This window comes from Muscardinus avellanarius (assembly GCF_963383645.1).
Source record: "Muscardinus avellanarius genome assembly, chromosome: 1".
NCBI lineage: Eukaryota > Metazoa > Chordata > Mammalia > Rodentia > Gliridae > Muscardinus > Muscardinus avellanarius.
In genome coordinates this window covers 43455226-43527314 of record NC_137786.1, presented here as the reverse complement: position 1 = coordinate 43527314, position 72089 = coordinate 43455226, and the positions used below count along the sequence as shown (strand labels likewise).

The window sequence follows — 72089 nt, the reverse complement described above, 5'->3', positions numbered from 1 at the left end:
ATACAGACCAATCCAAAGCACATACATTACATGTAGATTAATCAATACCCTTGTGTCATCACAACCTGATCTTTTCCCCAAACCTTGTTGACTCTGGGCGAAGGACAGTCAGCTGAGTCAGAGACATTAATCTAGGGGAAGGCCTAAATGGCTCCCCACAGTCTGCGAACTGCGATTCTCCAGTTTCAGCCTCCTGAATGCTGGGATTACAAATGCACCCCGCCCAGCTATATTCCTGTTCTTTTATCATCAGACCTATATATCCAACCTTTCAGAGAGAATTTTAAGCCAAAAATGGCTTTGATATTTGAAGGAAATTTTAATAAATATTTTGTATGTCAAGGAGTAACTTAGAATGTTTCCCCATATTTAATAGGTAACTTACTGTGGCCTTCTCTTTATCCCCATCAACCAAAACCCAATCTCTCCACGTACCAATATTCTGGTACCCTCCTCCTAAAGATTTGGAATCCCCAGGGAAAGACCCACTCTCTGTTCATCTTGCCTTCCACACAGTTAATGATCCAAGAGCAGCGCTGTCAACAATATGTTCTGATAGAATCTCTGGCTATCTTCACCTTCTGCTGAATTCCTCAGCTACCTATACCTGAGGGCCTACTTGACCTTTATATGCAGAATTTAGGTCTGATAAACAACAGGAAGATAGCCGGGTGTGGTGTGCACCCTTGCAATCCCAGCATTCGAGAGGCTGAAACTTGAGGCTTGCAGTTTGCGGACAGCCTCAGCTACTTAGTGAGGCCCTGTTTCAAAATAAAGAATGAAAAAATAGGGCAGGGGATGTAGCTTGGAGGTCGATGCCCCTGGGTTCCATCCCCAGACCCATAAGATAAGAGAGAGAGAGAGAGAGAGAGAGAGAGAGAGAGAGAGAGAGAGAGAGAAACGAGAACAGCAATAACCAGTTGTTTTTCACACCTTTGCTCCCCACCCTATGCTTTTCTGGAGATATGAACCCAGGGCCTGAGAATCCATTCTACCACTGAGGCACAAACACACACACACACACACACACACACACACACACACACACACACACACACACACCATTTTTCTTATAAGATACTGGGTCTCCCTATGTTGCCCAGGCTGGCCTACTTGCAATCCTCCTGCCTCTGCCTCCTAAATATTGGCACAGCTTTCATTCACTTAATATCCTTAACATCATTTCCCAAATGATATTCTAGGAAAAGTGAATTTTGAAATAATTTAGCAGATGTTCCTGAAAACTGGCTTCACGTTAAAAATATATGACTGACAGGTATACATAATAGCATTGGAGTAATTCTTAATTCCACTCTTTCTTTTACTCTTCACCTCAATCTTTAAAATATACCCAGAATTTAGCCAGGCATGGTGGAGGAGGCTTGTAATCCCGGTGGTTGGGAGGCTGAGGTAGGAGGATTGCACAAGTTCAAAGCCAGCCTCACCTACTTAATGAGGCTTTCAGCAACTTAGTGAGACCCTGTTTCCAAATAAAATATAAAATAGGTCTGGGAGTATAGCCTGGTGGTAGAAAGCCCCTGGGTTCCACCCCCAGTACCACTACAAAAAATTATTATATATGTATGTATGTATGTATGTGTGTATATATATATATGTGTGTGTGTGTGTGTGTGTGTGTGTGTGTGTGTGTGTGTGTTGTGTGTGTATCTGGCCCTATTTACCATATCTCGAGTATGAATTCTTGCATCAGCCTCCTAGCTGCTTCTACACAGCAAGCAGAGCTACGGAAACAGAAGTCAGATTGTGCAATCCCCGTGTTCAAACACTCAGAGGCTCTTCTGTCACAGCAGAGTAAAAGCCAAAGACACTCTGACATTTAGAGCCCTATATAGGGGCTGGGGATTTAGCTCAGTGGTACAGTGTTTGCCTAGCATGGGTGAAGCCTGGGGTTTGATCCCCAGAACTGCAAACAAAACAAAACAAATGGTACCTTGAAGGCTCTCTGATCTCATTTCCAACTACTATCCCCTCACTCACTGCACTCTAGAGTCACTGAGCTCCTTGGTATTCCCAGAGCACACCAGGCGATCTTCTCTGTGCTTAGGATGTTCCTGTGTTTGGACTACTGTTCTCCCAAGCATCTTCTCTCTCCCCTCCCTTTTCCCTTCCTCCCTCTCTTTCTCTTCCTACAAGTCTTTGTTTACATATCACCTTCCCAGTAATTTTCTTTCTCACCAATTTGTTTACAATTTTACAATTTTTATGCCACCCCAGCAATCTCTATACATCTACCCTACTTTACTTTTCCTATTTAGCATTTTTGTATGTTTCAGTAGTCTATGAAATGTCTATGATAAATGGGAATTATAAAGAGCAAAAATCCTGTTATAGAGAACATAAACATCTAACTTCAGACTTAAACATTTTCTTACCTTCACAAAAAGGTTTCAAAGAACAATTGTTCTAATCCTGCAATCATATTGATCAAATGAAGAATTTCTTAACTGGGTATGGTAGCACATGCCTGTAATCCCAGTACCTGAAAGGCTGAGACAGGAAGGAAGATCATGGGTACAGGTCAGCCTCAGCAATTTAGTGAGACTTTCAGTAATACCACAAGATCCTGTTTCAAAATAAAAGCAAAATAGAAAGGGCCAGGGGTATAGCTTTAAGGTATAATGTCCCTGGGTTCAGTCCCCAATACCATAAAAACAAAAACAAAAATTCTTACTTAACTTACAATATTAGTAAGCTATGGAATTTTATTCTCACGTTTAGCTATACATCTAGTATGGTCTCTACTGGGTTACCCCATTCATGCTGGCCTCCAGTTTATGTAACATCACCCTTATAAATTTCTCCAATGGTTTATCTCTACCCTCAGGATAATGGCAAAATCCAGATCTGAGAGACTTCATCATCTGTTCGTCATCTTCCTCCCAGCTCGCCTTACATTATGCTTGTCGGCAGCCTTTCTGCCCAATCACTGGGTCTTTTTCAGGCTGTTGCTTATTGGAGTCTCTTCCTTGCCTCCTTGCTAGTCTTCCTTCCTCCTAGCCCTTTGAATCACAACTGTGAGTATCAAACAGACTGTTCCAACCTTCCCCTTCCTCACTGACAGAGCCTGACTCCTTTCATAGGATGTGTAGGAAAAACGAATGAGCAGATGAAGCAAGCCAGAACTTTCAATATGTAAAAAATTTAAAAATGAATTTTCTTTTTATTTTTTTCTTAGAAAAAATATTATGGTATTTCTACTATAGAGACTAAAATTGCTATGTACTTGCTTTCCTATGAGCTCTTGCAGCTGACATGTAGTTATGTTAAAAACCAATGAGACCTGAAACCCTTCTGAGAAAAAAAAAAAACTTCTTGAAAAGAGAGAGACAGACATTAAAAATGCCTCTTTTTCTGCCTAGAGTTGTAGCATCTGCTGAACAGGAGGGACAAGAGAAAAAGAGAGGATGGAGAACCAAGAGGGAAAGAACTCGGGGCTTTAATGTCATCATTGAGCCAGCCCTAAACCAACCTCTAAAGCAACCCCAGTCAAAATTCCTCTGGATTTCCTGTCGTATGAAATAATAAATTCCTTAATTATTTTAACCTTCAATTAATTAAACATCGTGCAACCAAAAAAAAAGTCCTTTCTGATGCTCTTATACACACACACAAAAAAATACTTATCTAACTTCCACAACTAAGTCAACTCTTTTCATTGACTCCTAGCATCCTTTTTCCTTCCAGCATCTCCCTCATTTCAGTTTTTTAATGCAGTGTAGTCTTCTTTTTCTCTGGAATTCAAAGTAAGTTATCTGAGGACAGGTATCATATCTGTTCTTGCTGATCATTTTCCCAGTACCTAGCCTAATCTTTGACACATAATAGGCCCCAAAGGATGTGTAGCATAGATGAATGAGTGAATGAAGATAACTGGAACTTTTTAAATGTCAAAATTAATAAAAAAGTAACTTTTCTGTTATTTTTTCTTAGAAAAAGCTTGTACAAATTATGCTTAACGTGATTATTCTCCTGGGTCCATGGATCTTACTGCCTTATAAAATTTCATCTTTGATCAAGTGCCATTTTCTGAAGGCCTTGGTGGAATACTGGGGAGAAAAATTTTGTATTGTTGGTAGGAGACCGGAAAGCATAAATCTATGTTACTAGGATTGCATTAAACAATTAATAACTCCTTTTATTTCCTTGTTTCTCACATTTCAAATACTGAATATATATCTGAGGATATAACAAAAACAATTTGCTCTGTGCATTTATTTTCTTTACAATTTCACTCAAACAATAGATTATTCCAATAAGTTAATAGAATGCATAAGACCGAATAATATTTTGTTTCAAATAGGACTATTAAAATGTGAATCAACTGTATTTTTTGCTTGCATATCATGCATGGTGGCCAAAAGAAACATTTAGCTTAGTCTTTTTGATAGCATGTGAAATTTACAGTGGATCTGAAGTTGTCTGTTTCTAATTTTTTCCCTTGCACATGAGTCTTTAATAAAGCATCCAAAAAATCATAAATTGAAACCAGACATTTCTATCAGAAGTTTCACATACAATCACTATAGACATGACCAAATTCCACCATCATTTATTAGCTACAAACTAATTTTTTTTTAAAAAAATCATGTCTTAGCTGGGTGTGGTGACGCACGCTTGTAATCCCCGCGCTTGGGAGGTGGAGACAGGAGGATCGCGCAGGGCAGGTTCGAAGCCAGTCGCACGTGCTGGCTTAGGAGACCCTGTTTCCAAATAAAAATATAAAATAGGTCTGGGAGTGTACCTCGGAGGTAGAAGGGCTTCCAGGAACCCCAGTACCACCAAAAAAAAAAAAAAATCATGTCTTATTTTTCACCACTAATTTAATTTGAAAAACTTGATTCAATTCCCTAGCATCTTATAAAATTATCATAACATCTGGCAGGGTTGTTGAGACTTTGTCAACCAATAAAATAATTTCTACCTATAGTGAAGAACTTCTACTTGAAATCATCATTGGAAAACAAAAGATACAAACAGCCACAATTCCTAGGAACTCAAAGATCTTGCCTATATAAATTTGTTCACAAGTTCCTTCATACTCTAAAATTTCAGCCCTAAATTTTCAACTGCTTATGTGCCATTCCCAAACTTAACATACAGGAATACAAACTAATTATATTTCTTTCTTTTATCTTACCCCAAGCAAATCTGTTCCTCTCTTCCAGTATTCTCTATCTTGGCAAAATACTCCCATCTTTATTCCAATAGAACATGTCATCAACTCTAAAATGCATCATTATTTTCTTACTATTAAGAAAAAAATGCAGCAATTGAACTATGCCATGGCACCAATTATATATCATGTTTTCAGAGAGGTAAAATGAGAGAAAATACACATATCAGAAGCAAAGAAATTTAGTAATTGCGGTAGGGTGTGGTGGCATATGCCTGTAATACCAGTTACTAAAGAGGCTGAGAAGAAAGGATCACAAGTTCAAGGCTAGCCTGGGCAATTTAATGAGATCCTGTCTCAAAATAAAAAATTTAAAAGGCTGAGGATGTAGCTCAGTAGTAGGGTACCCCTGGGTCCAATCCCTAGTATCTCAAAAACAAGCAAGCAAACAAACAGAGAGACTTAGCAATTTTCTTCTCCAATATATGCTGTCCCCTTTGTTCTTAGTGTTAGAACATTTTTCTCTTTTACTAATCGCTGGAGGAAAAACTTTGTTATTCTGCCTCTTTATTGCTAGATAGCCATATGACTAGGTTTTGATCAATGAAATATAGTTTTCTTTTAGGTTTTTTTTTTTTTTTTTTTTACAGGTCTGGGGATGGAACTCAGGGGCTTTTGACCTCTGAGCTGCAACCCCTGCCCTATTTTTTATTTTTTATTTTGAAACAGGGACTCCCTAAGTTGTGGAGGGCCTCACTAAGTAGCAACCAATAAAATAGAAAAGGGAAATATTATGTGGCAACTTCTGAGCCTTTAAATATAGATAGCAGTCACATCTCCTTTTTCTCTTGTTTTATTTTTTTCATGCTGCTACCCTGCTATAAATGTGAAAACTCAAATCATAAGGGTAAGATCTGTGTTCTGTGAAGAAAGAATGATGAGATTGATGGAGCCTGGATAGGTCAAATATCCTTCAATTCCACAAGGACTGTCAATTCATTGATTATATTGTCATTTCTTTATTCTCTAATACCTGGATATGGACTCTCTTCTTACCTAGATAAAATACCATGATCGGCTATTTTGACTTATACACACAGCTCCCTTGCTTTTCTCACTCTTTTGTACTCATAAAAACGAGTACCTACATTGGATCCAACTCTATTCTCACTTGTACCCATGCAGCTCAATGTGACTGAAGAAAAGCAATAAAATATGGTATTTTTTCTCAGCCACAATCTTCAATTTGGCCCTACTGCTACTCAGTCATAATCTTAAATTCCCTTGTTTTCTTATCCCATTCATTTCTTCACTCATCAGGTAGATCTTTTATGCCTTCTTTTCTCTCCTCAAACTATTACTACCTCTCTTATCCTCACTTCTTGTTTATGGCTTTCTATTTCACTGGGAAAACTGAAGTGCTCAGAAGAACACTTCTTCAAGACACCCACCACTGTATCACTTACCAGCTGCAACAATCACACACTCTATCCTCTCCCATTACCATAGATGAACTATTCATGCTCCTATTTGAAGTTGATTGCTCCACTTACACCGGAGATCCAATTTCATTCTGAACCACCTACCTGAGATCTGCCACTTCTCTTTTACCATAAATATTCCATTTTCTCAGAGCATTCTCTCTGGTTCACATATATGCTGTTACTTGTCCCATTTCATAAAAACTTACTTTAACCCAATTTATCCCACCAACTCTGCCCCCTCTTTTTGGGACAACATTCCTCTAAAAAGTGGAATCTATGCCCTGCTTCCAATGCTTCTTCTCTCATCCTCTCTTCTTCATGTCCAGTCATACTTTCCCTCCACCACTACACTGAAGCTTGCCCTACAAGGTCACCAGTTTTGTCCTGTTGCCAAAACCCAAATTCAACTGGATGTTATGACCCATGCTTATAATCTCAGTACTTGGGAGGCTAAGACAAGAGGATTGCAGATTTGAGGACAGCCTTAGCAACTTAGTGAGACTGTGTTTCAAAACAAATAAACACAAATTTTTTAAGGCTGGGGGTTGAGCTTGGAGGTAGAATGCCCCTGGACATCAATCTGCAGTACTGCAAAACAATAAACTCACAAATGTTATATTATTCTATCATTTGAGATAATTGACTACTCAATCCTCAACATGCTTGTTCCACAGGACGTGACACTGTCCTGGTTTTTCTACTAGGTTGGCGATAGGTTGGGTCCCTTCGTTCCCACCATGGGATCCCGTAGTGGGGACAGGAGGCAGAGACCTGGAAGCCAGAAGTATAGATATCATGAGACTCCAGGTGCCTCGAGACTCCAAACACCACGACACAGACTCCAGACACTGTGAGACTCTGGATGTCAAAAAAGAATCGGCATTCCCACACTACTAGCCCCATCCCAAACCCCCTACTTAAAACATCGGTATTTCCACTCCACTGCGTGACTCAGCCAACCAATCAGGACTACTGGCCAAGTCTGCTGACCACGTGACTCATAAGTCCCTTCCGCCATGGTCGGTAGACCCACCCGAAGGCAATAGTTGGTTAGGCTAATTAAAGCCACTTTTAATAACCTGGTTAGTGTTTGCCTCCTTTGTGTCTTCCCAGCTCAATTTCAACGTTACATTCAGTGCTGAAACCTGGGAGGATTTTGTTTTTTTTTTTCTTTTTCTTTTTTGTTGTTGTTGTTACCGTACTCCTCCTTGAGCCCCGGACTCTCCGACCTGACCCTCAATTGGATCGGCCTCTTTCTTTGGAACTGGGTGCACTCAAGGACCCACACCGAGCTTGTTGGGTGGAGCGCAACCACCAGCTGTTTGCCCATGAGGTCCTGTGCTGGACTCACTGGGTGGCACATGCCCAGCAGCCATCTCTGTCACCTCCACCCACCCAGCTGCCTTCCACCAGTGCCCCGCCATGTCGCTGCATCCACTGCTGCCATTTTGGCTCAGTGAGCCTGCACCCTGTAGAGGTCTTGCAAACAGGGTAAGCTTCCTCTCCTTCCCTTGGTCAGCAGGTTCTGGCTTTTTGCCTCTCTGGACTTGGGTCTTCTGCCGGTCCACTGTGATTTAAATCCAAGCACTTGGTGACTCATTGTCCTCTGGTCTACTGGGACCTTCCCCCAGATGACCAGGTTGTCCTACAGTTTTGAGAAGGGATTGAGATGTCTTTCCGGATCTCTTAACCCCATTTCCAAACAATTGATCAGGATAATTGGGACGCCTGTTTTCTGTTCTTCATTCTCCCCCATGAACCAATAATGGGAAGCCAAACCTCCAAACTAGCAGAGGACTTATGCCCTGAGCGCTGGCTTGGGATTCCTGCCAGCTGCAGTCGCCATCTTGGTTGCTGCATTGTGGCATACAGACGCCATCTGGTGGTCTTGTTGAGTCACAGGCTAACTTGCAGTCACCATCTTGGCCTGAACCAGTTGGCAATTTTGCTGAGTCACTGGCACAGTCGCCATTTTGTGGCGACATGTGGTTGCCAGCATCTGACCTGGCTGGGTTGCAGGTGTCATTTTCTGAGGACCCTGACCCATAGGATCTCTTCTCATCCCCATGGCCACCATCCTATCCTAGGACATCCTCTCACTGTAACCCGCCCCCCCCCCCCAATCCACCTTTAAGGGACTGACTCAGAAGGCTTTTACCCACTATACTGGCTTAGATCAATCTATTGAGGCAGGATATGTGGTGTTGGCAACACATTTCATTGGGCAGTCATCCCCTGATATTTGGAAAAAATTAAGAAAGGCTGAGGATGGTCCTCAAAGCCCTATTTGAGATTTGGTGAACATGGCACTTAAAGTCTTTAATTCCAGAGAGAAACAGGCGGAAATGGAGCGTACATTCCAACTTTGCCAAAAGCTAGATTCCTGGTAGCAGCCCTGCAGCCGGTGGTGGAGGCTAAGCCCTTGGGATGATGAGTGCCACCTAGGGGTAGAGGACAGCAATGACAACTACCTCCAGGATTGTTTTAAATATGGGCATCAAGGCCACTGGTCCAGAAATTGCCCTCAACTGTGTCCACCAACCAGACTGTGCCCAGCGTGTGGCCAGGGGGGACAGTGGAAAACTGAGTGACCTTGGAAAAGCAGTGAGCCCCAGGTGCCTCAACAAAGGGGGACCACCCTTCTAGAACAGGCCTTGCCACTGGCCCTTTTCAGCCTGGCTGAAGACTGAAGGCTCCTGGACTCAATCTTGATCCCCCTTGTCAGGCCCAGTCTAACTCTCAAGGTAGCAGATAAGCCATTCTCCCTTTTGGTTGCTTACTCAGTCCTTCCATTCTTTTTGGGTCCTAGTTTTCCTTTTCTGATCTCTGTACAGGGGACTGATGTCAAGCTCTCCTGCCCATGCACTACAGGTCGTCCTTTATAGGAAAAAATGCCCTGCCTGAGGCTCAGACTGAAGCAGTCATTAATCTAATACATAATTCCCTACATGTGGGACCTACGGCAATTAAACATTTCCTAAGCTCCTTGTTTTATTCTTCTCTCCTACAACAGCTGATTAGTAAAGTCAGTGCCTCCTGTTCTACTTGTGCTGCTGTTTCTCCCCAAGGAGGCCTTCGCTCTTCCTTTTTAACCCACCAAATGAGAGGACACTTGCCAGGACAGGACTGGCAAATTGACTTTAACCATATGCTGTCTCACAAAAAACTAAAACACCTTCTTACTATGGTAGACACCCTAACAAGTTGGGTAGAGGCTATTCCCTCAAAGGACAGGACAGCCAGCACAGTGGCCAATGTGCCATGCTCGGACATCATCCCTTGGTTTGGACTTCCCAAATTCCTTACAGTTTGATAATGTATCAGCTTTTATTCTAAGGTTACTCAACAGCTGCCTCAAGCCTTTGGCATTTCTTGGAAGCTCCACATCCCATATCAATCATAGTCATCAGGAAAGGCACCTTCTTAGAGAACGTGCTGACTGATATCTTCTCCAATGTGGGACTAAAGAAGCAGCTCCACACCTGGCAGTCAAGGCCCTTAAGCCAGGGAATCAAGTCCTCTTCAAGTTGCTCCAACCTAAACATCTCCAACCACGGTGGACTGGGCCTTTTACAGTGATCCTCACCACACCTACTTCAGCCAAACTGTTGGGGGATCCCAAATGGCATCACCCTACTTGGCTAAAAAGGGCTCCATTACAACTTCTTGGCAAATTCTCCTGTACAGTGTTGGGGTCAACTAAGCTCCGTTTTTCTCAGCATAATTCTCTTTAATGCTTTTATTTCAGCAGGTCTGCTTCTTTAGATAGTATGGTGCTCTCCCTCTCTGGATGCCAGATAGCCATAAGTATTAACTCTCTAAAATCTGTTACTAATGCTCCTGACCCAATAGCATGTTTCCATCTAATTAGACTGACCCATATTGCCTCTTCAAGTGGCTCTTGCATTTAAACTCTGACCAGGTTAAGCGAGAATCTAAAAACACAATATTGACAGCTTACTTCATATCTGAAAGGTTTCCAAGGGCCAGTAGCTGCTGGACTCCTTCCCTTCTGGGCAAGGGCCAGTATCTGATGGGCTCCTTCCTTTCCCGGGGTCCATTCTCATGATATGCCTTTTCTTTTAATAGCTCCTTATCTGTTAAAGTTTATTTGAAAGTAAATTACTGAGCTGTCCAGGGTAACCTCCAATAAACTCCTGCTGCAGCCATACTCCCACCTGCCCACTTCTGAAGGACTCGACCTCTCCCAGCTAAGGGGCTCCCTACAATGTATGTCCCCTGAGAGCAGGAAGTAGTTATGGACTCTGTCTTTGCCCAATATCACCAAAAGGCTGGGATGATAGGTTGGGTCTCTCCCTTCCCCCCACAGGACCCTGCAGCGGGGACAGAAGGCAGAATCCCAGAGGCCAGAAGCAGAGATATTGCAAGACTCCAGGTGCCTCGAGACTCCAAATACCATGAGACAGACTCCATCATCATGAGACTTTGGATGTCAAGAGAGAATCGGCATTCCCACACTGCTAGTCCCACCCCAACATTCCCACTTAAAACATAGGTACTTCTGCTCCTCTGCGTGACTCTGCTGACCAATCTGGACTATTGACCGACTCTGCTGACCACGTGGCTCATCGGTCCCTTTCCCCACGGCCGGCAGACCCACCTGAAGGCATGGGTTGATTAGGCTGATTAAAGCCACTTTTAATAACCTGGTTGGTGTTTGCCTCCTTTGCGACTCCCCAGCTCAATTTTAATGTTACAGTCTGTAGATGCTCCTGTTAGGGTACAGTGCTTGTTTCTTCTTTTCTTCCTACTTCATTAGGTTGGAGTGTCCAGAATGCAATTCTTGGTCTTCTTTTCTTCTCCTTTGATGAGATCATCCAGCCTCATGGTCTCTAAGTGTTACCTCTATACAAACCAATCCCAGATCTATATCTTAAGACTGCCTAGTCCTTTCTCATAATTTGCAGAATTGTATTTGCATCTGCTAACATTCTTACCTGCATATTTAATTTTTAGACATATTAGGTTTGTAACACAAACCTAATATGTCTAAAAATTAACTTCTGATTTCACCACAATCTGTTCAACCCACAGCCTTTCCTCTTTTTTTTTTTTTTTTTTTTTTTTGGTGTTTGGTGGTGGTACTGGGGGTGGAACCCAGAGGCTTTCTACCTCTGGGCTATACTCCCATACCATTTTTAAAGTATATATTTTATTTGGAAACAGGGTCTCACTAAGTTTCTGAAAGCCTCACTAAGTAGCTGAGGCTGGCTTTGAACCTGTGTGATCCTCCTGTCTCAGCTTCCCAAGCGCAGGGATTACAAGCGTGCGCCACCACACCCAGCTGTTTTTTTTTTTTTTTAATGTTACTGGGGATTGAACCCCAGGTGGAACATTCTACCTTTGAGCTCTACCCCCAGTCCTATTTTACTTCATCTTTCTTTATTTTGAAACAGGGTCTCATTAGGCTGCTGAGTCTAGCCTTGAACCTGTGATCACTCTGTCTCAGCCTTGCAAGTACTGGGATTCTAGGCTTTTACTACCATACCTGGCTAGCTTCTTTTTTTCATTTTACCTGAGGGCAACTCTCCTTTCAGTTGTTCAAGCTGAAAACTTTGGGGTTTTCCTTGACTCCTCCCTATCTCTTTGGACTAGTAGTTCTGAAACATATTTGAATGTTTCTGAAAAATAATTCCATACTAGCTGCCTGGTAGTACATACCTAGAGTCCCAGTGACTTGGGAGTCTGAGATAGGAGGATTGCAAGTATAAGGCCAGCCTCACAACTTAGCAAGACCCTATCTCAAAATAAAATTCAAAAAGGGCTGAGGAACTGACTCAGTGGTAGAGTACCTTCTGGGTTCAGTCCCCAAAATCCAAGGAGAAGGAGAAGGAGAAGGAGAAGGAGAAGGAGAAGAAGAAGAAGAAGAAGAAGAAGAAGAAGAAGAAGAAGAAGAAGAAGAAAAAGAAAGATTCCATACTCATACTACAGAGTAGCCACAGAATTAAAGACCCAATATGTGAGATTTGATAAGACCTAAAAAATGGCTTTCAGAAACTGCTTTAATGATATGTAACCATTAATACTGGAAGATATCCAGATGAACATAAGGAAAAAAATAAAATTTGTGCCGATCTTTACAGAGCACAATAATATTCCTACCATCACAAATCTTTATTAGCCAGGCGTGGTGGCGCACACTTGTAATCCCCGCGCTTAGGAGTCAGAGACAGGAGGATCACGCAGGTTCGAAGCCAGCCGTGCATGCTGGCTTAGGAGACCCTGTTCCAAATAAAAATAAAAATGTAAAAATAGGTCTGGGAGTGTAGCCTGGAGATAGAAGGGCTTCCAGGAACCCCAGTACCACCAAAAAAAAAAAAAAAAAAAAAAAAAAAACCACACAAAACCAAGTCTTCATTAACTCCTTTTTTTAAATCATCCCTCCAAACCCTTAGGCTCTGCCTTCAAAACACAACTATAATATGACCAATTTCCACTTATGTCTATTGGTAGTATACAAGTCCAGCTACCATCATCTCTTGCTCCTGCAGCATGTCTTCAATACAGCTGCTGTATTTTTTCCCCTCAAAATAGAAGGCAATTCATGTCACTCTTTCTAATGCTGCAATGGATACTAACACTGCAGTTAATCTGCTCCATTTCCTTTCTCACTGCATCTGCTACTATTCTTTCTTTCTTCACTACATTATTTCTTAAACATGCCAGGCATATTCTAACATTAGGGCTTTTGCACTGATTATTCCCTCTGCCTCGAATAAGTTTTCCCCACATATCAAAATAGTTAACTCCCTCCTTTCTTTAATCTTTGACCAAATGTTACCTGTTTAATGAGTCTTTCCCTGATGTATATATTAGTCAATGTCCTGTCAGGGAAACAATCCACTTTAGGTATTTCACACAGAAGACATTGAATTCAGGGGAATTGTTTATACAGGTGATTGAGTTGCTGAGAAGCGAAACTGGGAAGACTGTGAGTTAACTCAGATGTTAAAATCAGCAGGATGTGCTCTCACACCTAAGGCTAAAGCACCACAGGAAATAAGTGGTGCTAACAGAGTTCCAAAGCTGGAGAGCTTAAGGGGATCAGAAACCATAGCAGGGGTTGTTCTGGAACTAGAGCCATGGGGGAGGGGAGATGCCTGCACTGCCTAAGATAAACCTACTCTCCGAACAGGGATCAGCATGCTAGCTTGTCCTTCAATCTGCCATTGCCTCCCATTGGCTAAGTCTACCTAGAAGCCAGAAGTCAAACACATTGAAGGGCAGGGGAAAAAAATTAACAGAACCTGGCAGTTTCACGATGTCATCTTTTCCAAAATTACAGTCTCCCAACTCCACACCTTCTGCTTAACTGTCAACTCCACTTACCCTGTTCTACTTCCTTCTCTATCTGGATCCCTAATGGTAAGGAATAGAAATCCATTGTGGCTATATAAAAGGAAGCTACTGAAAACATACTGAGTAGGACATAGGATCACAGGAGGTATGAAGAGCCTCTAAATTTAAGCAGTAATAACAGGGGAAGTGAGGTGGAAAGCAGTACCAAAGCCAAAGCATGCCACAAAAACTAGTCCAATGAGGACCCCAATATTTTACTAAATGCACAGGGCACAGCTGTCTAGACTTCACTGCTTGAATCATGGCCACCGCTGTCCATGAAACTACCCACTGCCACCACTATTACTACCTGTCTCCATAGTTAGGTTCTTCATTGCCCTGGGCCTTTGCAATCAGTGGTTCCTCACCCATAAGCCATGGCAAATGTTCCTGAATGCTTGAATCTGAGCATATCTGTCACTTGTAGCTTGTTAAAAGTACTCTTATTTTTTTTTCTATTCACTTTCATTAGTTATTAAAACTCAGTGGTTCCATGATCTTTCTTCAAGTTCTCCTAGGAGACAGTTTTGCCATGTGTTTTGTTTCTGAATATCATGGTTAGATATCTTTCCAGACTCTCATATCAGTTTTGTCATTGTTTGATGCCCAGCTACTAAGCCAATATAACCAAAGTTTTTATTTTCAGCAGTACTTTACTTGAGTATGAAATGTGTAATGGTTCCAAAATAATGCAATTTTATTTCTTACTCATATAAAATCTAATATAGATATTCCCAATTGGTGATTCTCCTCTAAAATGTTTCTGGAATCAAGCCTTGTTCTAGCTTGTGGCTCAGCCTTCTTCATCCTAAGTTTTCAAAGTCACCATGCTCTGAGCCAGGTTGGCAGATGGAGAAAGGGCATAAAAGATCATCTATGAGAGACTTTTATGGGCCAGAACTGGCAGTGAAGCATATCCCATTAGTTAAATACATCCTATTAGCTGAAATGCAGCCACATAATTGCACATAACTGCAAGGGAGGCAGGGATGTGTGGTCTAGTTGTGTGCCTGGAGTAGGAGAGAGAGAGAGAGAGAGAGAGAGAGAGAGAGAGAGAGAGAGAGAGAGAGAGAGAGAGATTTTCTGAAAAGCCAGTCCGTCTCTGCTATCCTTGGTCACAGAAGTGCCAAGATTTGCTCAGTTCTCAGTTATTCACCAATTTATAGAAAATGTAAATGTCAGTAATCTAACATTGTGCATTGGACTTTGGGAGGTATTTTCTTTCTGCCTTTGAATATGTATGTGGTTGGTATTCTTGGAATATCCTTTAACCAAATAACAAGCACGATACAGATCTTATTTCTGCAAGGACAAGAAACTGGTCAGGTTTGCTGTCTAGTCTCCTTTGGAATCATTTGCAGACCCTATTTCAACAAATGTATTGGTTAGCACATTAAATGTAGAGTAAGTAAAAGAAATGATAAAGTAAGTATCTGTCAGTACAGAATGAGAAATTGTCTGGTCTCATTTTTAAAATTTTCTAATAACTGTTTTGTGCTTATTCTGTTGTACTGTTGATGCTGGGAAGAAATTTTTAAGAAATTAAAATGAAGTTGACTATACATAAAAGAACTCCAATTTGTATAGTTAATTCAAATTTGAAAAATTGTGTTTCAAGCCCAATTGCCACCAGCTTTTGTAGAATTTTTTTAAAATGAAGAACACGAGAAAAACTGTCAACAGGTTCTCCAAACAGATTAGATTTATCTTTTTTAATCTCTTAAAACCTCATTATGAGAGAAGCTAGCAATCTTGTTTTGCTGAATGTTTTCTTTCTCCGTAGCTCCGAAGTTACCTCCTTTAAGGAATTAAAAATGTGCAAGAGGAGTCACTAGATTGTATTTCCAGAAAGAATATTAATTTCTGGAAGACATCAAGATTCCAAAGCTTGCCTTGAAATCATCAGTTAATCACGTGGCCCAATTGCAACAATTGAGGAAAGCAGGATGGAGCTATCCCATGCCACTAAAAGGCTTAGCATACTAATGGCCCTTTGACACTACCAGCCATTCAGAAATCAGACTTTGTCATGCTGAAGAATAGACCACTCACCCCCAACAGGAAGCATTGGGGAGGAAAACGTGACAGTAATTCCCTGTCAGATAAAACTGAGGTATTGTTTTGGATTCCATCATATGTGAAAAGAATTACCCAGTCATAAATTTAAAATATTCTTTCTTTACCTGTTAGTCATTCCATGTTAGAGTTAAGTGTTGTGACAGATCAACAATATTTAGAATTTAGGTGTTTTTGCACAGGTCACAGAAATTGGAATAGGGCCACCTGCTACATCTTGGTAATCTAAGTGTGGCTAAAAATCACAAACAAAGCCAGGGTAAAGAAAAATCAATAAAGATTCAAGAACTTTCCACATCGTTATTACCTAGAAGGCAGAAAATAAAAGTGTGTGAAAATAAAGAATGGTAAAGAAAAAATCTATCTCGAGGCTGCTTTTCTCTGTATTTACATAGTTCCAAAAGATCTTGTATTAGCGTGCAAGAAAACACTAGAAACAATTCGGTGCAAAGCCAGCATAGAAACCTAGTAACAGTCCATGGAAACTTAGGGAACTGGGGGGAGCCACTCACATTAACACATCAAAACTAATTTGAAGAGGATTTAATTGATCTGTGGGTTGTCAAAGGAAGACTTCAGCTTGTAAATTACAAGTGGTTGTCTGCTCATTACCTTTTTTTTTCTTTTGAAAATAGAATGTGGCAATATAATCTTAGTGTTTTAGCTGTTTGTATTTACTTATTATTTTCCACTTTAATCATGTAGGTAGTAGCTGATTTTACCCAATTATCTTTTGTTTGAATCATTTTTTCTAAAGGGGAAATATTTATTTCAGGGTGATTATCTCTTGTGCCATGAAAAAGGAAAAAACAGGTTCAAATCTGGGAGACTTCATCAAAGACACTTGTAATCCCTATTGTGTCTGTGTATTCTTCCCATTAGTTTGGAGAATGTGATAAATATCTTTTTGAATCAAGCATTGGCACTTACTTTTTCAGACTCCAACAACTTAAATGTGGTTTAAAAATAGAACATTTAGATACAGTAATTTGTTTACTACTTGGGTTACTTCTGAATATATAAACACTACTTGTAGTCTTTTTAAAAATGTCCCATCTTGTTGGAAGTAGGTTAATTTTTATAACTTTTATTGCACTTTTTGTGAGAAAAAGAAAAAATAAAAGGCCATTCTTTGTGACTCAATACATTTTACTAGGCCCAAGAAATGAATAATTGTGAGAGAAAAAGAAACTTTTTAAGGTTTTATTTAGTACCGAAAGCACCCCGGAGACTGTCAGCTCCAGCTATATTCTCCTGCAAAAGCAAATATTAGAGTTTTTCAGAAGCAGTTTACAACAACACAGATTTTATTTTTTCTCGATGGCACCGTTACCACAAATTCAAAAAAGATCAATTTCTAAATTTTAATTTTGTCTTCATCCCTTTGCCAGGTTTCCACGTGCTTTTAATTTAATGTTCATCATTTATTACTCCATGCCTTTCTCTTCTTGAGATATACTGGGTAATTATTTTTCTTTCTTTTGAAACAAAACAATTATCAAAGTTATGGGTAGGTTTTGAATTATCGAAAGGCTTTTTTGGAACTTTCTGTTTTTTAATTTTGAGGATTTTGAGAACAGTTTTCTTAAGAGAGGAATTGTACATGATAACATTATCTGGAGGACAGTTATATATTATAATTTTTTTTGTCCAGAAAGAGAGGAGGACAATACCTCATTTTAAAAATTAAGTTTGATATTGTGGTGACTTATGACTATCTGGAGCCTTATTCACTAGGTAGAATCTGTTAAGAGTTTAAATTTTACAAAAAAAAAAAAAGCTATAATAAAGGCCTAACACTGACTGAATACCAATAAGATCATCACACACAAATATTCTTGTGAAATTAACCGTTTGTTTCAGCTTTGTCCCTGGTTTTCTTTTCAATGTGCTGAAATCAAAGTACTTAATGGATACTTATTATGTTTTATTTGCCCTGCCAGTTTATATTTCTGGTTTTTAAATGTGATTTTAATTTAAGGACTTGAATGTTGAAAAGAACTGGTAAAACCAATGCTGTTTTCTTCTATGACATTTGCAGGACACGTTTTCTTCTGTTCTGCAGTTTCCATCAGGTGCTGAGCAAAGCTGGGGCCTCATTTCACAGGAGCAATTGGCTCCTTGGTGATGCTGATTTTACCCTCTGCACCTTCCATGCTGCTGCTTCTCTAGGGGGAATGAGCACCCCCACCCCCTCAGCTTCACAGGCACTCAAAACTGCAAGAAAAATGTGGCCAGCTGCTTCTTGGATCATCTATTTCACTCCAGGAGAAGTAATTATAAACCTCATTTTGCACTGAAAATACTGATATATTATGAAACACAGTACAAATTTTTCATCATTGTTTAGATCAGAGTTAAAATTTTAAAAGAAATCTGGTGGTTGTAGGACTTCCAGATATCTTTACAAGTTCAACCCCCTCTACTGTTAGGGTACCCCCTCAAAAGTGTGAAAAATCCTGAATTAAACCACAGAAATGTAAATGTAAATTTGTGTGTGTGTGTGTGTGTTTTCTTCCTAACTTTATGGCAGCTCATATATGCATCGTTATCCTCAATTACTTTTCCTCATTTAATTCTTCTAGGTCTGAAACTTGGGCTTTTGAACAGTAGAATAGCAGCGTGAACTTATCTAAAATCCAAATTGAGTGATTTATAGTGCTTCAAGACTATTGCATTACTGAACTCCATGTCAAAAAAACAGTGTCATTATTCTCTGCTTTTCCTTTTTTAAAAAAATGAAAAGATTCTTTCTACTTATAAAAGTATTTATTTGAAAACATAAATATAACAATATGGAAGAAAAAGAAGGAGCTACAATCATTATGACATGAGATAGTCACCATAAGATTACTCATGATTTTTCAACAAAATATTTTCTGTGTGCTCATTGTATAACAGCAAAATCTTTCCATACACATGTAAAAGCAATTTCAAAAAGATAAGAGGAACACATCAAACATACATGCTGTTCTATTACTTGCTTTTTTATAATAAAAATATGTCACAGATAACAAATACATGTGTATGCTCTCATTTTTAATAGTTGTCTAGTACTTTTTTCATACATTCCTGGACTATGTATGGAACTATTGATGTTATGGCCTTTTCTTAATTTCTTAAGCACATCAATCTCTTGAGACTGTAGTCGTCTCAGGTTTACTCTAAAAGTGATTATTTCCATCTTCTCATTACTTTCAACTGAAGAATGAAGACAGTCTTTGCACATAGTTATGAATAATATTTAAATGTGAGTATATGTTTGAAATATGTGTGTGTTTATTTTTTGTCATATTTATCTTTAGACTCCATTCTCCTATTAAAATAATTCCCTCCACAGATTACCAGAAGAAAACTCAAATATCTTTACCAGCTCCATCAAATAGTTACTTGCCAATCTAGCTTACAAAAATCCCTGCTTTACAGCATAGCCACTTTCTTTACAGGATGTCTTTCAGAACTGTAACCACTGTCTTGAGGCTAAATACACCTAACTGGATCTTAATTCTCAGTACAATTGCACAACTTCAGTGTGTCTTCCTTGGTTATTCTTGTCTCTTTCTTTGTGCTTCATCTTCTCATGGAGTTAGTCACCCAAACTGAATTTCCTCTGGGGAAACTGTATGCACATTTTCTGCATAATCTCTTGAGGTTAAAGGCTTTGAGGATCTTTGTACATAATGGAAGAGGAGAGTCCTTTGACTACAATTGTCTTAATCCTTAAGATGTTTTGTGCGTCATGAATGGGGAAGCCATCATTTCTTCTAAGGCCTCCAGAGACAAGATCTGTAAGATATTTGCTTCTGAGTGATTTTATTGAGTAATGCATTGAATGGATGAAGTTAATAATTACTAAGTACGCTCATGCTAAATAAATTCTTTGTAACTATATCTTAAGGTTAATTGGTACACTGAATTTATATCTAAGTATACATGCTCACATTTCATAATGAAGTAGGCATTTGTCTTGTTGAACCAAGTGATTTTTAAAGTTGATGATAAAGGTTAAACACATTACTCCTAATTTGATAAATAAAAAATTCTTGTTGCAGGAAAATTTTACTTTCCAATCTTTTGTATAGAACTAGCCTTTTGCTTAATTTTGTTATCAGTATCTTAAACCACAATTCATATAGGAGTCTGTTACAAATAGAATCATAAAATAATTTTGTGCTGTTTGTAGCTAGACTTAATACAGAATCAAGTAGAACAGTCTCCTCTTTGTTTCTTAAATTGTTCCCAAAAGAAAATTCATAGATTCCCATCTCTCCTCCAGTTACTTAACCTACAGAACATTGTCAAATATAATTGATATATTTAAGGACATAGAAGCCTGATGGAGATATTAGATTTCTCTTTCTAAAATACTTATTGTAAAAGAGACTTTAAAATTTATCAGGAGTGAAGCTTGCCTTTAGGTAATCAAATGAACAAGGTGACTTCTTAAGATCCCCTTTACCCTCATAACAGGGTGGTCCTAGCAGGCCATACAAGCTTCACTTACCACTCCTGTTTATTTTTAATCTTCTCTAGAGATAGGTGAACCATAGCACCTTTGGAGATTTAATCACAATTCCCATAAGTTTGATTTTCAGAATCTAATTTCTATTCCACTTAACTTTGGCTCTGGAGACGTAGCCAAATAGAATTTGAGATATTTTGGAAAATAGCTTGCAAATCTTCTATGGCTGGTCATTTGTTACAGTACTGTGAATCTAACTCCAGTCAAAAATTCATATGATTAAACCTTAAGCTTAACTGATCATTAATAATGGTGCATATTCATCAGAAGGTCATTAAATACAATCGACAAGTCACTTAAAATTGTTCATACTGCTACTATCCACTATAGGCATTTGGGTACATGTTTTTGCTACCATTTTCTCCATTAGGTATGCAAATTTTTATACATACATAAATTCAGACCTTCTCTTTAAACATATTGAAATAGATTTGTAGAGCTGGGGATGTAGCCTAGGGGAAGAGTGCTTGCCTTGCATGTGTGAGGCCCTGAGTTTAACCTCCTAAAACAGATTTCTAGATGAGGGACCATTAGAAAAGAGTGCACACCTCACCTTTGCAGTATTGGGGATCAACCCAGGGCCTTTGAATGACTGACAAGTGTTTTACTCCTGAGCTACATCCCCAGCCCGTGTATGAATATTCTTGATTCATTTGCCACATTGCTTTGAACAGAGTTGTACCAATTTATATCCTTCCTAGCCATGTGTGCATACATGTACATGCCTATTTTTGGGCTCTCTTGCCTGCCTTGAATATTTATCCAGTAAATTTGATTGGTGTAGTAGGCTGAGTGGTATCACCTTTCCCTAAAAAAAATTCTAATCCCTGAAATTTATGAGTATTTCTTCCCTGACAAAAGGATGTCTTGCCTTTTATGGCAAAGGTATGATTGACAGATTCCCCCTCACACACTAGGGACTATACCCAAGAGCATTCTAGCATTAAACTATGCCTTCCCAGTGTTTTTATTTTTAAATTTTGAGACAGAGTCTTGCTAAGTTGCCAAGGTTGGTCTCAGGTTTGCAATCCTCCTCTCGCACTTTGCAAAATTGCTGGTATTACAGGTGTACACCACTGCACTTGACAAGTTATGCATCTTGACGTAAGGGTTTATCCTGAAATAGTTAGGCAAACCCTAAATGAAATCTCATGTCTTTGATAGAGTCAAAGTAAGTTTTGAGGCAGATAAACAGAGGAAAGAGATTTGAAGAAGGAGGCAGAGACTGGAATGATGGAACACAACCCCAGGGGCACCATGCTGGAAGACCCCATGAGAGGGACAAAACAAGAGGATTTCCTCCAGAGCCCCCACCCAGAATGTTGCTCTTGACAACACCTTAATTCTGGACTTAAAGTTTCCAGAACTGTGGGAGAATAAGTTCCATTATTTTAAGCCACTGAGTTGTAGTGATTTGTTATTTCAGCAACAGAAAGTGAATAAAATAGGTAAAAATTGCATTTCACTGTTGCTTTACACTACATTTCCCTCACTGGAGACAGTTACTTTAAATTTTATTTATTGTATCCATAATGAGATTGGATAAAGAGGGAACACAAAGCAGAAAGGAAGGAAACCAGTTTAGAGGCTGTTGCAATATGTTAGAAGAGAAAATACCATGGGTTGACATAAGATAATGGCGGGGGATGAAGAAAACAGATTGGGCAGACTGTTGAAGGCTAGAAAGAACTTAGTGATTGATTATATAAATCTACAGAAGGAGGAAATGAAGACAACTGGACAGATAATTATGACATTTAGTGAGAGAAAATATTGGTAGCAGGCCATGGTAGGGTTATAGGTACACCTGTAACCCTAGTACTTGGGATGCTAAGACAGGAGAATCACAAGTTTAAGACTAGCCTTAACAACTCTGAGAGACTATCAAGAGACTATCAGCAACCTAGTGAGACCCTATTTCAAAATTAAAAAATAAAAAGCCAGGCGTGGTGGCACATGCTTGTAATCCCCGCGCTTGGGAGGCTGAGACAGGAGAATCGCACGGGTTCGAAGCCAGCCTCAGCAACTTAGTGAGGGTTCCAGCAACTCAGTGAGACCCTGTTTCCAAATAAAATATAAAAAAGGTCTAGGAGTATAGCCCGGAGGTAGAAAGCCTCTGGGTTCCACCCCCAGTACCACCAAAATAAATAAATAAATAAATAAATAAATAAATAAATAAATAAATAAAATAACGCTGGGAGTTTAGCTGGGAGGCAGTATGTTCAATTCAATCCCTAGTAACACACACACACACACACACACACACACACACACACACGCACGCACACACACGCACCACAAATATTAGAAGGAGCTGGGTATGGTGGTACCCATCTGTAACCCCAGTACTTGAGAGGTTGATAGAGGAGGATCACAGATTCAAGTCCAGCCTCCAAAATTTAGTGAGACCCTTAGCAACTTCATGAGGCCCTGTTTCAAAAATATAAAATAAAATAAAGAAATGAGGGTATAGCTGGAAAGAAGAGTGATCCTGAGTTCAATCACATACATATCTATATCTATATCTACATATATACATATATATAAGCTTATATGTATATATGTAGATATAGATACAGATATATAGATGTAGATGTATAATACTAGAGATATATAATACTAGAGGGAGCTAGGTGGCCTGTAATTTCAGTATTTGGGAGGCTGAAACATAGGAGGATTGCAGGTCTCAGTCCAGCATATAGTAACTTAATGAGATACTGTTTCAAAATAAAAAATAAAAAGGGCTGAGGGTGTAGCTCCTTGATTGAACACTCCTGCGTTTCATCTCTAGCACTGCAAATTATAAAAAAAGGACAACAAATGGAAGAAGAAGAAACAAATTTGGAGGTAAAATAAAGAAATCAGGTTACTTAAAGTGCCGGTGACATATGCACTGAATATGTCCAGTGGGCTGTTGACTATCTGGCTCCAGAGCTTAGGACCAAGATCTTGACCAGAGGCATACAGTCATAAATCCCCAGCATGTTGAAGTTTTCAATATGTATAAGACTTTCTGGATAAAGAGGAGGGGCAGAAAAAAACAGAATCTCAAGGAACAACTATGGGATGCCTAGAAAAAGTGAATCTTTTCTTGTTTTTTTTTTTTTTTGTTTCTCAGGACTGGGGGTTGAACCCAGGGATAGTTTACCAATGAGCTACATCCCCAGCTCTTTTCATTTTATTTTTTATTTTGAGACAGACTCCTGCTAATCTGTTAAGGCTGACTTTGAACCTGTGTGATCCTTCTGCCTCAGCCTCCTTAGTAGCTGAGATTCTGAGTGCCTATCTGCCGTCAAAGCTGAAAGTGAACCTTTCCAAGGTGATTTGGAAGAAACTGAGAGAGTGACCTGGGAGAATCTGAGAATATTTTTTAAGGATACAGTTATCCATGGTGTAAAAAAAAAAACTACAGAAAGGATTTATTGTTGTTAATGAAGATCCAAAATACCCTTGAGCAAAAATGAAGCTTTTGATGGCTCTGGCACCCATGGAAGGTGTACTACTCAGATTTGTCTTGCAGACATAACTTGGCTGCTAACAGAATTGCAGTGCAGAGATGGAGTCCAGCTGTGAGCATCCTCAGGAGCTGCCTCATTTTTCAGACTGCAGCCAGACCTTTCCTAAGCAGCCTCTGCTAATGATGGACAGAGGTACCAAATAAAGATATCCCCCACCTATAGTGTCCCCTTGGACTAGCCGGGACTTTTTCAGATCTTGAAAACCATATAAAGGCTTTTCATTCTCATATCTTGATTACTCTTTATTTTGTATCACCTCCAACAACACTCTTGCTTTCTAAGCTCTGTCTGTGTGTCACAGTGCTTTTGAAAAGAGCAGTTTTATGGAGCTATAGAAATTGGAGGAAGAGGAAGAATAAATGCCCAGAAAAGTTCAAGATGTTTAGCATAAAGAAGAAGGGAGAGGACAAAAGCTGGAGGACTGGAAACAACAAGGTCTTCTTTATAAACTGGGATGGCATAAAATGATTACATCTGGTGACTTAAAGTCAGTAGAAAGGAAGCATGATGTTCCAAGATCCCTGTTCTCAGGGATGGAATCCTGAGTATGGCTGAGACAGGAATTAGGCTGAGACAGAAGGAGAAAGTGCCCTTCCCTTGTGGGAAGAGGGAAAGATGTGCTGGAGCTGTAGCAGGAAGTGTGAGATGTTCCCATTGGGCAGCTCTGATTTCATCTATAGAGCAGCAGGTGAGATGATCTGCTGAGGGGAGGGCAGAGGTGGTAAAGCAGGTGTTCAAGGATACTATGTTTTGCTGGAGTTGTGGTATAAGACAGCTCATGGTGAAACATTGGGAACATTCCGATTTAAGTCAGGCCTAGATAGAAGTATTCATTATAACCATTTATAATCTTTTGGTTTCCAACAAGAAACACCCTCACATTGGTGTATTGAGATTGCAACAAAGGGACTATATAAGGATCTAGACAGCATATAAGGGGAATTGGAGGGTTTAGTGCAACACCCAGGACTGGTAAGGCAGGGCGCGGTTATCACTTCCAGGCTAATGTGTAAGGAGAAACATTGAACTCCAAGACTTAGCTGGTGGAAAGGTTGGCTTTTAGACTCATGGACTTTTGACAGGATCAGAACCATCCATAGGGACTCACAGGTGGGAAATTGGGAGAGTAAATACTTAGTCTTATTCTCCTTAATCTCTTCTATCTGTTGATCAGCCCCAACCAAAAGCTCAGGAGGCCAAAGAACCTACATTGTAGTTCTAAACAAACCAGCCTTTTTGAGACAGGTCAAGGTAGAGAAGGGTTAACCTGGAGGATTATGATATGCCTTACCACATGTTAAAATGTGCTGTAAAGATTCCAAGAATGCCAGTTTGCTATTGGCTCAATGATTCATAGGTGTATAGAAAAAATTAGTGAGGCTAGAAATAGGGCCAAGTATGTATAGACATAATATGTAAAAGTACAGTCAGACAGACCAGCAGAGCAAAAGATGGATTACTCATCAAGTGACATTTAAGGGTTTGCTAGTGATTTAAAAATCTTAAGTTAAAAAATCATGTTAAATCTTTACTTTCTGATTTTTAAAAACTTAAAGGTAAATAAATAATTTCAGTATAAAACATTTAAAGAAAAATATGTGTATATTTTTATTTTATTGTTTGGAAATTGTCATAGATATAACAAATTGCATTAAGTTTTTAAAAACATTTTTATGAAAAAAGATACTATATACAAACTGAATGACAAATAAAAAATTATAAAAAAATTTACAATACAGGTCAAAGGATTAATGATATTGTACAAATGAAAAAAATCTATAATACAAGCAACAGAAAAAATCAGCAATAAGCTTTAAAAGGTGAGTGACAAAGGAAGAAATACAATTGGCCAGTAAATTTGAAAATACATTCAACTTTATTCATAATCAAAGACATGTGACTAAAAGCTGTGAAATATAATTTTGACATCTATAAACATTCAAAAGATTTATACAATCCAGTGTTGTAGCAGGTGAAGGAAAACAGACCCAAAGCCTCTCATTCATTTTGAACATCCAAATCAATACAATCTTCCTACAAGACAATTGATAGAACGTATCAGAATGTAAACTGTATAATGCCTTTGATCTACTTCATTACTAAAAGGAACTCATCAAAAGGGATAATTGTATAATGCGAAATAATGCATATATTAATAGATCTATTGGGGGTTGGTTTAGTTTAGTGCTCCACTGGACAAGAAAATTAGTCTATAATCCTACAGTGGAATATTATATAGGTTTTACAAATTAATATAAGAATCTATATTAATTAATATGAAACTATATCCACAAGATTCTACTAGTGAAAAATAAAGCAAGTATAGACTATCTCACTTATTTAAAACTCTTTAGTAAATAATTTAGTGAGACTCTTCCTCCAAATAAAAAATAAAAATAAAATGGCTAGAGATGTAGCTCAATGGAAGAGTGCTTCTGGGTTCGATCTCCAGTACCACATACACATACAAATTGAAATTAATTTCAATATTTAATATATTTTATTTAATCCAATGTATCTAAAATGTGTTTGTTTCAAACTGTATCAATATAAAATATTAATACAATACACACACACGCACACACACACACACACACACACACACACACACACGAACTCCATGTCCCTCGTGGTTCTTGACAAAGAGTACTCTGATCACAATGAAAGAGTTTCTATCCTCTTTTTTTAAATTAAGTCTTCAAAATCTAGTGTGTATTTTTCCTTCCTTTCTTTCTTCCTTCCTTTTTTGTTTCTCTCAAAGCTTTCTTTCTTTCTTTCTTTCTTTCTTTCTTTCTTTCTTTCTTTCTTTCTTTCTTTCTTTCTTTCTTTCTTTCTTCTTTCTCTTTCACAGTGCTTCTTATAGAAAAAGGGCCCCATACATACCAGGCAAGTGCTGTCTCATTGAACTGCATTCTCAGCCCTGACAATATACCTTAGTTTGGATTAGCCACATTTTAAAAGCTTAGTGGCTACATGTGACAAAAGTATATTTGTTAAGTTTTGTCTTAGCACAGAGAACAAAGTTTCTTCTCCTTTCCACCAACATAAATACAGAGACAATTTCTTCTCTACTCAGAAATGATCTTGGAGAGAGAGAGAGAGAGAGAGAGAGAGAGAGAGAGAGAGAGAAAGAGAAAGAGAGAGAGATGAGAAATATTTTTAACAGGAATTAATTTTTCTTTTTAAAATATTTAAAATTGTTAATTTTTCTTTTTAAAAGAAAAAATGGTTGAGGAGCTGGGCATGGTGGTACATGCCTGTAATCCCAGTACTTGGAAGGCTGAGACAGGAGGATTGCAGTTCCATGGGCAGCCTTAGCAATTTAGCAAGCCCCTCTGCAACTTAGCAAGACCCTGTTTCTAAACAGAAAATGAAATAGTGCTGGGGGTATAGCTCAGGGGTAGAATGCCCCTGGTTTAAATCCCAGAATCACACACACACACACACACACACACACACACACACACACACACACACTGATTGATTAAAAAAAACCTTTTTTAAATTTTAGCTTGAGAAGATAGTTAATTTTAACTGGAAACCAAAGTTTTCTTTATCACAGGCACTGGGGACTCACTGACAAAACTAGGTCATTAAAAATAATGTGCAAGCTGGGCATGGTGGCCCACACCTGTAATCCTAGTACTTGGGAAGCTGAAACAGGAGGATTGAAGGTCTGAGGTCAGCCTTAGGAAATGTAGTGAGACTCAGCAACCTAGTGACCCTGTTTCAAAACAAAAAATAAAAAGGGCTGGAGCGTAGCTCAGAGATAAAATGCCCCTGGGTTAAGCCCCCAATACCCCCTACAATGTGCAATTCTTGTATATTTAAGTAATACTGGGTATATTTCAACTTATATTGCAAAAGTTTGGAGAACTTTTTATTGTGAGGGAATATCTCAATTATCAAAGCATATTGCTGAAGTAAGACTGTACCTTCCATTGCTGGGCTTGAATTAATCCTCAAAAATTACTTTTGAGCAGGGTGTGGCGGCACATACTTATAATCCCTGTACTTGGAAGACTAAGACAGGAGGATTGCTACTTAGTGAGGCACTCTGCAACTTAGTAAGACTCTGTTTCAAAATAAAGAATTAAAAATAGGGTACAGAGATAGAATGCCCCTGGTTTCAATTCCTAGTACTGCAAAAAATTACTTTTGCTTAAAATTTAAACAACTAAGTAATCTCTAATAATTTAATTAAAAATGAAGATACCCAAATGTAGGCATTTTCATGTAGTCATATCTGTTAGCTCAGGGATGGATGCGATCATAGAAAGAAGCGTGCAAACAGCAAATAGGTAACTCTATGGGATCACATTCCGGACATTGTATTGATAATTTTTATTTCATCTTCAAATATACTGAGACCGAGAAATAGTCCCTCTATTATATTCTTTGACCACTGTTCCTCAACTACTGGTCATCCCTTATTGGCTGCAATGAGGCCAAAGGATACCCAGTCACTATTGCTAAGTGGCTCTTTTGCCATTTATTTTTTTCACTAGTCCTAGAAGATGCTGATTTTCTTCAAGAGGTTTAACACGAAACGTGATTCTCATGCTTGTCTTTTTTGGAGAACCTCCAGGTTTATGACATGCACATCTTTTATCCAACTTAAAATGGGAGGACATTTTGACATATGTCACAATATGGGCAAAACTTGAGGACATTAAGCTAAGTGAAATAAGCTAGTCGCAAAAGGACAAATTCTGTAGAATATCATTTACACCGGGTAGATAGTCAAAATTGTAGAGATAGTAGCCATAGTGGTTGCCAGAGACAGGAAGGAAGGGGAAATAGGTAACTATTATTGAATACATATTTTTAGTTTTATAAGATGAAAAGATTTATAAAGATATATGGTAGTGATGCTAGTTGTATAATATTTTGAATGTATTCAATACTGCAAAACTGCACAGTTAAATATGGTTAAGGTGGGTGAGTCATGGTTGCTCACTCCTGTAATCCCAGCTACTAATGAGGCTGAGGCAGTAAGCCTACAAGATCAGGACCAGCCCGGGCAACTTAGTAAAACCCTGTCTCAGGGAAAAAAAAAAAAAAAAGGTCTGGGGATGTAGCTAAGTACTAGAGTGTCCTTGGGTTCAATTCTTAGTACTGAAGGAAATAAAAAGCTTAAAGTAGTTGTTATAATCTGAGATTACGCTAATATTTATCCAATGAAACAAGCCAAGCTGGGCACAGTGGGCATGCTTGTAATTCCAGGAGTTGGGAGACTGAGACAGGAGGATCACAGGTTTGAGGCCAGGCTGTGGTAAATTTGTAAGACCTTATTTCAAAATAAAAATATAAAATATGGCTTGGGAAGTAGGTCAGGGGTAGAGTTCCCCTGCATTCAATCCCCAGTGCCAAAAAAGAAAGAAAAGAAGGAGAGAGGGCGAGAGGGTGGGAGGGCAAGAGGTAGAGAGAGAAAGAGAGACAGAGACAGAGAGAGAGAGAAAGAGAGAGAGAGAGAGAGAGAGAGAGAGAGAGAGAGAGAGAGAGAGAGAGAAGGAAGGAAGGAAGGAAGGAAGGAAGGAAGGAAGGAAGGAAGGAAAGAAAGAAGACTATCCATTATGTTGATATTAAGAGATGAGTTTTTTCCCACAGGGCTCTATCCTCATGAATGGGTTAATATCTTATAAAAAAATCTGGGGTGAACTAGCTTAGAACCTCTTCCCCTCAGGTCTTCTGTCACATGAGCACACAGCATTTGTCCCCTCTGAAGGACACAGCAACCAAACATCATCTTGGAAGCAGATAGTATCCCTTGTCAGACATCGAACCTATTAGTGTTTTTTTTTTTTTTTTGTGGTACTGGGGTTCCTGGAAGCCCTTCTACCTCCGGGCTACACTCCCAGACCTATTTTTTACATTTTTATTTGGAAACAGGGTCTCCTAAGCCACAGAGCGCCACTGGCTTCGAACCTGCGCAATCCTCTTGTATCTGCCTCCCAAACGTGGGGATTACAAGTGTGCACCACCATGCCCAGCTCTATTAGTGCTTTGATGTAGGATTTTTCAGCCTTCAGAACTGTGAGAAATACATTTCTAGTTTTTTTTTTCCTTCAAAATGGTGACTGAGGGACACAGCACTTCTCAGTAGCTGAAACAAATAAAGTTCAACTACTTAGAAAGCAATGTCTTAATCAACAAAATAAATACATATCAGGAACCAAAACAGATCCAGGGACCTCGGTGGAACCCTGAACTCGAAGAAGAAGAAGAAGAACAAAGATCGGACACCAGACCTGCTACAGATACAATTGGGACGCCCGCCGGCGGGCTGCCTGTGTGGCTGCCTGCCAGCCCAAATGGCACTCCTGAGCCCTGACTGAAATCACCGCGGCAAGATAATCCAGGACTGAAAACGGACATAGGGCCTCATCTTAAGCAGCGAGCAGCACCCATGTCAGAATTCTGTGTGCTCACCAGTGACTGGATCACAACAGCACAGGGACTCCCACAGAAGCCTGACCAAGGAAGCCAGCTCCTCCCACATCACCCACCCTCAACACTGGAAAAGCTCTGCTGACTTGCCGATACCCCTAAACTCCTAATATTAAGATTGGACTAATCATAATACTCACGAACGATGGGTAGAAATCAGAAAAACAGGACAGAGAACGCTATAAATATGAGAACCAGGAATTATGAAGAGACAGCAGAAATCACGAATACTGACCTACTAGAAATGCAAGAAGGGGAGTTCCGAATCTTGATCTACAATATGATGAAAGGATTTAAAACAAGTATAGAGGAGGTGAAAGGTGAGTTAGAAACACTAAAAAAGAATCAGAAAGAGGTCTGGAATGAAATGAAAGAGGCAATAAGTGAAATGAAGACAGCAATAGAAAGAAATTCTGGAAGATTAGCTGAAATGGAAAACAGAATATCAATATTAGAAGACAGTACATCCCAAACTGAAAACATTCAACGATATATAGAAATCTTTACAGCAACAAAACCTAAACATTCAGCAAATATGGGATAATATGAAGCATCCTAATTTACAGATAATAGGCATTGAAGAAGGGATAGAGGTACAGACCAAGGGCATCTGTAATATCTTCAAGGAAATAATCTCAGAGAATTTTCCAAATATGGAAAGAGACTTGGACGTTCATGTCCAGGAGGCATACAGAACTCCACTGAGACAGGACCAAAGAAAGACCACTCCATGCCACATAATAACCAAAATGACCAATATAGAGGCCAGGGAATGAATCTTAAAAGCAGTGAGAACAAAAGGATGGGTGACATATAGAGGCAAAACATTAAGAATCACCCCAGACTATACAACCCAGGTCATGAATGCTAGGATAGACTGGTACGACGTGATTCAGACCCTGGAAGAAAATAACTTCCAGCCCAAACTAATCTATCCAGCAAAACTACTATTCAAGATCAATGGTGAAACCAAAGTCTTTCAGGATAAACAGAATCTCAAAAAATTCATGAATTCAAAGACAACACTAGAGAAAATTCTTAAAGAAATAAACCATAAGGAAGAAAAAAAGAAGCAGACTTCAGAATCAGAGAAGAGAGGAAGTTAATAAGTGGGCCATTTAAGTAAAGAAGAAAGATCACACCACCCAAGAGTAGATAAAACACAAAATGGCAGAAAACAAAAATCATATTTTAATAATATCTCTTAATGTCAAAGGACTTAACTCACCAATCAAAAGATATAGACTGGCAATGTGGATTAGGAAACATAATCCAAGTATATGCTGTCTGCAAGAAACTCACCTCACAGCCAAAGACATTCACAGGCTGAAAGTGAAAGGATGGAAAAAGATATACCATGCCATCGGTGACCAAAAAAGAGCAGGGGTAACAACCCTGATATCCAACAAAACAGACTTTAAAACACATCAAAAGAGACAAATCAGGGCACTTCCTTTTATTAAAAGGAACAATACACCAAGAAGATATAATGATAGTAAATATTTATGCCCCAAATGTGGGTGCAACCACATTTGTGAAACAAACCCTTCTGGACATAAGATCCCAAGTAGACCCAAATACAATAATTCCGGGAGATTTTAATATGCCTCTCATACCACTGGATCGATCTTCAAGGCAAAAGATGAGTAAAGATGCTCTAGAACTAAAGGAATCCATAAACCAAATGGACCTAATAGACATTTTCAGATTATTTCAACCAGGAAGTACGGAATACACATTCTTCTCAGCAGCCCATGGAACCTTCTCCAAAATAGATTACATCCTGGGACACAAAGAAAATACCAGCAAATTCAAAAAATGCAATATAATTCCTTGCATCTTTTCAGACCAAAACAGAATAAAAGTAGAAATCAACAACAGGGAACTTGAAAGAAGTATTCAAATTCATGGAGAATGAATGATACACTATTGAATGATAAATGGGTAAGAGCAGAAATTAGGGAAGAAATAAAGAAATTTATGAAACAAAGGAAATCAGAGATACAACCTACCAAAATCTATGGGACACCATGAAGGCAGTATTAAGAGGAAAGTTTATTGCAATGAGTGCCCACATAAGAAGGACAGAGAACCACCAAGTAAAGAACCTAATGACACAACTCAAGGACCTAGAAATTCTGCAACAGTCTATTCCCAAAGCCAGCAGAAGGCAAGAAATCATTAAAATTAGAGCAGAAATAAATAAAATAGAGAACAAAAAAAAAACAATTCAAAGAATCAATAAAACAAAAAGTTGGTTCTTTGAAAAGATTAATAGAATTGATAAACCCCTGGCCAACCTAACCAAAAGAAAAAGAGAATCAACTCAAATTATCAAAATTAGAAATGAAAAAGGAGATATCACCACAGATAGTGAAGAAATTCAAAAGATTATCAGAAACTACTTTAAAATTTTATACTCCAATAGACTTGAAAACCTGGAAGAAATTGATAGATTTCTAAGCACAGTTAACCTTCCTACACTCAGCCAAGAGGACATAGCAAGCCTAAACCAACCAATAACAACCAAAGAAATAGAAACGACAATAAAAATTCTTCCACCAAAGAAAAGCCCAGGCCCAGATGGGTTCCCAGCTGAATTCTACAAAACCTTCAGTGAACAACTAATACCAATACTTCATAACATGTTCTGGGAAATTGAAAGAGATGGAACTCTCCCATATTCCTTCTATGAGGCCAGTATCACATTAATCCCCAAACCAAATAAAGACACCTCAAGAAAGGAAAACTACAGACCAATATCCTTAATGAACATAGATGCAAAAATTCTAAAAAAAATACTACCTATATGCATTCAAAACTATATCAAGAGAATAATACATCATGACCAAGTCAGTTTCATCCCAGAAAAACAAGGCTGGTTCAACATACGCAAATCAATACATGTTATTCACCACATAAATAGAACCAAGAACAAAAACCACATCATCATAGCAATAGATGCTGAAAAAGCATTCGACAAAATCCAACACCGATTTATGTTAAAAACACTGCAAAAAATTGGGATAGAAGGAAAGTACTTCAACATCATCAAGGCAATATACTGTAAACCCAAAGCCAATATTATATTGAATGGAGAAAAACTGCAAGAATTTCCACTAAAGTCAGGAACAAGACAAGGATGCCCACTATCACCACTCCTTTTCAATATAGTCCTTGAGGCTCTTGCTGCAGCAATTAGACAAGAGAAGGAAATCAAAGGAATTCACATAGGAAGAGAGGAATTAAAATTATCCTTATTTGCAGATGACATGATCCTTTATCTGGAAGACCCAAAGAACTCAACCAAAAGACTTCTGGAGCTGATTGACAAATTCAGCAAAGTCTCAGGTTACAAAATCAACCTAAAGAAATCAGTGGCTTTTCTTTATGCCAACAATGAATCCACAATGAACGAAACAAACAAACAAACAAAACAATTCCCTTCACTATAATCTCAAAACCAATAAAATACCTAGGAATAATCCTAACCCAAGATGTAAAAAACCTCTACAACAAAAACTATAAAACATTAAAGAAAGAAATTGAAGAAGACCTTGGAAAATGGAAAGATCTCCCGTGCTCATGGACAGGCAGAATAAATATCATCAAAATGGCCATTCTGCGAAAACTGATCTATAGGTTCAATGCAATTCCTATTAAAATACCAGCGACATTCTTCAGAGACCTAGAAAAATCAATCATGAACTTCATATGGAGAAAGAAAAGACCCAGAATAGCCAAAGCAATTCTCAACAATAAGAAACGTGCAGGAGGCATTACAATCCCAGACTTCAAACTATACTATAGAGCAATAGTAGTAAAAACAGCATGGTACTGGCACAATAACAGATATACTGACCAGTGGATTAGAATAGAAGATACAGAAACAAACCCACACATCTTTAGTCAATTAATCTTTGACAAAGGGGCCAAACACATATGCTGGAGAAGAGACAGCCTTTTCAACAAGTGGTGCTGGGAGAACTGGCTAACCATTTGTAAAAAGATGAATCTAAACCCCTATATCTCACCTAACACAGGAATCAACTCAAGATGGATCAAAGATTTAGAAATTAGACCTGAGTCTGTGAAGTTAGTAGAGGAGAGCATAGGTTCAACACTACAACATATTGTCACAGGCAGTAACTTTCTCAACAAAACCTCCAAAGCTCAGGAAATTAAAGCAAGAATAAGCAAGTGGGATAGCATCAAACTAAAAAGTTTCTTCTCATCAAAGGAAACTATCAATAACCTAAAGAGGAAGCCTACATAATGGGAAAGGATCTTTACCAGCCACCATTCTGATAGGGGGCTAATATCTAGAATATACAAAGAGCTCAAAAGACTCTACACTAGCAAAACAAACAATGCAATCAAGAAATGGGCAAATGAACTAAATAGACACTTCACAAAAGAAGAGATACAAAGGGCCAATAGATACATGAAAAGATGTTCTTCATCACTGTCCATCAGGGAGATGCAAATCAAAACTACACTGAGATTCCATCTAACCCCAGTCAGAGTGGCAAGCATAAAGAAATCAAACAACAACAAATGCTGGTGAGGATGTGGGGAAAGAGGAACTCTTTTACACTGTTGGTGGGAATGCAAACTAGTTCAACCACTATGGAGATCTGTGTGGAGATTCCTAAGAAAGGTGGGAATAGATCCACCATATGATCCAGCTATACCACTCCTGGGTATCTTTCCAAAGGGGTTGAATTCAGAGAAATACAGCAACATATGCATACCTATGTTCATAGCAGCACAATTTGTAATAGCCAAAATATGGAACCAACCCAGATCACCATCAACAGATGAATGGATAGCAAAACTGTGGGAAATACACACAATGGAATTCTATTCAGCCATAAAGAAGAACAAAATTATATCATTTGCAAGAAGATGGAAAGCCCTGGAGAACATTATGTTAAGTGAGATCAGCCAAGCACAGAAGGACATATGTTTCCTCTAATATGCCCAAACTAGGAAACACAAAGGATACCAGTGGGACTCCAGATAATGGAGGGGAAATAACAGCAAAGTTTGAATGGAAAGATAGGAGAGGAGGAGGGATGATCTTGATTAATGAGGGTCTACATCTGAACATGTGTAAAATTATGAATAAGACATGGTTAAGCTGGACAACCATTGGTGGGAGGGGGGAAGGGAAAACGGGGGCGGGGGGGAGAGGGCAACAAATATAGTTTAAATGTATACTATTTATGTTCAATAAAAAAATTGTTAAAAGAAAAAATAAAAATAAAAAAAATACATTTCTATTGTTATAAATTATCCAGTCTGTGGCATTTTGTTTTAGCAGCATGAACAGACTATAAGAATGGTAAGTTTTATGTTATGTATATTCTACCATGTTAAGAAAATTGGAGGGTAGAACCCCTGGACATCAATTGTTTGTCAGAGTTGAGGGGATCTGAGTCTAGTAATCAATGCTCTCCAGGCACCAGGAATGAAATGGCAGAAGCCACAGCTGGAGTACTTTTGACTGACCCTTGGGGGCAAGATAGTACAGATGAGAACAGGGAGAATTTAAAGGTAAGATCTTACTCCTTCATTTTATTTATCTTGTTTTGGCTTTCTCTAAAGATAACAACAGAGAAGTTCCTAGAACTTTTTAGAATATGATCAGCATCAAAAACAGCAACGTCTTCACAATTAGAACACAGGGAGGTCTTAAGGTTTCCTCTGGTAACTGAAAACACAGCCAACACAAGTTGAACATGTGACTGAATCTATCTTTCTAGGCTTTGTCTCTTTCATTTTATCTGGGTTCCCAGCAATGATCTTCCAACTGGCCACGTCCCTCCTCTTCCCTCTCTTATAGTTGATTCACCACACAACAGACAGCATTACTTTTAGAAATTAAAATTGATGAGAGTCTTGTTGTGCCTGAACTTTTCACAGCTTCCAGTTACACTTTGGGCAACACTAAATTCTACGCGTTTTTGCATGTTCTGGCCCCTGCCTACCTCTCCAGCTTCATTTTCTTTCCTTCTCTAACCCTCCTTCACCTAGCTTTAAACCTACTTGTTGTTTCTTTTTTTTAAAATTAATTTAATTTTTAAATTGGTGCATTGTAGTCATATATCAATCACATTGGAGTACAAGACTTGAGAGGATATACAAGCACACATCATCCAATTAGCCCTCCTCCAGCTCCCATTCCATTCCCTCCCCCTCCCTCCAGCCCATGCTTCTTTGGTGATTTACTTTGATACATTTGTTTATGTACCTCCTGCGTTTTAAAGAGGCTCCGTCCTCCTACCCTCTGATTGGTCACATTAGTTGCTTCACTATAGGGTCCTTTCTATAGCTCAACCTCTTCCTGTTGCCCTTTTCCTCCTAGTTATTGCTGATTAAGAGAAGCGTCTGATTTATATTTTCTGCGATATTTCTCTCTGCATACTGCGTTGCAAGTACCGATCCCATTCTTGATGGTCCCAGTAGTGGCCTGGCTACTCAGTGGACTGATCCAGACCTCGCTGGCTCAAGCAGCGGCCTTGCCTCATGGAAGGCCCCAGTTCTGGTCTCGCTGGCCCCTGCACCGGTCTAACCCCTAAGCTGGCTTTGGTCCCGGCCTTGGAGGCCGCAGGAGTGAACTTGCCTCACGCCAGGCTCCGATGCTGGCCATTGGCCCCTGCACCGGCCTAACCCCTTGGCAGGATTCCAATCCCGGCCTCGGAGGCCCCAGCACCGGCCTAGCCTCACGGCAGGCTCCAATGCCGGCCTCGTTGGCCCCAGCACCGGCCTAACCCCTCGGCAGGTTCCGTTCCCGGCCTAGGAGGCCCCAGCACTGGCCATGTCTCACGGCAGGCTCCGATGCTGGCCTCGCCTCATGGCAGGCTCCAATGCCGGCCTTGCTGGCCCCAGCATCGGTCAAACCCCTTGGCAGGTTCCAATCCTGGCCATGGAGGCCTAAGTAGTGGCCTTGCCTCACAGCAGCTCCGATGTCAGCCACTGGCCCCGGCGCCCGCCTAACCCCTCTGCAGGTTCCGATCACTGTCTCTGTGGTTATTATTTCAAAGGTTCCAGGTGTAATGTATCAAATCTCTGCCTCCCCTGCGTATTGGCCACTGGCATTGCCACTGCTTCCACCGTTTCAAATCCTTCCCAGGCTCTTTTTCCACTCTGAATGTTGTCCAGTGTTCCTAAGCATGCGTGATGGTAGCATTCGACATTTGGTGTAATTTCTCCAAAAAAATAAAGTTGGTAGGATCTGGTTTCTGCTTCTCCTGAATACAAGTCTCCACCACCATCGCGGAGAACTCTTTCAACACCGCATTTCTCCTTGGTCTCCGCTAAACTCTCTCCTTACAGGTGATGTCTGAGATTCTTAACAATATAGAGAAATAGCAGACCTCTTTCACGGCGAATTTTTCCATAAGTTCCAGTGCATTTAGATAAGTTTTGTCTGCATCTCCAGTGTCCTGGCATCCATAATGGCTTTCTTACCTCCTCTCTGATATTTTTCTTTATCTTTTTCTGTTCTGGGCCCGGTTTCTCCAGGGGTCTGGCGTGCTACTCGCAGTTCGGCCTGGGGCCCAGAGTCCGGCGACCCCGGCCCCATCTGGCGTGCCCCACGCGCGACCCCTGCCCAGAACCCAGCGTCTTACTGGGCCCGGTTTCTCTAGGGGTCTGGCATGCTACGCGCAGTTCGGCCCGGGGCCCTACTTGTTGTTTCTTAAACCAAATTCATTGATCCAGCAACGGATTAGTATAAAGTGATTCTGTCTTCCTGGGAAAATCTTCATCGTAACCCCCAAACCAACCCAGGCCGCTGTTATCTGACAAATTCATCCTCCTCCTCCGAGCCTGAACTCCAGAGGCTTTCCAGTATAGGTTAGGTCAGATGCTATTTTAATAGCCTACACTTTGTCTTTATACATATTATTTGTATAAGTAAAACTACTCAGACTAATAGTAATTGTTCCCAGCAATGAGATGAGTGATTTATTATTTATTTTCTTATTTGATTTTAAGCTCCCTGAGGGCAGGGATGATGTCTATCTCGTTTATTTCTGAATTCTACTTACAGTGTCCCTAACTTACAGTTGGTGCTTAGCAAACCCCTGTGGAAAGCAAACGAAGATATGACCTGGATCAGTTGGAAATCTTATCATTGTCTTCATATTGTTTTTGAGCTAGGACTCAGTTCTTGCTGCTCCTACCAAACTTCAAGTCTAAGTCACCCAGAACATAACAAATGTTGCCGATTTTCCTGAATACTTTTCCGGGAGATGAAGGGGAGAGTCCCATGACTCATCACACAGTAAAACTTAATTAAGCATCCATATTCGGCTTCTCTGTCCTTCCCTTGTTTCATTGGCTTGTTGTCTTCCTCATGACCTTCCCAGGAGCCTCTGAAGCTTCTCAGATCTCAATTGTTACCACTCTCATTTCATCTTGACGTCAGCAAGGCCAGTTCCTTCTAAGGGCTAAAAGAAACTTTTTGATGCCTCTGGTGGTTTTCTGGCAATCTTTGGCACTCTTTATCTTGTTCCTGATCTTTGCCTTCTTCTCCAGTGGCTTTTTTCCTCTATGAATCTGTGTCCAAATTTTCCATTTTTATAAGCACACGAGTTATGTTGGAGTGGAGCCCACCCTAAATGATCTCATCTCCACTTAACTGATCACGTTTGTAGCAACTCTGTTTCCAAATAAGGACACATTCTGAGGTATTGGGAGTTAGGACTTCGATTTATGAATTTGCAAGGGACATAATACAACCCACAACAATCCCCTGCTCCTCATCCTTCTCTATAAGGAAAAGATTATTTTTATAGATTTATCTAACTTACCAAAGGTGTTGAGGAAATTGTAGGTGAGAAGAATTGTAAACAGTCAATGCATTTTATCTGTCCAGAACAATTTCTTTTTAGAAGTGCTTGGAATTAAGAAATTACTTATTATTCTTATTACAATGATGATGATGATGATGATGATGATGATGATGATGGATATGGTGGCACACACCTGTAATCCAGTACCGAGGAGGCTGAGACAGGAGGATTTCAGGTTCAAGGCCAGTCTCAGCAACTTAGCAAGACCCTTAGCAATTTATCAAGATCAAAATAAAAATTAAAAAGGACTGGGAGTATAGCTTGGAGGTAGAAAGTTTCTGGGTTCAGTCCCCAGTACCCCATAACCAAAAAAGAAATAGTTAACTTGTAGTAGATACTTTTTTGTAGCATGTGCCACCATACCCAGTGGTAAATACATTTAAAGGAAAAAATTGATCTTGAATTATTAGAAGTGTCTGTGATGGCTCTCCATCCAACAGTATAGCATGGAGGTTTATATTTGGATTTAATTTTTTAATTGACAAATAACAATTCTTTCTAGATATACTTTGATTCCTGAATGATAAAGTTTAACTTTTACTGTCACGAGTTCTTATTCTTAATCAAGTATTTAAAAATAGAGTTTAATTCCATTTTCTCTTTTTTCTCCTTGCTCCATCTCTCAGTTCCCTTCTGTCTGGCTATTGATCAAACTCATCTTCCTCCATACTCCCATTAGGCTTTGCTTCCATTTTTTCTTGTTTTCTTATTTCCAGTTTTGTCTGGCATCTCTTTCTCTTTGTTATTTTACTCATTCTTTCCAAGTTGTTTGCCTTTGAGCTTATATAAGAATTTCAGATTTATGACTGAGAATGAATTTTTTTTTTTTTGTGAAACTTCTTATAGACTAACTCATTCTCCTCAACCTCACCCCACCCATTTTTTTTTTTTTAATTCTTACTGAATTTGTATGGATTCAACTTTAAGGACCTCCCTTTGCCTTTACTCTTTTGCTTTTTTAGATAGGACTTTATTTCTGGTCAAGAAAGCAGTGTGGCCCTAGTGTAGTAGTAATTATGACTCTCTGAGGGTCTTTTAGGAGAAATCACTTTGAGTCTTCTCTGATATATACAGTGCTCCTTTTTCTTCCTTTATGTTTCAATCTGGCTAGAGTACAACTACTTTTGCCTGGAAGAGCCCATAGGATAAGTGACATTAAACTTCATTCCATCAGAGAGTGTTTCTTTCTATAATTGTATGTAATTGAGTTTGGCTTCTTCTGCCATTTTGAGTTATTTTGCAAAGTTACAAATTGTGAAGTTAACACGTTAATTGGTAACATTTGAAATAAGATTTGCAAGAGGATAATCTTTTATATTTTCAACTTTGTTTTTGCATTTTAAGGCTGTACATAATTTGAATATTTGGATCACTATATATTTCATTATATTATTTCTTCTAATTTATTGTGCTCTCCTTTTGAACATGCAACTAGGAAGAAGCACTAATATTTTTTTTTTTTTTTGGTGTGTGTGTGTGTATGGTACTGGGGTTGGAACCCAGGGTCTTTCTACCTCTGGGCTATACTCCCAGACCTATTTTCTGTTTTATTTGGAAACAGGGTCTCACTAAGTTGCTGAGAGCTTCACTAAGTAGCTGAGGCTGGCTTTGAACCTGTCTGATCCTCCTGTCTCAGCCTCCCAAGCACGGGGATTACAAGTGTGCACCACCACGCCCAGAAGCACTAATATTTTTAAAAGTGGAAATGTGTACTGTATTTTTTAATCTTAATTTTAATTGATATATCTGTACTTATTTGTGGGTTATGGTGTTATAATTAAATACATGTATATAATATATAATGATCAAATGGGGTAATTACCATTTTCATTTCCTCAAATATTATTTTTATGTGTTGGAAACCTTTGAGCTCTTCCCCTTTAGTTATTTATTTATATATATTTTTGGGGGTACTGGGATTGGAATCCTCCTACCTCCGGTCTACACTCCCAGACCTATTTTTATACTTTATTTGGAAACAAGGTCTCTTAAGCCAGCACAGCTGGCTTCGAACCTGCGTGATCCTCCTGTCTTCACCTCCCAAGCGCAGGGATTACAAGCGTGCGCCACCACACCTGGCTCCCTTTAGTTATTTTTAAATGTAAAATTAATCATTGCAGACTATTGCTATAGAACATCAAAATTACTTCCATCCCTCTATCTGTATTTTGATACCTATCATTTAAAAATGTGGTTTAAACAGCCTCATTTTTTGCCATGTCAGCTTACAATTTTATAAATTTATGAGGAAATTCTGAATAAAATGTGCTTTATATTAAAGGATATGCTAGTAGGAGTAATCCCAAGATTTGTGGGAGAGAGAGAGAGAGAGAGAGAGAGAGAGAGAGAGAGATAATATCGAAGAACATAACTTGTTTTTTACTTGACTTTATAGTTTACATGACCATGATGAATTATGAAGTGGTAGTGACTAAATAAGTAACAAATGCTTTTTATCTTTCTTTGAAATAAATTCTGGTATATGGTGGGCAAAATTTTAAGATGGCCCTCTATTTGTCTGTTTAATCTACTGTAACAAGTTACCATATATTGAGTGGCTTGAAAACCACACACCTTGTTTCTCATAGCTCTAGGAGCTGGAAGTCCAAGATCAGGGGGGCCAGTATGTTTGGGGTCTGGTGAGGACCCCTCCAGTTTATAGAATGTTGACTTTTCATTGTATTCCCTACATGCTGGGAAGAGAGTGAGAGAGCTCTCTAGGTTCTTTGTCATAGGGGCTCCAATTCCATTCATAAGGACTTTATCATTGTGACCTAATCATCCCTCCAAAGCCCCATCTCCTAATACCATCACATTGGGATTAGATTTTAATATATGAATCTTGGGAAGACACAAAGATTCTGTTTCAGCCCTCATGGTTCCTGGCCCCTGGTATACACATGCCTTCTCCTAGTCATTCAGTTAAATACTAAGCCAGGTACTGCTGTGAAGGGATTTTGCAGATGTCACTGTTTCCAAATCAGTGGATTTCAAAATAGAGATTGGGTCTGACTTAATAGCACAAGCCCTCAAATCTGGGTCTAAGGGTGAGACGCAAGGGAAGTTGGAGATGTGACCTGTGGCTCGACCCTGCAGAGTCTCTGTGGCTGGCTCTGAGGATGAAAGGGGCCATGTGGCCATGAACAGGGAGTAAAGAGCAGCTCTGGCTGGAAGCCAGCAGAAAATGGGCACCTGAGCTGTATAACCTCAAGGAAACAGAATTTGTAACAGCCAGGAGAGATTGGAAGAAGCCACTGAGCTCCAGACGAGAACACAGGCTGGCCAACACCTTGGTTTCTGCCTTGTAAGCCTCTGACAATGGAACCCAGCAGTGTCATGTCCGAACTCCTAATGGACAAAACTGTGAGCAAATGAGTGGGGCTGTTTCAGCTGGTGAATTTTGCTACTTTGATGATGCATCAGTTAGTACCATAGTATTAATTACTCTGTAAAATTATAAACTTCTCCCAAATGTGTATTTTTAACATGTTGCAAATAAAATTACAATGACAATTGAGCGAATAGGAAATCTAAAATGCCTGTTGGTTTATTTATAATATATTGCTACAATATTCACCTTTATCCCATTTTATGAATAGTCTTCAGACTTTGTGTGTAAAAAACCATAATTTTAAATAGTTTGCCTGAATCATTTTCTCTGCATAAGAAGGCTTATATGAAATATTCCTGCAAATCTAAATTTACTCTAGTGGTTTTAATCATTCCTCAGGATTTCTGTATAGTTTGCTCATGGTCAAACTAAATTAAATACTACTAATTACTATCTTTGTTTAACTATAAAACTTCTTATGTGTTTTTGCTATTGCTTTTATTTACTCCTACTCATTTAGGTTTTGAATTTCAGTTAGATTTTCCTACCTTAAATCAATACCTTATCACTGCTTAAATCTCTAACATATATTTCCACTGTCAAAATTTAGACTTCCATCTATTCTTTGACTCAAAAAATTACAGATCTCAGAATTAATTCTACTATGTTGACATATTTTAGCATAATTTTTAATATATTAGAATATATTCTTTCACATAATTGGAACATCATTGTATATAATATGAAAATACTGGAATCAATCCAAATATCTATAAATAGAGTAAGTTGTAGGACATCTATGTAATTTAACTATGAATCTTTTTTCAAAAAAACTAACTCTATTCTGATGTGAAATAATTTGACATTAAAAGCAGACAAAGAAAATTTCACAATAGAAATTCTTTCATCAGTGTCATAAAACTATAAATTTCAATCCTGAAATTTCAACACCTGCTTGTAATCCTAGCATTTAGGAAGCTGAGACCATAGGATCACAGTTTGTGGACAGCCTCAGCTACTTAGCAAGACCCTTTGCAACTCAGTGAGACCCTGTTTCAAAAAAAAAAAAAAAAAGAATAAAAACAGGGCTGGGGGTATATATAGCTCAGAGGTTCAATGTCCCTGGCTCCATCCCCAAACAAAGAAACAAACTATAAATTTCATTGCAAAATTCTTATACCTTCTTGGTTAAATTATTTTAGGATTTTAAAATATTATTATTTTTGGAAATATTACAAATGTTACTGATTTCTTTTTCAATTAGCCTATTATTGGTGTATGAAAATACTACTGGTTTTTGTATGTTGGTTTTTTATCTAGCAAAAGATAAAAATAAGTTTTGTTTTATTCTTATTTTTGTGGTGTTGGGGATGCTAGGCAAACATTCTACTACTAAGCTATATCCCCAACAATTTTCAAATTTACTTTAAGACAAGGTCTTACTAAGTTTCCCAGGCTGTCCTCAAATCTGCCTCAGTTTCCCAAGTAGCCAGGATTACAAGTGTGTAAATCCTTAAAATGAAAAGGCATTTTTTCAGTACTTGGGTTGAACTCAGGAGTGCTCTATTATCATCCTATATACCCAGACACTTTTATATTTTATTTTGAGGCAGGGACTTACTAAGTTGTCTAAGCTGGCCTTGAACTTGCAATTTTCCTGCCTCAGCTTCGTGATTTTGGAGGTGGACCACTGTGTCCAGCTAAAATAATTGTTTTGGTGGTACTGGAACCCAGAGGCTTTCTACCTCTGAGCTATACTCCCAGACCTACATTTTTATATTTTTTATTTGGAAATAGGGTCTCACTAAGTTGCCGAGAGCCTCACTAAGTAGCTGAGGCTGGCTTCGAACCTGCGCGATCCTCCTGTCTCAGCCTCCCAAGTGTAGGGATTACAAGTGTGTGCCACCACGCCCTGCTTCAGCTAAAATAATTTTTTAAAAAATGGTATGAAATAAGATAGGTCAGACTGAGAAGCAATCATATCTGAATATTTGTGTTAGAGAAACTCTTTTCAAAGTGTTTTCTCCCTCTTCTTTCCTGTATGAAATAAGGATCAATTAACTAAAAATTAGGTCTGACTAAAAGGTGTAGATGGTGCCAGGGAACTCACACTCATGGCTGAGCTATTCAAATATTTGTGGGTAGGGGGGTAGGAGTGGGCTCAGGACAAAGTTTCTAAAACTCAAGTAAGCTGGGAAACTGTACATGGAGCTGCCTTGCTTCTCTTGAACAGTCGTGGAGGAAAGCAGCATTAGATGTTGCTAAAACAGAGAGAGGAAGGAATAAATATCCCACATCCTATCCTTCCCAAGGACTTTTTGCTTCTCAGTGGCCTGGCCAATCTAGATGGAAACCAGAGTCCATGGAGGCATGGGACATGCCATCTTCATGGTTTTACTTTTCCAGGGCACAGAACAGGAGAGAGAAGAATGGAGAAAGGATGGAGAATGGAGTATGAAATGGAACGGCCAGCATATTCAGCACCATGTATACTAAGACCATCAGGATAAATCCCAAAGTGGAGCAATGAGCCTCTGTTTCTCTGTCAGATCAGCTGATAGTAACCTTGGTCTGTCTCAACTCTAACTGGTTTTGGATGATTATGGAAGCCCCCATGTTAACTGAAATATGGTTTTAAGGAAAGATACGCTCTAGATATCAGCTCATTATATATGAATGTGCATCATTGCTATACCATGTTGCATATCATGTCTTGAGATGTATGATTAATATGCTAGATAGACAACATGGTGCTTGTATAAATTCTCAAGTTTTTTTCTCCTAGAGAAACTAAATTGACAGATTAAAATCCAAATAAATAAGTAAGTAAAAGTGCAGCTCCAACTTTAGAAAAATAAGAAGCTGAGTAAGAATAGAGGATATTGTGAAAGATCTTGTTAAGGAGAAAACATATAGTTAACTCTTTCATCCTTTGATGTTCTGAAAGAGAAAGCTACAATTTAAGAGATGTAATTTGTGAAAATAATTTAAATTAGCTACAGAAAATTAACATTCAGATGGTTTCTAAGTGGGAAATAACACATATTTATTTTAGGTGTGAAAATTCTTTTAAGGAATAATTTGCTCTTATCACAGAGAATGAGTGTGTATAAATATATTTGCAAAAAAAGTTGCAAACTTTCCCAAGAGGAAATATAATAAGCAAAACTAAAATATTACTATAGATCAAACTGCTTTATAGTAATAATTCTCTTTTGCAGCATTTCTTTATACCCCAAAAGGAAAAAATTAACTTTTTATGGTGGTAGAAATAAACAGCACACATATAAAAACAGTTGATAACTATTTTAGTTGCTGTTATGTCACTGTGAACAAATTTCTGACATGAACAACTGGGGGACAAAAGGATTATTTGGGCTCATGATTTTAGAGGTTCAGTCCATAATCGGCTGGCTCCAAGTACTGAGATTACAGATGTGTCTCATCACACCTGGCTGGGCAAATTTTAAATAGTACAGTCTTTCCTCATAAACTTTCAATTTTATTTTGATTTATTACATATTGATATACATTTGTTTATATTTTTCTGACTATGGAAATTTTGTATTAATTAAATACTAAGTTGCTGGGCTTGGTGGCGCACGCTTGTAATCCCAGCATTTGAGAGACAGAGACTGGAGGAGGATCACGGTTCGTGAAGGACAGCCTCAGCTACTTAGTGAGGCCCTCTGCAAATTAGTGAGAACTTGTTTCAAAATAAAGAATAATTTAATACTGAGTTCTTTATAAAAGTTTTGAGAAAATTACAACTGGCACCCAAACTGTTATTCTAAAATATAAGTAATGACATCTATGTATTTTTGTTTAGGTATAATTTTGACCTAAAAATAAAAAGTACTTAGGAAAAAATTTGAACAGTTAATCAATCAATTGAACAAACAAATGGACTTTAACTAACAATGTTATATTAGTCTGTCTGTTCCTACATATTGGTGAAAAGAAATATTTATTCTGCTCTGGTTCTTTTCCTTGAGCCACCTTTATCTCTGGCATGTGTCATCAGAACTGGGGATCTGACTTTCCCACATAAAAGTGTTTACTACTGTTTAACAGTTCTTAGTTTCCCAGCTGCCTTTGCTTGAGGTTGAGTTTAGACTCTGTGATGACATACCTGTAAACACCAGCTTCTGCCCTGATCCAGTAGAGGCTGGAGGCTGGGAAGCTTTCATTTGCACAACATTCTGCCAGATGCTAACTGCCCATGTTTGTTATTTGGGAACCTGCTTCTCTCTCTCTTTTTCTGCTGTTGCTATTCTCTGCTATATTTTTCTCTCCTCCTCCATGTATCTCTGAATAGTGTTGGAAATAATGAATTACTCAGAGACTGCCATCTTATTATCTTGAAGATAATACTGGTGATATTTTCACCAGTATTTCACCGAATATTTGACTTGGAGTAGATTCTGAATAGTTATCGAAGTTGTTGAGTGCTTGTAAGAAAATGCTCTTGATTTGATGATAGTCATGAATTCTATTGCCTGTTGGCTGCAGCCACTTGAAGTTTTATTTTTAACCATTTTATACCTCTCTTTTATTTATTTTGTGTCTACCTGTCACTGTGGCTGCTAAGATCTTTGGGATAGCCCCTCTATTATCCTTTCTATGCTGAATTCCATCTTCCCAACTTTGAACTCAAGTAAACCTTGACATTTCTGTTTCCCTTGTAGAAACTGTTTTCACCAGTCAGATGTATTCTCATAAGATTGTATTTGGAAGGAATTTATGTGAGGAAACAAACAGGGTAGGAGCACCCCTTTAGCAGTGGCAGTAGGTTTTGTGGGTCTGTGGTAGATCTGCAGTTTCCTGGTCTTTAAGAGGGAAGCTGTAATCTGAAGCTGCTTCAAGTGTCAGAGTTGGTGGAAGAGATCCACATTCATTAGCATTCGGATTGCAGTAAAACCTTTGATAATACTGAATATTGAGAAATACACGGTAGACTGACAAGCAAGGCAGTGGAGAAGGACTCTCTTGGTTTACACATGGTAGTAGGGTAATGTTGATGAATGAAGCAAACCCACCGAAGGACAAAGGGAGTACAGTAACTAGGAAGAGCCTATTCCATGCATAGACAAGACTGCTGTCCTAGGATCAGTGATGTCTAGACTTCTTTCAAGAGAAAGTGGAATCTAGATGTTTTGGGGGTGAAATCTTCTAAGTTTTGAATATTATTAATGAATTAAAAAATTTTAGGTTTGTGTAATCAGATTAAATTCAAGTGAGATGCAGCCCATGGGTTGACAGTTTTTAATTCTTTACTGTTGAGAAGAACATGCATTCATAAAGAAGACTCAGAAGAACCTAGAAGAGAGAGAGGAGGTGTGTACAAGAATAAGGGGAATTGACAGGAGGAAAGGAGAGCCTGGTTGACAGTGTACAATGCCAAGAGAGGCAGAGTTAGATAAGGATAGAATAATGACCACTGTGTCCATTGTACTGGGTATCTTAGGAGTCACTAGTGATCTTGGTTAAGCCTTTTCAAAAGAGTAGCTAGAGAAAAGGCCAATTTGGGTGAACTGAAGAATAAGAGAGAGGTGGGATAGTGGAGACAGAGTTGAAACTATACCAAGAGTCTCATCTATAGGGAAATACAAGATGTTTTTTTTTTTTAAAAAAAGGGTTAATCAAGGCAGATGCCCAAATTTACATACATGCTTTGACTTAGGCAAACTCTACTAATTATTTCACTTTCTGAAAACCTTATATTTCAAATTTGTGAAACAAATACATAGGCTCGGATGAGTAAAACAGTATAAAGGAAGAAGTTAAAAGGAATAGAGGGTATTTTCCCAGGTGTCTGCATTAGCGTATAGAGTTTTGCTTTAGGTTTCTTTTTCCCCCCTTTTATAACACTGTGATGCCTGAACCTACTAAGTCTGCTCTGGCCCTGAAAAAGGGCTCCAAGAAGGCGGTAACCAAGGCGCAGAAAAAAGATGGCAAGAAGCGCAAGCGCAGCCGTAAGGAGAGCTACTCGGTGTATGTGTACACGGTGCTCAAGCAGGTTCACCCAGACACCGGCATCTCGTCCAAAGCCATGGGCATCAAAACTCGTTCGTCAACGACATCTACGAGCGCATCGCCAGTGAGGCTTCCCACCTGGCGCACTACAACAAGCGCTCAACCATCATGTCCCGGGAGATCCAGAGGGCCGTGCGCCTGCTGCTGCCCGGAGAGCTAGCCAAGCACGTGGTGTCCGAGGGCACCAAGGCCATCACCAAGTACACCAGCTCCAAGTGGGCTCCCCAAGGGCAAGAGATGAATGTGGAGAAGAAATGAATGCATAAAGTAACTGAAATATGAATATATCCATAGAAGTTATGAAATATGAAAAGTCTAAGCCTCTGAGAATGACTGACTATTGTGTATATTCAACTTAAATCCAACCCATCCTATCATCAAATCATCACAAGGAGATTATTACATAAGTGAAAAAAATTAAACAAGGTGTTTTACATTTTTTTTTGTTTGATTTATACAAGTAAAATGTGCTGCTATCACACACACACACAAAAGGAATAGAGGGTAAGCTGCTAATGTAATGAGTTTCTGGAATGGACAGAGGGGTGTGGTGGTAAACACAGATGTAAAGATAGGATTCTCGACTTCCGGGAAGATGGCAACTGAAAAAAGCGGGGCTTAAGAGCCCCGCTAACAACCAATCTCCATTACCACAAAATCAGCGCCTTTCATAGCCAGAAAACACCATCACCAGAGGGAAAAAAAAATCACCAGGCTCCAGAGAGAAAGCGGACTGAGAACAGAGCTCAGAGCCACAGAGGAGATACACCGGCCCCACGCCCGAGGACGCGGCAGCAGCACCATACTGCCGGCGGCAGCGGCAAATTCACCGGACGGCTACAGCAAGCCGAGGTGAGCCGCTGCGGAACAGCCAGGCGGGATTTCTCGCCACAGGTAAAATCTAAAGCTCCCAGTGGCTGAGCTCAGCACACGCCGCAGGGATTCAGAGTGGAAATCAAAACCAAGAAGAAGGGGACTTCCGGGAAGATGGCGACCGAGAAAAGCGGGGCTTAAGAGTCCCGCTAACAACCAATCTCCATTACCACAAAAAGAGCGCCTTTGATAGCCAGAAAACATCATCACCAGAAAAACAAAAAAACCCACCAGGCTCCAGAGAGAAAGCGGACTGAGAACAGAGCTCAGGGCCACAGAGGAGACACACGCGCCCGAGAACGCGGCAGCAGCGCCATACTGCCGGCGGCAGCGGCGAACTCAACGGACGGCTACAGCAAGCCAGGTGAGCCGCTGCGGAACAGCCAGGCGGGATCTTTCGGCGCAGACAGCATTTAAAGCTCCCAGTGGCTGAGCTCAGCACACGCTGCAGGGATTCAGAGTGGAAATCAAAACCAGAGAAGAAAAAAATACGCCAGCCTCATGGCCGAGGGCGTGGCAGAGGCGCCATATTGCCACCGGCGGCGGCAGCAGCAGTGAATTCACCGAGTCCAGTACAGCTACATCTGCGTACTCAAGAACAGTGAGTCAAATTGCGGGCCACAGAGGAGAAATCGCAGTATTGGGCCTCCTGGGACTTGACCCAGTGAGGGAGTGGTGGTGGCAGAGATATCACACCATAGGAGAACGTGCAACCTGGCACCCCCCATAGTTTAAAGCAGCCTCTATCGACTCCCTGGGTCGGAGACTCTGTGATACAACCCAGTAAAGGAGTAGTGGGGTCTGAGATAATACAGACTTGAGATCCAGAGCACCTTAAGTGAAGCCATAGTGACCCAAGGGAAGAACCCAGAGAAGGCACAAACCTCCGAAATCATGGGAAAGAGGAATAACACTGGAGTAATGAATGTGCACAACCCCACAACATCAGAACCTGATAAAACAGAAAATCAGAGATTTCTAGAAGATCAAATCAGGAAAATAACTGTAGAAATAATAGAGGTGCTTCGAAAAGAACTCAGAGAGAGCCAAAAAGAGATAAAGGATGCAATTAATGAAGTAAAGGCCTCAATTCAAAGCACAAACAACCGATTAGACCACATGGAGAACAGAATCTCGCTCTTAGAAGATGAGCAATCCAAAAATGAATGCATAGTTTCTAATCTAGAAAAAAATATCCAACAGCAGGAATCTGACATTGAAGAAATATGGGCCCATCTTAAGAGAGCTAACCTAAGAATAATTGGAATAGAGGAGGGAAAAGAAAGTGATACCAAAGGGATCAACAATCTCTTCAAGGAAGTAATAGCAGAAAATTTTCCAAATATAGAGCAAGAGGTTGATACACAGATCCAGGAAACTTATAGAACTCCCTTTAGACAGGATCGGAGAAGAGGATCCCCACGCCACATAATTGTCAAAATGACCAATGTGGAAGCCAAGCAGAGAATCTTAAAGGCAACAAAAACAAAGGGCCAAGTGACATTCAGAGGCAAACCAATTAGAATCACTCCAGACTTCCCAAACCAAGTCATGAGAGCCAGTAGGGCTTGGAGTAACATATTCCAAACTCTGAAAGAAAACAACTTCCAGCCAAAAATTTCCTATCCAGCAAAACTTTCTATCAAATTAGATGGAGAAATAAGAAGCTTCCATGACAAACAGAAACTGAAGGAATTTATGTCTTCAAAACCAGCGCTAGAGAAAATACTCAAAGAGATTAACTACAAAGAAGAAATAGGTAACACACACCAGAACCAGAGAAACAAGTGTTTCCATCCAACAGACAACTAAGATTGGTTATCTGTGGAGATTCATTATTTATGTTAGTCTTTTACCTATCTCTAAGTTGTATTGTTTGCCTTTATTGTTGTTCATTTTTAGGATTTCTAGTTGGAATATTAATATACCTTCAGATATAGCATTTGGAAATATTTTATCCAATTCTATTAGTAACTTTTAACTCTGTTTACATTGTCTTTGGATATACAATATTTTCTTTTATTTTTTAGGGAGTTTGTATATTCTTCTGTTGCCTGTGCCATTGAAATCATATCCAAGAAATCACTGCCAATTTCAATGTTGTGAGGTTTTATGACCCAGATTTTCTCCTAAAAGTTTATAGTCTTAAGATTTATATTTAGGTCTTTTATCTATTTTGAGTTAATACTTGTATATGGGATTAGGTAAAGGTCCAATTTTATTCTTTTCCATGTAATTATTATTTTTCAACAATATTTAGTTAAAAGATTATTATTTCCACCACCAAATGTTCATGGAAACCTTGTCAAAAATAACTTGACAATATAGGGAAGAATTTAGCTCTAGGCTTTTATTTAACTCCAATGGTCTATATATCTGCCTTTAGAACAGTACTACACTGTTTCAATTATTGTAGCTTTATATGGTTTGAAATCAGAAAATATATATCTGCTAGCTTTGTTCTTTTTCAAGATCGTTTTGGGTATCTAGAATTCATATTCCATATTAGGATAGATTTTTTTCTAAAAAATAAATATATAAATATATGATAGTTTCACCTAAAAAACAGAAAAAAATATGCTCTAGTAAGAAAGAAAGCAAAAAGAAATATTGAAATGCTATCTTTAAATCATCAAACGCTTGGTATCAGACAAATGAAACTGTTATGTGAGATTATCATTTTTAATTTTGGATAAATTGCTATAATACTAGATGTCAACCACTAAGCCAAGCATGGGAAGGAGGATTGGGAAAGAATGGGGTGGGGATCGGGTGGGGGCTGACTGGGCGATGTGTGCATGTATGTCTACAAAAGTTTGTATCCCACTATGATGTATGAATACAGTGCACCAATAAAATAAAATTAACAAAAAAAAAGGAAAAAAACAAAAAAACCAAGAAGAAATACGCCAGCCTCACGGCTGAGGGCATAGCAGCGGCGCCATATTGCCACCGGTGGCAGCAGCAGAGAATTCACCGAATCCAGTACAGCTACATCTGCGTACTGAAGAACAGTGAGTCAAATTGCGGGCCACAAAGGAGAAATCCCAGTACTGTACTCCCTGGGACTTGACCCAGTGGGGGAGGGGCCGTGGCAGAGATATCACACCATAGGAGAACGTGCAACCTGGCACCCCCCACAGTCTAAAGCAGCCTCTATCGACTCTCTGGGTCGGAGACTCTGTGATACAACCCAGTAAAGGAGTAGTGGGGTCTGAGATACTACTGACTCGAGATCCAGAACACCTTAAGTGAAGTCATAGTGACCCAAGGGAAGAACCCAGAGAAGGCAAAAACATCCAAAATCATGGGAAAGAGGAATAATACTGGAGCAATGAATGCCCACAACCCCACAACATCAGAACCCAATAAAACACAAAATCAGAGATTTCTAGAAGATCAAATCAGGAAAATAACTGTAGAAATAATAGAGGTGCTTCGAAAAGAACTCAGAGAGAGCCAAAAAGAGATAAAGGATGCAATTAATGAAGTAAAGGCCTCAATTCAAAGCACAAACAACCGATTAGACCACATGGAGAACAGAATCTCGCTCTTAGAAGATGATCATTCCAAAAATGAACTCATAGTTTCTAATCTAGAAAAAAATATCCGACAGCAGGAATCTGATATTGAAGAAATATGGGCCCATTTTAAGAGAGCTAACCTAAGAATAATTGGAATAGAGGAGGGAAAAGAAAGTGAAACCAAAGGGATCAACAATCTCTTCAAGGAAGTAATAGCAGAAAATTTTCCAAACATAGAGCAAGAGGTTGATACACAGGTCCAGGAAACTTATAGAACTCCCTTTAGACAGGATCGGAGAAGAGGATCCCCACGCCACATAATTGTCAAAACGACCAATGTGGAAGCCAAGCAGAGAATCTTAAAGGCAACAAAAACAAAGGGCCGAGTGACATTCAGAGGCAAACCAATTAGAATCACTCCAGACTTCCCAAACCAAGTCATGAGAGCCAGAAGGGCTTGGAGTAACATATTCCACACTCTGAAAGAAAACAACTTCCAGCCAAAAATTTCCTACCCAGCAAAACTTTCTATCAAATTAGATGGAGAAATAAGAAGCTTCCATGACAAACAGAAACTGAAGGAATTTATGTCTTCAAAACCAGCACTAGAGAAAATACTCAAAGAGATTAACTACAAAGAAGAAATAGGTAACACACACCAGAACCAGAGAAACAAGAGTTTCCATCCAACATTCAACTAAGACAGGTTATCTGTGGAGATTCATTACTTATGTTAGTCTTTTACCTATCTCTAAATGGTATTGTTTGCCTTTATTGTTGTTAATTTTTAGGATTTCTAGTTGGAATATTAATATACCTTCAGATATAGCATTTGGAAATATTTTATCCCATGCTATTAGTAACTGTTAACTCTGTTTACAATGTCTTTGGATATACAATATTTTTTTATTTTTTAGGGAGTTTGAATACTCTTCTGTTGCCTGTGCCATTAAAATCATATCCAAGAAATCACTGCCAATTTCAATGTTGTGAGGTTTTATGACCCAGATTTTCTCCTAAAATTTTATAGTCTTAAGATTTATATTTAGGTCTTCTATTTATATTGAGTTAATATTTGTATATGGGATTAGGTAAGGGTCCAATTTTATTCTTTTCCATGTAATTATTATGTTTCAACAATATTTAGTTAAAAGATTATTATTTCCACCACCAAATGTTCGTGGAAACCTTGTCAAAAATAACTTGACAATATAGGGAAGAATTTAGGTCTAGGCTTTTATTTAACTCCAATGGTTTATATATCTGCCTTTAGAACAGTACTACACTGTTTCACTTATTGTACCTTTATATGGTTTGAAATCAGAAAATATATATCTTCTAGCTTTGTTCTTTTTCAAGATCATTTTGGGTATCTAGAGTCCATATTCCATATTAGGATAGATTTTTTTTTCTGAAAAATAAATATATAAATATATGATAGTTTCACCTAAAAAAATAGAAAAAAATATTCTCTGGTAAGAAAGAAAGTTAAAAGAAATATTGAAATGTTATCTTTAAGTCATCCAAAGCTTGGTATCAGACAAATGAAACTGTTATGAGAGATTATCATTTTTAAGTTTGGATAAATTGCTATAATACTAGACGTCAACCACTAAGCCAAGCATGGGAGGGAGGGATGGGGAGAAAATGGGGTGGGGATCGGGTGGGGGCTGACTGGGCGATGTGTGCATGTATGTCTACAAAAGTTTGTATCCCACTATGATGTATGAATACAGTGCACCAAAAAAAAAAAATAGTCAACATATGGAGTCAATGGCCACTGACAAATAAGTGAAAGAAAATGTGGCATATATATGGTATATATATAAATATATACAATATATAAATGTATACAATAAAATACCATAATCTCTAAAAAAAAAAAGATAGGATTCTCTGTGATGGGAGGGAAGAACCTCAGAAATAGTATGTAGTTAGCCAAACTTATGGTTCATGATGGTGGTGGAAGAAGTCAAAGTAATCCTTTCCAAGTTTGGGAGATGAACTAAGGTCCACCAAGGAAATCAGGAGTGGATGTGCTGATGCAGGAGAGTGGAGAGTATTTGGAAATACCCAAGAGAGGTATGAGTCCAAGAACTATATGCCAGATGTGTCTTAGAGTAGGCTCTCTGGAATTCTATCAGAGATTCACCCATGGGAACTATGGCTCCCTTTGGGTTATCAGGTACCTCGTACACATTCATAACCTGAAGTGATTTTAGTGGAATAGAATCATTCTACTAGCTTACAGTATAATTACCTGGAGAGTTGCCTAAACACAGATTCTTGGGTCCTGTCTTCAGTGAATTTGGTTCAGTGGCTTGGAGGTAGTGCTCCCTGAACTTGTATTTCTAACAACTTTTCAGGCCATGCTCTTGCTGCTGGTCCAAGCAACACTGTTTATTTTGGGGAACTGTAATGATTAGGTTCTGCTTTCACATGCCCAAAGAATAAATTGCCTTATGATCATTTTGATGTCTTTTCCTGCAGCATTGATCTGACAGAAGACTGTTTAGGAGTTTCAGATGTTACTACCTTTTGAGTAATCTGCTCCCTCTGTTACCTGCTGTCACTGAGTCTTAAGCCCAAAGCAATATCAAAAAACTATAGAGACCTGCCTCCCTTCACCTTCATCTTTCACTGGCAATCTTCTTAGGGACTACACACCATTATCATAAACTCATCCTATTGGTGTGTGTGTGTGTGTGTGTGTGTGTGTGTGTGTGTGTGTGTGGTGTGTGTGTGTGTGTGTGTGCTGGAAAAGATAGAAATCTATCAAAATCTTTTTCAAAGACTGGAATCAATGTGGAGCCTACTCTTTCTCACCAGGATTATGACATTTGCCTCTAGCTTCTTGCTAGGGTTCCAAATTCTTGAGAAAGTCTTATATTCACTGTGTAGCCGGAGACCTGAGTCCTTGGGGGAATGAATACAAGAGATGTTTGGGGGAGAATATCTGGCTTCCAACATTGCCAGTTGGTTCCGTGGCCATATTCTTAAAATAGAAAAATGACAAATTATCATTCTGCCAGGACTACATTTGGTCTGATCCAGAGAATATGTTTTTAAGTGTTTGAAGGACTCTGCCACAGGAATCTTGATGGCACCAGCCAAGAGATCTGAGGGCCAAGGATGGCAAACTCCTGGGACCATCCAGTACTCATCGGGGGATTCCAGCAAAATAGAAGCTGGGATTTGGACATGTCTGGGCAGGTCTGCTGACTGCGAGGACAGGCATGCCTGGAGTCTATTTACATGACAACTTTGGCTGAAGAAGGATTGTGTGGCTGTCTGAATGGAAAATGGAATGGGAAGAACATAAATGTGTCAATCTTAGGACACAGGTTTTGAAAAATCTTTAATAAACTGAGATGGTTTTATGTTTTTTGCTTTTGTATGTAATACCAGAGATTGAACCTATATTGAGCTACAATCCTAGCCTTAAAAAAATTTTTTTTTTGGAATTGTGAGATAGGGTCTCACTAAATTGCCAAAGCTAGTTTCAGATTTGCAATCATCCTGTTTCAGACTCCTAAGTGGCTGGGATTACAGGAGTGCACCAACTGGGCCCGTCAATAAATGATTTTATCGATTGAATAACATTCATCTTCTTATGTCTGTTAACTGTACAATTTATATATAAAATATGATAAATCTCATGTTTTCTTTCAAAATAATTTAAAAATAAATTACATACATTGTGACCCCTTCTCCTAAGTAAATACTTCAGTGGGTTTTTCCTGAACCTGGATTTTTTTTCCCACTTTCATTTATACCAAAGCCAATTTGTCCTGAGGCAAACTGCCCTCCTCTCTAGTAACTCTTCTGATCATCTTCCAGTAATAGCTTTTCCCTGGTGTCAATAACTACCTTTTAAAAATGCCTTTAATAACAATTATAATACCAGAGACCACTTTACTGATTGGTTTTTAATGTGCCAGGCATTTTGCACACCTTGTAAATTTCAATTCTCACCACATTGTTATAAAGGAGACACACTTTTTGTAGTGCTGGGGTCTGAACCCAGAGGCAAGCTACACCCTAGCCCGATTTTTTATTCTTTTTATTTATTTATTTATTTATTTATTTGTACTGGGGATGCAACCCTTCTACCTGCAGGCTATACTCCCAGACCTATTTTATATTTTATTTGGAAACAGGGCCTCTTATGCCAGAGAGGCTGGCTTCAAACATGTGCTATCCTCCTGTCTCTGCCTCCCAAGAGCAGGGATTACAAGCGTGTGTGTGTGTGTGTGTGTGTGTGTGTGTGTGTGTGTGCGCGCGCGCGCGCGCGCACACGTGCCCGCCTCCACGCCTGGCACTCTTATTCTGTATTTTGAAACAGTGTTTCACTAAGTTGTGGAGGGCCTCATTAAGTAGCTGAGGCTGGTCAGGAATCTGGATCCTGAAGGAGGCACTTTTGTTATCTTGATTACATAGATAAGAAAACTGGGACACAGAAAGGCTAAATGACTTATCAGTTAGTAGAGGGAATGGGGTATTAGGTGTTTGAGTGTTCTAATCACTCTAATTTTAAATTGACTAAAGAAAGTGCTGGGTTTTTTTATTTTTTATTTTATTTTTTGTGCGTGTGTGTGTGTGTGTGTGGGGGGGTGATACTGGGGTTCCTGGAGGAAGCCCTTCTACCTCCAGGCTACACTCCCAGACCTATTTTTACATTTTTATTTGGAAACAGGGTCTCTTAAGCCAGCGCGGCTGGCTTCGAACCTGCGCCATCCTCCTGCCTCTGCCTCTCAAGTGCGGGGATTACAAGCATGTGCCACCACACCCGGCAGGAAATGCTGTTTCTGTTTGGGTATGGTTTGTCAGGGAGTCTCTCATTGCCAATTCTGATTCTCCAAGTAGACTTGCTGAAGTCATTGGAATTTAATGTTTTGGTCATATGACATATTTTTAACAAGTCTATTTTACTTGCTTTCCTAGAGAATTAGGAGGAGCAGTCTGAGGCATACCTCTTCTTGAAGTAGATTGAAACATTGTTTTTATTTAAATATATTTTCAAACTTACAGGAAAGTTGCAAAAAAAAAAAAAGATAGTGCTAAAAATACCATTAGACTTTTTACTCAGATTTGGTTTGTTTAAACACTTTTCTCTACTTCCTTTATCATTTTTGTACTATTTCCTTAAACATATACAAAATTTGATAAAATGTGTTTTCTTTTTAAATTATTTAAAAATAAATTACATATATTCTTACCTTTTCTCCTAAATCAGTGGAAATTTTCTGAATCTAGAACTTCTTTTTAATACTGGGGATTGAACCCAGGAGTCTTCTACCATTGAGCTACATTCATACCCTGTTTTATTTTGAGACAGTTGCCTAAATTAGCTAAGTTGCCTACATTAGCCTTAAACTGGTGATCTTCCTGCCTCAACCTCCCAAGTCACTGGGATTACAGGTTTGTGCCACAGAGTCTGGTTTAGAAATATTCTTTTTATGTAACTATGGTACAATAATCAATTTCAAGAAATTTGATATAGATACAATATTTAATCCTAGGGCAGTATTTTGATTTTGTCAATTGGCCTTATATCGTTTACAGCATTTCCCCCCTTAGGTACAGTATCCAGGCTAGAGTCAGGTACTGCATTTAGTTGTCCTGTTTGAGGATAGCTTTAATTATGCCAGATTCTATCTCTCCCATACTTGAAGAACTATATCCCACACACCATACAAAAGTTTTAGTTAAGGTGCACATCTGATGAAAATTAAACTTTTCATTGAAATTTCATTATCACTTTGTATTTTGAGGTTTCGATGATGATTAGGGATATAGTCCTATTAATCAAAACTAGTCACTGACAATTGTTCCTATTAATTACATTATACAAATAAGTGAACGAGACCTTTCTGAGTAATAGTTGCAATTCTAACAATAATCTAATGATATTCATCTATTTTTAATTTTAAAAGATTTCTAGGGCTGGGGATGTAGCTCAGTGATGAGCATCCTGGATTCAATCTCTACTACCACACGCACATACACACAGGAGACTTCTATCTTTAGGTACTAATGAGGTTAATGTAAGATTACTGGAAATTTATGAAATTCCAAGAAGATGGAGTTTCATTTTTTCCCAGTGGTTAAGAGAAGTGATTGAGGCTGACAAATACAGAAATTTTTTTAAAAATAAATAATCTGGATGTTGCTTAAAAAGCAAGCTGTTGATTCTATCACCCCTTCTTGCCAAGACACACATCTATGCCTGTTACATTTGATGTTTTTACTCTGATCATCAAGGGCAGCATTAAAGCATGTGTAGCATCCCAGGACCAAGCAACAAATCCATTCCAGGAAGGACTCAGAAACCATATCTGCCTGGCCTTTTTTCTTTTCCTGAGAGTCTCTTCCCAATGGCAAGCAAGCAGCTCATCTGCACTGAGGAAGTTAAGACCTTTTGCTTGTGGTCAATGACAGCCTGTTTGTTTTCTACATCTTTCCCTCATCTCCGAGAACCCAGAGCTGAAAGGTAGCAAAATCCTACAGGTTCCTACTCATTCTATACACTCTGGTTACTGAAGAGGCTCTTCTGCCTCCACCCAATTTCTCATTTGGTGGTCATAGCCAAGAGCCAACCCTCTCCAGTGACAATTTTTAGCATTAAAAGAGGGTTTTCACAAAAGGGATGATAAACTTTTAAAAAAACACTTGGGTTGTGGACTTTGAAATAACATGCTTAGCAGTGCTGTTAATATTGACTTTTATTTACTATTTCTCTCCCAGTCCCATTCCTCATTACTTTTCATCTTGCATTTCTTCGATATCTTTAATATACTTAGGTTTTGAGTAGTAGCACAATACAAACAGGAAACTTATATGATCTACTTATGTATTTCTATGAATTACAATGTATTACAGGGACCACTGATGCCATTTTGAAGCTTTAGTAATGTGTACATAAGCTGCAAAATATTAACATCCCTTTTCCTCTCTCGAGTTTCATTGCTTATTCCTCATGAATCATAGGTATCATTATAGAAGTCCACTTTTACTCTGGTTCTCACCTACCATGTCTCTGGCATTATAATACTACAATGTCCATTTCTGCAGTGGATATTGATTTTTAGAATGGGCTTATTAAATATTATCAGTCTTTCACTTTTCCATGTTTATTTTTAAGATATGAGCTGCCCTTTATTAAGATGAGGACAGTAGGATGCACAGGGGCCTCTGGCTGTGGAAGAAGGACAGTTGAGAAGATGATATCTTGAAACGAAATTGTTAAGTTTTGTGCACTGAAGGAAGAACTCACATCTACAGTCTGTTTCTTTCGTGGCTCCTGACACATACGTATTACTCCTGCAAAGGGGTTGCTGGAATGGAGACTTCTTTATTTTTCAAGCTCTACTGAGGTAATTTACATGTACCTCACTTTGGAGATTCGATTGCCCTGGCTGCTTAATTTCCATGATAACTATATTGCTTAGCAAGTATATCAGCGGCAGTTTTACTCAGAAGCAAAAATATCTTATTTTGCATCAATGGAAATTGAGATCATTGGCTTTTTAAAATTTTTTTATTTTTTCACTCATCATTTATTTACAAATACACATTATAACTTTTATATACATTGCACATTTACATGGTAGAAAAGTACAAAACTATATATTTAAATGAATTTATATTTAACTTGCCATGTTTGAAAATATAAAATTGCATCAGAAAAAAGTATTATGAAAAGCAAGAAACTTGAACTGATAAAGCTTTGATAGAACGTGTAGTGACAACATTGGTTGAAAAAGAATTGAAAAGGTACAGCCGACTAGCTTAAAGGAAACACCAAAAAGGTTAAATGTGTAGCCTTTACTTTCTACATCTCTTCATTTCTTTGGATTTGTAACATCTTAAAAGTACATTACTAGAATTGTAACATTCCTCTTACCCCCCTCTCTTATAAATATCTTCATCAGAACAAGTGAACTGAATGAAGTCGGAGTTTCCTCAAAGATACATATCCTCTGTACCTTGTGTTTGAGTCAGAGTTATAATGCCTTTTGGTCAGTCAAGATTCCTTGTAAACAAAACCCGAGGGATCATGTATGTACAGATCAGGCAGCAGAGAATCCAATAAATAAACATGACAGCTACTGACATGCAAGTTTGTTAAAAGTGGAAAGGAGTCTAACAACAGTGAAATGCAGGGAGACAGATGAGTGAGTGGATACTAAGGAATGAACTTGAATGGTTTACAAGGGAAAAAAAGCTTTTACTTTACAAGCAAGAGACCTCACAATAAATAACAACTGCTCTTCCTTTCACGAATAAACTTCTTCAAAAACAAGGTGTACAGTCAACCAGACATTTTATGTATAAATTATAAAACATGACACAGTATAAATAAATGTCTACAAGTCTCAACTATGGGCCTCATCCAGTAGACCTCACAATGACTGCCTCTCCATGCCCAGTGAGTAACAAGGTGGCCTGGGAGAGAGCTTTACGACAAAGGTTCTTTAATGTATAGTTTTCCCCCCAAATAAATAAGCATACACTTATTTACAGTATGGACAATATATTTTTTCTTTTTCTTTCTTTTTTTCTTTTCTTTTCTTTTTTTTTTTTTTTGTTTTGTTTTGTTTTGCCCAAAGGCTATATCAACACTGAACACTGGTGGAGGCTTTACCACTCTAGAATGGAAGATATAGGAAAGCTGTAGTCCTGGTCTTCATCTTCCTCCTCTTCCTCGGTGTCTTCCGAAATGGCTAGATGGGGGAATACAGGGAGCTGTTGTTTAAATGTGGACAACAACAGCGCAGAAGCAGCTCAGTGTATGTTTTCAAAGCCCTCTGATACAGCCATATTACAGCGTTGCATTTTTATGTGACTTGAAGTGAGATGCTGTTTTTGTTTTGTTTGGCATCTGTTTTTATGCAATAAGTTTTAAAAAATAAAAAAAACCATAATCTATGAAGTCAAAAACTGCAGAAAGTTCTGAAGAATCAATGGCTCAGGTTTTACGGGCAGATTCCTGAAATTAGATAAAAAGCGTTCTTGTGTTCTAGGTATAACCGCTTTGGGTCCTTAATTCAGTTAGTAGGGGCAACTGCAAAAAGCAGCAGCCCATGTGTGATAATATAAAGCTGTCTTGGAAAAAAAAAAAAACACTTTCGAAGCAGTTAGTTTAGATTCAAGTGTTAATAAAGCAAATAGCAAAGTACATTACTAAAGCAAAAGAATTAGGAGCAAACAATTGCAAACAGGTTTTGAGGCAACCCAACTGATGATTACCACGTAAGTCCTTGAAAAGCTGGGAAACGTTGGGGAGATTTTTTGGATGACCGGAATTGCTGGCGAAAGTTTGCAGCTACCTAACTTATGCAGAAATGAGCTCAGGTGGGGAGGCTGGCGTGCTTTTGAAGGGTCCATTCCCTAGGGCTTGCCTGGGAAAGCCTGAAATTGCAGCAAGATTAAAATTCGCACTTACAGTTGCAAGATCCGGAGTGCTTTACTTCCAGCAGCACACCTGAGGAGCAGGCGGCTTCCTTCATGGCACATTCGCTGGCATAAGTGGCATTGTCACTGGCACAGACAGGCTCGTCCGATTTACTGTCAGGGCACAGCTCGTCACAGAGGGAACACCGACCTCTGCCAACCTTGAAATCCCACAAGCATTTTTTTCCACCACTGCACTGGATATCTTCACAGGACTTTGCTTCTAGGATATAATGTATCTGTGATTAGTAAACTGATAGCTCCTTTTCTCTAGTCTCTACTTAATACCTATATGCCCATTATTTATGTTTTATTACATACAAACAGGGGTATTAACATTGTTATGTAAAAATGCTTGATAAACACTAAACACACACATAGCTTCTTACATGCTACAATAGTGCGTGAAAACAGTATTTTTTTGGAAATGGGATTTCACAGTATCCTTGTGTTAAATATGCATCTGATTATTTTCTATAAGTGGGATCTTTTAAAAAAAGAAAGAATTCCATCAATTACTGAAAACTGATAACAGATTTTAGGAACTGTTAAGTAATAATTACTTTTTGCTTCCAGCAAGTCTGGCACTTAAAAAATGTGTAAAATTGTGTGAGTCTTAAGTTTTCTAAGATGGAATATTGTTTCCTGCTTCTCAATGGCATTTGAATATACATGTCAATGCTCTTAGAAGACAACAGTCTCCAGGTAGACTGCTGCAAACATGGTAGTTTACCCAAACTAGACAGCATTTCTCCCTCTGGCTAAACTAGATATTTGGGGAGGCCTTAGGCTTTCCTGATTAGCTAACCCCCCCCAGTTTTTGTTTTCCTTCCTCAGAGAATACCTACTGATACACTTTCCCTCATAGGCTAATCCAATGGATCGGCCCAACAGGCAGGTGGCCTTTCTCAGGTGGCAGGCACTCGAGTAGGTTACTCCATCATTCCCACAGAGATACTGCTCAGAGGAGGTGGGCTCCGGGCAAATCCGATTGCATGTCACACAGTAGGCATTATTGGTCTGGTCTACCACACATGTGGAGCTGCCTGGACAGAAAACATCCCGGCAGGTCTCTGGAAAAAAAAAAAAAAGAAAGAAAAAGAAAGAAAGAAAGAAAGAGAGAAAGAAAGAAAGAAAGAAAGAAAGAAAGAAAGGAAAGAAGAGGGAAACACTTCAATAGGTGCTTTCTGGTCCTTAGAGAGTTATAAGCATTTATACTGGACATTATCAAGGAAATCTTGAGGGTGAAACATTAAGCTTTCAAAAGGTGCTTTGGAATTGGAGGCTGGTGGTTTTCTTTTTGTTTCTCTCTCTTTTCTTTTTTTTTTTCCTTTGGAACTGGGACATGTTCTACCTAGGAGTTATACTCTCTGCCCTTTTATTTTTGAGACAGAGTTTCACTAAGTTGCTGAGGCTGAGATGGAATCTGTAATTCTCCTGTGTAGGCCTCTCCAGCATGGGGATTACAGGTATGTGCCATCAGGCCTGGGCAATGCTGGTAGTTAAAAAAAAAAAAAAAAAAAAAAAAAAAATCGATGGCTTTAGGTTGGTTCTTTTGGCACTCTTAATAATGAGTAAGAAGTTAGGAATGGACTCTTATTTGATATCACTATTGATATTATTAGGTTACTATAGTGGCCTGTACTATCCCCCAGGGGTCTTTCAGAGGTCTACTTAAGGTGGGAAACTGGAGGAGAGGAGTTGGGGTCTTGCTCAAGGGTGGGACCTACTTTTACATTTGCCCTGGTACTGAACTTCCAGTTCTGGCTGTTCTTTACATCTGGCCTTGAGAAGTGCACATTCGTTGCGGTAGGTTTTCCCATCCAGCCCACAGACCGGACCCTTCCAGGTGATGTTGGAACAGTCCGGGGCGCAGACACAGCGCGGTTTGTTCTTCTTGTTCATTCGGCATTTTTTCCCCGGTCCGCAGTCCACGTTCTCACACGTTTCTAGGAGTTGGAAAGCGGCAAGGTTTGAATCTAGGGCCAGGCAGTCGGCAGGTCAGCCAGGAGGGCCGCGGAGCCTTGCGCAATCCTGCAACCCAGAAACCCCAAGCTCCCGCTGCTGGAGCCCCCAGGCTGTCTCTTAGGAGACTGGGAGGAGCGAAGGCGGGGACAGTGGGTCTCACCCCAGGCCCAGATCTCTCAAAGAGCACAGGTTAGAGGGTTTCACCCTCACACCGAGGAGAGTTGGGGGAGCCCAACAACAAAGCTCGTCTAAGTCCCAAGCCCCAGGTAGTTAGTGGGGAAGCTGAGGGTCAGACGCCCTCTATTGAGGGCCAGAAAGTTGGGGAGGGAGAGTCCCACCTTTGCAGGGGATGCAGTTGGGGGCGCCCCCGTTGAAAATCATCCACTTGAAGAGCGTGTTGTCGTTCACGTCCTCCTCGGTCCAGGAGGTGCTCAGGCGGCCCGTGCTGCAGCACTCCTCCCTGCTCAGCTCTGTCTTGTACAGGACCTGGCAACGGCCATTCTTGGCTTGGCGCAGCCAGCAGTTCCCAGCTGGGAAGAGACGGGGTACAGGGGCGGGGAGGTGGATGAGTGAGCGTGAGCGCGGGATCAGGGGAGGGAGGCAGCTACCCCGAGCGGGCGATGGAGGTCCCGTGGGGTTGGGGACCGAGTGAGCATGGAGGAGTGGAGACAGACAGACACACAGACAGACACACAGACAGGAGAGAAGCAGAAAATAAAGGGAGTGGAGAGGTGAGAGGGAGGGAGGGGAGCGGATCCCAGACTGGGAGGTGGGCGAGGGGGCGGGAGGCCAGAGCGCCCCAGCCATATCAATGTCAGTTACCAGTGACCCAGACACAACACGTGCAGCTCGCATTGACTTTTACTAGACTGTTTACTTTTATTCGTCCCATTTCATAACCTGCAGCGACTCGAAGAGCAGATTAAAGAACCTGACAAAAACAGGGTGCGACGGATGTTTTTACATGTTGGTTTCATGTAGGCGGTAAGGAAATTATTTGTGACAGAGGTTAAGAAAGTAGGGAAGAGGAGAGAGAGAGAGAGAGAGAGAGAGAGAGAGAGAGAGAGAGAGAGAGAGAGAAAGAAGGGAGGAAGAAGGGAGGGAGAGGAGAGGAGAGGAGAGGAGAGGAGGGGAGAGGAGAGGAGAGGAGAGGAGAGGAGGCATGCAGGAACAGATCAAGCAAGAGGCACTTGTGAAAAATGAAAGCAAAACGCAACCCGGCCCAGCCTAGCGCTGCCCTGCGCGGCCTCGAGGCGCAGCCGCGGGCCGGCGGTTTTGCAATCCTCCAGACCCGGAGCACCGCGCAGCCGCCGCGATCTTTCGAAATCTCCGAGGGCTGCTTTCCCTGGCGCCCACATCCCCGCACTCAGACAGCGCTTCTCCGCAAGCAAAAGGCGGGCAAACCAGCAAAGTGCCGGGCAGGCGGCGGGGGCTGCGCCGGGGGTGGGGGGCGGCATTTGCAACGCTCAGAAGGTGAACACTGAAGCCCAAGAGAAACACGTTGAAGGGGGACCCTCCTGCCATTTCACTGGTTATGAACACCTACCAAGAAATTTGTGCAAATAATTTCTCTACCTTCCCCCCTTTTCAGTGTTTGGGACCTCGGGTAGGAAGACTTCTCATGAATCTCCAGTGTGACTTTAACATAACTGGACCTCAAACAGCCATTATCATTATTTTAAAAATTCTGCCCAAAGACTAAATGAAATGAAACAAATCTATTTTTTTTAAGATAGAACTTAAGAAATGTCCTCTTAATCCATTTCAGAATCTAAATCAGTGTGGGTTGCTCACTGTTACACAGAAAGTTAACAGTCAAGAGAGGGAACGAGGCAAAGGAGGAAAAATTGTTAAGTACTCCAAACACTCCTGGGTAATAATTTGACTTTTTTTTTTTTTTGCGGGGTTGGGGGAGGGGGTCGGAAGAAGCATCTACTTAACAGAAAGCTACTTCCCTCTAAAAATTTCAGCATCCACACTTCCAAGTTTGGGCAAAGTTTCTGAAACCACGTCCCCTAGTCACCCAAGAAAATTCGGTTTTTCTCCCCCTCCCGCCGCCCCAGGTCATTTTAAAAAGTCACCAGATGATGTGGGAGAGAGATAGGTTAGCTCGCAAACGGGTGGACTGAGAAATCTCCAGGCTACGGATGCTGGCTTGCCCCCTTCTTGAGAGCCAGCTCAGGGGAGATAACATCCAAAGTCACCCTGGCCAGAACTTGTAGCATCTAACCCTAAACTGGAGAGAAAGGGATCCCAGCTCACCCCCTTTCCTTGCTAAGGGTAACCGAGCTCCCAACTCCGCTCCCCGGCCCCAATGTCACTGCCTCCTCCGATTCCCCCCGCGGCTCTCCATCCCGGGGTCTCCAAGTTGGTCCAACCTCTCCGCAGAGCAGCGTGGTGCCGCACGCCCCGAGCGCCGACGGCGGAGAGTGGCCTCCCGCCCGCTGCCCGCGCCGCGCCGCACTCACCCTGGGCGCCGCGGTCCTCCATGAACTGGCAGAGCAGCAGCAGCAGCAGGCAGAGCCCGCCGGGCTGGCGGCGGGCGCGCACCATCGCGGCCGCGGAGCTGGCGCGGCGCAGAGGCGGGCGGAGGCGCAGCGATCCCGGCGCAGCCCCGCGCTCCGCCGGCCGCCCGCGCCGATCAGTGGACGTCGGGAGCCGGGCGCAACCGCGCTTTAAATGTAGACGGGGGTCTCGCGGTGTGCGGTGGGCGGTCTCCCAGGGTGTGGGGCCGCGAGCGAGGGTGTGCGCGGCTCCCGGCGGTGCGGTGGGGTGGGGTGGGGGGGGGCGGGGAGCTTTTAAAAGTTCAGTGTGAATCAGGTGACATTTCCCACCTTCTGGAAACCCTTCCCAATTATCTGTCGGAGGTGCCCGAAATCAAAGCGGCCGGAGGGGCATCGCCGAGTTCTTATTTGCGGAGGAGCGGGGGGGGGGGGCGGGGGCGGGCGCGGGGCGGGGGGGGCGCCGCGTCGGGGTGGGTGGGGGGCGGGAAGAACACCCTCTGGAGGGCTGCACGCCGCCGCGGGGTGGGAGAGCGAGTGTGCGCGCGCGTGTCCCGGCGCCGCGGGCCCCGGGAGGGCTTTGCACGCCCGGCGCTGCGCAGGGCCCCCCGCCCGGGCGCGGGACCCCGCCAGGCTCCGCGGTTTTGTGTCTGGGTCTGACGCCGCGGCCGCCCCCTGCCCGGCGCGTCTGCAGAGACACCTTCCACCCCGGCGGAGCGGTGCCCTCCGTCTCGACGAGCCCCAAGAAAACAAAAATGTTTAACACCTCGGAGCCGCCCCCCCCCCCCCGCCGGCGCGCCCTCGCCCTTTCTTTTCTCCCCTTTCACTGCGCCGCGTCTGGAGTCGCGGCCCCGAGGGGGGCGCCGACGTAGGCGGTCTGCCCCCTCCGCCCGGCCCCCGGCTCCCCACGCCCGGCCCGGGTGTCTGCCTCCCCAGGGTCCTTCTCGCATGGGTCTCTGTCTCTGTCTCTCTCTCTCCTCTCTCTTCGTGGAATAAAAAAGATTGCAACATCGACAATGAACTTCTGTAGTATTGGTGTCTTCAGTACAGTGCCTGGCATTCTTTGCCGAAAGTTGGCGGGTCTCTCATTTATAACATTTTTTTGGCACCGCTGAATGAAACCGAGGAGGCGATATTTCCCTTTCTATAAAACGGTTACTGCACGGAAAATGCTATATTGTTTATTCCGAAGCTAGCTGCCTTTTTTAATTTCTATTCTCTTCGCTCCTGAAGCCCGAACGACAACAGCCAGCCAAGTATGCAGACAAAATTCTTGGACATTCGCAGGTCACTGGGATTTGTGCTCCTACGGACTTCAAGCCCGCCCCTCTTCGCCCCCCTCCCCCTGCCAGACCCTCCCCCGGCCCTCCTCTCGCCCTCCCCCACCCCGTCTTCCATCACCCCCTCCCACCCTCCCCACAACTGCAAATAACTCAGTGATAACAGATTTTTTTCCACCAACTGCAGGAGATAGTGCTAATCTTTTAATAAAAGATCCCATTACAATGGGATCTGTCTGGACAGACTATAATAGATCCCGAAATACAGCCGTGCTAATATTAGAAGACAGTTGTTTGGGTGCCTCTCAGACGGGCCGAGCCCCCCTTTGAAAGTGGGCATGAATCACAAAGCCCCGCGGCCGCCGCACCTGCACCGCGCGCCTTCGGTGCAGCAGGCTGGTAAAAACGGGTGACCTCGCCGCCGCTACGCTTTATAATTACCGTCGAGAGGACGGGCGGGGAGGGGCGCGGGCGGCCGCCGAGGCTGGCTTTCCGCTCACTTCAGACGGCTCGGGGGCTCCACATCCTCCTTCATCTTTCCAGATTCATTTTGTCTGTTTCTTTCAGGGTCTCCCCTGCGCTCCTTCCCTCCCATCCTCCCACCGCTCCCACATCTCTCTTTTCCTGCTCTGTCCTCTCTTCCCGCTTCCCTCGCTTACCCCAACTCTGCCCAGACTCTCCCTCCCGCGTCCCTCTCCCCTCTTTCTTCACCCAGACGCCTCCCTTTCTCTCTTCCCTCCGAGACATTAATGTAGAGTTGTTTAGTGCCCTCTAATGGCAGACCACATTAACAATTAATAGCAGACTGCCCCCTTTCCTTGCTTGGAGCCGCCTCTCAGTGGCAGAGTTCCAAACTTGAGTTTATTCTTCTTTATTCAGAGAGGTAGATACAGGGCTCATACAGTGAGGTGCTGGAGGGAAAGTTTGTTTTGTCCCCGTCCAAGCTTTTATCTCCCGGGGGAAACCTAGTTAAAGGAAAGAGGAAAGCTAACAATTATTGTTACTTTTTTTCCCCTCCACATACAAATTTATTTATGAATTTATTTTTGCGGTACTGGGGATGGAACCCAGGGGCATTCTACCTCCGAGCGACACCACCAGCCCTATTTTTTTTTATTATTATTATTTATGTTGAAACAGGATCTCACTGAGTTGCAAAGGGCCTCCCCAGGTAGCTGAGGCTGGCTTCGAACCTGTGCAATCCTGTCTCTGACTCCCAAATGCTGCGATTATAAGCATGCGCCACCACGCCTGGCTCTACAAATTTGTTTTTTTGCTGGCAGCAAGAGACACAGCTTATGTTTTAGCTAGATTTATCAAGCCGTATATTTAGGGTTAGAAAATAAACACTGTAAATGCGTGGAAGATTTTAGATGGCAGATGACTGGATTTTATTGCCTACCAATATCCACTGAAATGTTTTTAAGACTCAAACATAATTATGGGATTTATTTCACACACACACACACACACACACACACACACACACACACACCTGAATCAGGCCCTTAGACCCTGGAAGCTATGGCCTATTTCTTAGACTTTTCACCCTAGGATCATAAAAATAATTTAAATTACACTTATGCCCAGTTGTATATGAAGTCATCTTGCCTCAAGGAATGTGGAAGTCACGTGTTTAAGCCATAGTTATTTATTCTCAATACTTTGGGGGGAGATTGTAAAAGCTATAAATGTTCCTTATTTTTAAATTCTAAGCAACAAACGTAGTGATGTATCTTGCATGCTCTTGTTAGATTTAAATCTTCTTTTACATATGCACATACTATCTGTTGGTATAAAAGGACTGCACCAATAAAAACATATACTACTTTTTTTGCGAGGAGATTCTGTGTGGTAAAATGAAAAGTGGAATAGAACCAATTTGGGGGAGATAAAGAATAGTGTTTGGTTTAACCAGATAATTTTGTTTATATACTACATACAAAAAACTTTCTAAACTAATTTAATCTATGATATATCTATACCATTTCTAAATGATTGGGCAAAAGTAAAACTTCTATTTCTAAAATATGAAATATACAGGGCAATTCTTTGACTAAATTGACTGCATTGACCAGTTGTTTTGGCATCCTGTAATTGTCTCCTCCGGGCCAATGCAGTTAGAGTGATTCTCACTGTAAAAAAACGCAACTACTCACAGGAGTCCTTTGGTACCAGAGGAAGATCCAACATAGGATTACTTCTTGCCTCAGAGAGGATGGCCCTGCAGGTCAGGGTTGAGGTCACTAGCAAACACACTGTGGAAAACACAAGTGCTGTGTTGCTTTTGTCCTTGTGCATAAGCAGCTTGGTGTTTGTTTAATGATACAAGCCCATCCTGTTTTTCACCTGCACCTTGGATAGTATTGATCTGTTTGGGAGAATGTCTGCTCTGATCTGCACAGATTAGTCACTAGGACTCTTGTCATTCCAGGTTGTTTTCTGGCTAGAGCTGAGGAAATGGGACCCAGGTCATTAATGGTTCTATATGAGCTCCCTGTGGGCATCTTCAAGAGCTCCATCCAATTCTTTGTACAAAAGGGTAGCACACCTGTTCAGTGATATCACAGAAAAACAGTTACTGCATCTTTTACTGTTTTTTTAAATCTCCAATAAATGTTAAATATTGGATTGGTAGATATATAAATGTCAAGGGGACATTTTAAAGTAAAAATGCTGTCTTTCATTTTTGTTGTATGCCTCCAAGTCTGACTTCTTATTTTTTCCCTTTCTGCTCTGCCAAAAAAGTAGATGTAAATGATGAGAACACAATAGGACCACTTTGTAACTGGATTTCTGGGCAGCACACAAAAAGACTTCTGTTCTCTGATTGTTTTTGTTTTCTGTCAGCTTCAAAAGCTGTCTTCCTTCTGAAGTTTATAAATTTAAAATATTAGAGTTTAGCAAATGATCCAAACTAGCTCCTAAGATTTCTATTGAACTCATATGAATTGTTTGAGAAAAAATTTGGTTAAATTTCAGACCCTAAGAAGAGAAGATGAAGGGAGAGGAATGAGATTATGTGTAGAAAATTTGGAAGTCACAAATTTGGAAGTCACAAAAATTTGGAAGTCACAAATTGGAAGTCACAATTAGACTTTGGATATTCTATTGCATCAATAGAACAATTTAGTTCTAAACTAAACTAAAATCTTTAGTTTAGTTTAGAAAGGCTTTTACTTTGTTGCCTCAAAACTCACATTTTTAGCTGAGCACGGTGGCACTCACCTGTAATCCCCGTACTTGCGAGACAGAGACAGGAGGATGGCAGGTTCAAGACTAGCTTCAATAACTTAGTGAGTCCCTCAGCAACCTACTGAGTCAGTCTCTCTCTCTCTCTCTCTCTCTTCTCTCTCTCTCTCTCTCTCGTTCCTCTTTCTTTCCTCCTCCTCCTCCTCCTCCTCCTCCTCCTCCTCCTCCTCCTCCTCCTCCTCCTCCTCCTCTTTCTTTTTGTACTGGGGATTGAACGCAGAGACATTCTACCTCTGAGCTACATCCCAGCCCTATTTTTATTTTGAAACAGGATCTTGCTCTGTTGATGAGAATCTCACTACTTGCTGAGGTTGTCATCAAACCTGTGATCGTCCTGTCTCAGCCTCCCAAGTACTGGGATTACACATGAGTGCCATCATGCCCAGCTAAAAATTTGAATTTTAAGGCAAAAAGTGAAATATTTTAGTGGGATCACAGGCGTGCACCACCATGCCAATCTT

At 40.2% G+C, this 72089-nt stretch overlaps 1 protein-coding gene and 1 pseudogene across 3 annotated transcripts; one reads left to right on the top strand and one right to left on the bottom strand.

Moving 5' to 3' along the window:
• Positions 1-48613: 48613 nt before the first annotated feature.
• On the top strand, positions 48614-49032 carry LOC308267724 (histone H2B type 1-F/J/L-like; annotated as a pseudogene). Its single transcript has one exon. The product of its transcript is annotated as a histone H2B type 1-F/J/L-like (transcript).
• A 12594-nt stretch (positions 49033-61626) lies between these two features.
• FST (follistatin) lies at positions 61627-67148 on the bottom strand (the record flags this gene model as incomplete). Of its 2 annotated transcripts, none has more annotated exons than XM_080716658.1 (6): positions 61627-61897; positions 62620-62850; positions 63476-63700; positions 64358-64576; positions 64934-65125; positions 67064-67148. In XM_080716658.1, 6 exons carry the CDS (start codon positions 67146-67148, stop codon positions 61815-61817), a joined length of 1035 nt encoding a protein of 344 aa, XP_080572784.1. In that variant the 3' UTR covers positions 61627-61814. The 2 variants fall into 2 exon arrangements, with proteins under 2 accessions (XP_080572784.1, XP_080572785.1); XM_080716659.1 differs by having other exon boundaries at positions 62620-62847.
• Positions 67149-72089: the final 4941 nt, after the last annotated feature.